We start from the raw sequence: 72,089 nt of genomic DNA, 5'->3' as shown, positions 1-72,089 counted from the left end.
GTGAAGCACAACCGACATGAGTCGATTTTATGTGTGCAAGCCCTGTATTGTGTAGGGCTGTGCTTGTGTGTACGAATGGGCACTAGGTCGTGGGCATTACGGATACACACATTACACCATCGGCCGTGGCCGGGACACCAGTAAATACATTTTCAGATTTACCTGGGGCGTCGTGAAAACGGCGTCTGTGTGCAGGCAAACGGGCATTGATGCCGATTTGGTGACTGCAAAATACACTGGCACGGTCGCGAATGTTGGGACTGTGCGAGCGAGACATTTTTGTGAAATCCGGCCGCGGCGGGATTTTAACACTGTAGCTTTCCTCGAAGCAGAAATGCGCATCCTGGCTGAAAACTGGGCTTTCCGGGACTCCGCGATTTCTTCGTGAATTCAGGAAGAAAAAGGCGCGGGTCGTGAGGACGGTAACGTACGTTCCTCTGCAGAAAAGCAGCCATCCAGCCGGTAAGCGCATCGATGCTGGTCTTTCTCCGTCGACGCTCACGAGCGGCGGGGGAGGGGAGATCCTCGGAGCTCGCCCATCCCTCGCTACCCGAAGCGAGGAGAGAACAGCAGTCGTCCTTCACAGACACGGCTTCATCTTCCTCGTCCATGACGGACGCGGCGGCACACAGCGGCCCTTGTCCGTCGGTCAGAGAGTCCAGCGAAGCGGGCGGAGAAGCTAGCGGCAGCAGCGGCGAGCACCTCGTGGTGAAGGGAGGTTCCGGGCTCCGCTGAGCACGGCGCTTTTCACGGCGCGGCACTACAGCGGGCGGAAAAGATGCAGCTTCAGTAAATAAACGCCAGGCGAGTCCGCAGAGTCACCGTAGGCATCAAATCACAGTGATGGCAGCCGCCATCAAAAAACTGTGTGACGCGACGGCGAACACACACACAAAACACACACACATAATGTAAAGGATATTCCACGCCGGAGAAGCGCAGCAGGGAACGGCGGCTGAAGGCGGCGATGACCAGCGGCTTCAGGTAAGGGCTCGTCCTGCTGAGGTGCTTGTATCCAAACGGCTGTGGCGGCTCGAATCAATCCAGCGATGCGTGCAGCTTCGTTGAATTTAAGAAAATCGGCGTGTTAGACAGCTATGCTCGTATTTATAGGCCTAGGCCACGCCTGTTTGGGCGGGAGGTGACGCAGAAGGGCGCGAAGCGTCCTCATTGGTCAGCGTCTCTGGCCTCGCATAGGCTGTGCTTTTCTGGCAGAGCAGCCAATGGGTGAGCTGTATTGCTCCGCCTAGGTTGTATGCTTCAGAAAAGCGTTTTACAATATTACAAAATTAAGGATTAATTTTAGGCTTCAATCTCGACAAAGAAATATCTTTCCCGTAGCGTTCTTTCGACGCAGTACGAGAGAACTCTACGTAAGAGAACCACATGCACAGCACCAAGAGCACCACTGTCATCCACATTTGATTCCATGGCACAGTTAAGAGAAGCAGTGGCCTCTGAACTCAATGTTTACATTTACATGCCATGTGTAGACCATGGAGAAGATCCACTGAAATGGTGGAAGACACACAAAGTCAGCTTCCCTAGGCTATGCAAACTAGCACAGAAATATCTGGGCATACAAGCAACAAGCTCTGCATCAGAGAGAGCTTTTAGTGCTAGTGGTAATGTCGTGTCAAATCATCGCTCCTGTCTGAAACCAGAGAAAGTCGATATGCTTGTGTTTTTGTCAAAGAACCTCTAATGCGATAAGATTAACTGTTTAGAAAGAGGATTTGGAAGTACCAGTTGGTCATTTAAGATTTAGTGGTTTGGGTTTTCAACAGTTTATACAGAGAGTATATGTTACATTACATCCTGAGTAAATGTCCATGTTTGTTTGGACAAAAATGTTAAAAAATCTTATTTTTGTGAAAATGTGTATGTTTTTATTTGTCTTATTTATTTAGCTTTACTTTTGAGAAAATAAGTTTACATAAATACAAATGTTCATGTTTTTATTTATTTTGAAACATTTCTAGTTTTACAAATACACATTTTAACATTATCACTAATCTGTGTGTGCATTTTCCTTTAAAACCCATCAAGTTGACTCATGATACAATTTATTATAATCGCAATCGCATATCGCAATATTAACCTCAATAATCGCAATATGACATTTTCCCCAAATCGTGCAGCCCTAATCTAAATTGAAAAGTTCTAAAGCAAGGGATGTGTTTGGATTTGATACCAATCTTCTGAAGCATTATAAATCTTGTTTCTTGGTGCCTGTGACCCATCTTATTCATTTATCAATCACGCAGGCAGTCGTCCCTTTGAGTTGGAAGGTGGCAAATGTCATACCAATATATAAATTGGGTGATAAATTAGACCCTGCTAATTATCGGACACGTTTGGTTTTATTGTTGGAATTGTACAGCACTTTGGGCTGCACTTGAGGCAGTAGAAATGTGCTATATAAAAAATAAACAAAACTAAACTAAAACGAAACTAATTATCGACCTATTAGCATACTCCCTATCTTTCTCAAAGATAGCAGAAAAGTGGGTCGCTAACTCTATTATTGCACATCTTAATGATTCCAATCCGGGTTTGCACCCTATGCAATTCGGATTTCGATCTCTTCACTCAACTGAAACGGCTGTCTGTGTTTTTGTTGAGAAGGTGAAGTCTTATTTAGATAAAAAAAGTTATGTTGCGGCTGTTTTTGTTTTGTCAGCGTGCGTTTGATACTGTGAATCACCTTAAGCTTTTGTCTAGACTGTCAACATTTAACTTCAGCAATCAAACCATTAAATGGATACAGTCTTATCTATTAGATAGAAATCAATGCGTGCAAATAAAGAATAGTATGTCACCCTATCTTCTCTATACGCAGGGTGTCCCTCAGGGATCAATTTTAGGTCCCCTGCTATTTTCACTTTATGTAAATAACTTGCCCAATGTGTGCAAAAATGTGGACACGATTATGTATGCAGACGATACGGTAATTTTTACACAAGCCAAAAGTGCTGATGATGCAGCCCATCAACTTACATTAGCCTTAAATGACTTACAAAAATGGCTGAATGATTCATGCCTGTACCTTAATGTTAAAAAGACCGTATCAATGTTTTTTAGTAAACCTAAAACAACCGTGGCCGCAGTAAAAGTTTGCTTGGGCGGACAACAATGAATTAAAGGGTAACTAAACCCCTGGTCAGAGCCTGACTCCACCCACTGGCAATATTTGACAAATGCTGGAAAAGTGGGCAGAGCCCAACGGACGAACCGAGGGCGGGGCTGAGCGGGTGATTGACAGACCCGCAGTGATTGACAGCTGCTGTCAGACTCGCTAAGATGGAGAGTGACTGGAGTGACGCAAGTAGCTTTGCAACAGAGCGGTCATCAATTCGAGCCGCGAGCTCAAACTGCGGTGTCGCATCGCATTAACTCCCGCATTGCGATCGGCACCCGACGATGCTAGCGAAGCAGCCGCGCAAGAGAGAATGGGGCCAGTATCTGAGTGGATTATTATTACTATTGACCTACGTTAAGCATATTTTGCCGCTATGTGAAAAAAAATATCCAGCAAAACGCGCCGGCGGTTGTGGAGTCCATGCAGGAAGAGCAGCGTTTGGCACACAAGTGCATGTAAACACTGGCACCTAATTTCCAAGTCTGGTGGAAAGTTATGCAGTCCAGCAGTGCCGTTACAACCGGCAACACTACACCTACCTACCATCCTAACCACTATACTAAATACAGATAAAGCTGATGCTAAAAATCTACGCTATCCTAACTGATGCAATACTATGCTACTAACTAACTATGCGTCTAACAACACTAACAACTATGCTAAATAACTACCTAGGCTACACGAAATAATCTAAATAACTATATAAATGCTATGCTAACTAGATGCTAAAATACGCTATCCTGATCGTTTTCAATACTCGTAATTCCAATTTCCAACTCCTGACTCGCTACAAGTGGTTTTGACGGAACCAGATGCTTTTATACCATGGGCTGCCAGGAGCGTGACAGAGTACCGTCACAGAGTACCCTACGTCAGAGAGTACCCCTACTTCAGGAGATTCCGTTTAACCTGAAGAGGGCAGCACTCAGACGTTTTTACACCACATATTTGAAAATTAAAACACTTTATACTCAAATGTTAAAAAAAGTACTCGAATCAATGAACAGCATTTATGAAGCTCCATTCTTACAGATCATTAACTAAAAAAAGTTGGTTTAGTGTTTAGTTACCCTTTAATGTTGAGGAATTTAAGTATTCGGGAGTGCTAATAGACTCGAAATTATCTTTTAAAAAACACGTTAAAAAAGTCGTGAAAACTGCAAATGTTAATATAGCTGCAAGCAGCGATTACGGGCCCAAGCCGGTGGCACCGCCACCCCGGTGTCTTTAGTTGCACTAAAGGCACCAGGAAGACGGTGCCACCGGCTTGGGCCCTCCATCGCTGCTTGCATCTATTTTTATTTATATATATATATATATATATATATATATATATATAAAAATCCGCCACCCCGGTGCCTTTAGGGTTCCTGTGCACAACGGGCAATAACGTAACTCCGCTTTGACTGTCGAGAAGAAGTCTGCTTTAGAGCTTGCATCAGTGTGGGTTCTGCAAAAGTGCGCATCGAGGGCACATATAAGAAAAAAATTATAAATATATACCGTATGTGTGTATATTTTTTCCCCCTCCCTATTTTTAACATGTATATTATTATTCTATATATAATAATAATAATAATGATATATATATATATATATATATATATATATATATTATAAAAAAACTTTGGATGCTAAACTATTCTTTATTATAGGCTTTGTATTTCACTCACGTTCCAATATTGAAAAATGATCCTCTTCTAAATGCGCAAAAATGTGCTTTGAAACATCACAGTGGAGCGGTGCTTACTGTGAACAGCACGAACTGTACAACTGACTATTTAAACAGAGCAGTGTCATTTTTATATGTTAGGTTGACTATTTTATTAAGGCTATAATGAACATACTGCGATGTCAAGATTGCAACGTGTGTGTGTGTGTGTGTGTGTGTGTGTGTGTGTGTGTGTGTGTAAAAGACAAGCCAAGAGATATCTTTATCTTTTAATGCAGGCAGAAATTTGCACGCAGCAATGAAAAGGTTAAAATCTTGTCACTGTAACAGAAACCCAGCCCCACACACACACAGAGAGAGAGAGAGAGAGAGAGAGACTGGTGGAGTGACGGGGAGGGGAAGGACAGACAGAGGGAGACAGAGACAGAGAAAATAAAAAAAATATCCTAATTGTGACAGAAAGTAGACTTTGATTATGTTTAAATATACATAAAAATGCCGTGTTGAATTAACTGAAATGAGTGTAGTTTAATAAACTGTTTAAAAGAAGAAAACACATGTATACATAGTATAAAACACTTGATGGCACAATATAACTATTTTTAATAGACTCTTTCTGCAGAGAGAGACACAATCCACATTCAAACCACAATATCTGACTTTCTGTTGGTCGGAGCTAATGACTGTAAATTAGAAAGTTGTTTGTCTTGATAAGATCAATACACACGCTGAGTTTTGTAACTGTAGGTAAAACGTACTCGGTTACTAACGTAACCTCGGTTCTCTCCAGGAGAGGGAACGAGTACTGCGTCGAAAGACGCTACGGGAAAGATATTTATTTTTCGAGATTGAAGCCTAAAAATTAATCCTTAATTTTGTAAATATTGTAAAACGCTTTTCTGTAGCATACAACCTTAGGCGGAGCAAATCGCGCGCCCATTGGCTGCTCCGCCAGAAAAGCACAGCCTATGCGAGGCCAGTGACGCTGACTAATGAGGATGCTTCGCGCCCTTCTGCGTCATCTCCCGCCGAAACGGGCGTGGTCTAGGCCTATAAATACAAGCATAGCTGTCTCCCACTCTGATTTTCGTCACAGAAGCGACGCAGCGTGGGCACGCACGGCCTGAGACGCAGTACTCGTTCCCTCTCCTAGAGAGAACCGAGGTTACGTTAGTAACCGAGTACGTTCTCTTACGTAGAGTTCTCTCATACTGCGTCGAAAGACGCTACGGGAACCCCTGTAACACGCCGTGCGTGCTCTTGGACCGACACAGACACCCGAGGGCGCGCACGCCCTGGTATACAAGCGCCTACACCAAGAATGTATAGGGAGAGCGGCTAAAAATTAGCATCATCCCTCTATAGTAGTGCCCCTAAGGGCATAATAACATATATATGTAATAATAGATATATATGAGGGGTAATAGCATGCTCATGGGACACATTGTCAGTGAGTGATGCTTAAAACATAGGAGTGACCTGGGCCGCAGCGCGGGGCAGGAACACTATACATAGTCTTCTAGACCGAGAGCAGTTTAGCCTGCAACGCAGGAACCTCTAGGTTATAGAACCTTATAAATGTAGACGGGGAGGCCCAGCCTGCCGCCATACAGATATCTTGTAACGAGATTCCGCTATACCAAGCCCACGAAGAGGCCATGCCTCTCGTAGAATGTGCTCTAATGCCCAGAGGGCATTCCAAACCTCTAGATGCGTAGGCTAGCGCAATGGCGTCCACTACCCATCGAGATAGACTCTGTTTCGTCGCAGCTCGCCCTTTAGAGCGCCCACTGAACGAAACAAAGAGCTGCTCCGTCTGTCGAAAAGCAGCTGAGCGGGACACATAAGCTCTTAATGCCCTGACCGGGCAAAGGGAGCTATTTCCGTCCTCAGAGGTCGGCAGAGCCGACAGGGAGATGACCTGAGCCCTGAACGGTGTGTTGAGGGACTTAGGTACGTACCCATGCTTCGGTTTCAACACGACTACAGAGTCGTTAGGCCCGAACTCCATACAAGACGCTCTGACTGAGAGTGCTTGCAAATCCCCCACACGCTTCACTGAAGCAAGAGCCAAAAGAAACACGGTCTTGAAAGACAGGTGCTTCATGTCAACTGAATGAATAGGTATCGAAAGGGGCCCCTTTCATAGCGTTCAACACCGTAGAAAGGTCCCAAACGGGGACTGAAGGAGGCCTTGGAGGATTTAACCTCCTGGCTCCTCTAAGGAAACGGACCACCAGGTCATTTCTGCCCAGTGAACGGCCAAGCGTTGGATTAACGAACGCTGATATGGCTCGAACATAGACTTTGAGCGTGGATGGGGTTATACCCATATCCAATAGCTCTTGCAGGAAGGAGATAGTCTCTGTTTCCCCGCACTGAAGGGGTGACAGACCTTGGTCTGAACACCAACCAGAAAACACAGACCATTTGGAAGCGTAGAGCCGTCTAGTAGACGGGGCCCTAGCCTGCTCGATCGTGTCTAACACTCCCTGTGGGAGGTTAGCGGGTACCCGTTTATGGCCCACACATGTAGGGACCAGAGATCCGGGCGAGGATGCAAAATCGAGCCCTTGGCCTGCGAGGGGAGGTCCCTCCTCACTGGAATCGGCCACGGGGCAGTGCTCTTCAGCCGCATCAAAACTGGGAACAAAGGTTGATTCGTCCAGTATGGAGCAACAAGTAGCACTGAGCATCCGCTCTCCCTGATTCGCTCCAGCACCTGAGGCAGGAGTGAGACAGGAGGAAAAGCATAGAGCGGACGGCGGGGCCAGACACTGGCCAGCGCGTTCACGCTCTTTGAAAAGAATTCCGGGCAGTGAGCGTTTTCCTGGTTTGCGAACAGGTCTATTTCCGCTCTGCCGAACGTTCTCCACAACAGGCGCACTGTCTGTGTTTGTAGAGACCACTCTCCTGTCGGAACGTTGTTCCGTGAGAGTCTGTCTGGGCCTACGTTCAGGTGCCCTGGCACATGCATTGCTCTCAGCGAGCGCAGGTTGTGCTGGGCCCATACCAGGATGCGTTCTGTCAGCCTGAAGAGGTTTCGGGATCTCACGCCACCCTGGCGGTTTATGTAGGCTACTACCGACATGTTGTCCGAACGGACCAGGACGTGGTGCCCTTTTATCCGAGGACGAAAGCGCCTCAGCGCAAAGTCCACCGCCATCATTTCCAGGCAGTTTATGTGCGGTAGTCTGACTCGTTCTGCCCACTGGCCAAAGAACGGTCTGCCCTCGAGCAGCGCTCCCCAGCCTGAGGTGGACGCGTCCGTGGACACCACCTTCAGGCTCGAGGAAGTCCCCAGGCTTACACCTGACAGGTACCAGTCTGACGCTCTCCATGGTGTCAGGGCTGAAATGCATTCCTGATTGACCTTGAGGCGACAACGACCGTGAACCCATGCTCGGCGCGGTAGGCGCGCTTTCAGCCAGAACTGCAGTGGGCGCATGCGCAGTAGGCCCAACTGTAGTACCGCCGAGGCTGAGGCCATGAGGCCTAGCATTTTCTGAAATCTCCTGAGCGGCACTATATGACCGCTGCGGAAGGATTTCGCCACTTGCAGGGTGTTTCGCCTGCGCTGTGATGACAGCCGTCCTGTCATCGACAGTGAGTTCAGATCCAGTCCTAAAAAGGAGATCCTTTGACTGGGAAACAGTGAACTTTTCTCCCAATTGACTCTCAGACCTAAGCATTCGAGGTGATTGAGTATTAGGGTCTTGTGGCGAGTGAGTTCTGAAGGTGATTGAGCCAGAATCAGCCAATCGTCCAAATAATTCAGAATTCGAACGCCTCGGAGTCTCAGGGGTGCCAGCGCCGCGTCCATGCACACTGTAAATGTACGAGGTGCTAGGGACAGGCCGAATGGCAGGACTGTGTACTGATATGCCTGGCCCTCGAAGGCGAATCTCAAAAATAGCCTGTGACGTGACGCAATTTGTATGTGAAAATACGCGTCTTTCAGATCTATTGCCATAAACCAGTAATTTTTCTGGTCGTGAGCATTCTGAACTTTCGCTTTGTTAGCGCTTTGTTCAGATGCCTCAGATCTAAAATGGGTCTGAGACCCCCGTCTTTCTTCGGTACCAGGAAATATCTGCTGTACAGACCCCCTTCACTCTGAGCTTGAGATAAAGGCTCTATGGCCCCTTTGCTCAATAGCTTCGCTATTTCGGCTCGAAGTAGATGTGCTACTTCTGCTTTTACCGTGGTTTCGACTCTCGCCGTGTAACGGGGAGGGTGTCGATAAAACTGTAGCGAATAGCCTCTTTTTATAGTCTCTAGCACCCATTCTGAGACCCCGGGAAGTCTTTCCCATGCATCTGCACGCGTGACTAGGGGTTGAATGTAATCTGGGCCCTGGTCGCGAAATGGCGGCGACACGAGAGCAACCGTGTGCTGTAACATGGACGCCGTGGCGTCTGAGGCGGGGGGCATGTTTCACACAGTGTGCATCCCGCGCGCGCTCGACTCTCTGAGTTGAGAGAGAGCGCGCAGGGCTCGTTATGTTTGTGAATAAATGTGGGCGCGTGGTAGCGGGCACATCTATAACACCGGGAATACTGTGTTTGTGAACTGACTGACCGTTCGTTGGTTTCGTTTTTACAGAAACCGCGAAACGTGCAGTGTGTAGTGGTTGTGGGCACTGGACAGTGGGCACGCTCACTACATGTAAAGCACAATCGACATGAGTCGATCTTATGTGTGCAAACCCTGTGTTGTACGGGGCTGTGCTTGTGTGAATGAATGGGCACTGGGTGGGCATTGCAGTTACACACATTACACCATCGGCCGTGGCCGGAACACCAGAAATGAAACTCTTTTTTAGATTTATCTGGGTCGCCGTGAAAACGCCGTTTGTGTGCAGGCAAACGGGCTTTACGGCCGGTTTGTTGGCTGCTGAATACACTGGTACAAACACGGAACTTAGGGCTGTACAAGCGGGAATCTTTGGTGGAAGTCCGGCCGCAGCGGGACCCGAACACCGTCTTTTTCCTAGCAGGGCTAGGATGGCGCCGAGGCCTCGGGCTTGAGTGAGATCTTAGGCCGAGGACCGAGGTGGGCGGCGTCCGGCGGAGCGAGACCGTGGTCTCTCTCGGGCCTGCTGCTGCTGGGCTAGCGCGGCGGGCGCGGGGCGCTGCTGAGTTCGGACAGACGGCTGTTTAGGGCGGCCTGTTGCGGAACTGGAGCGCTTCAGCAGGAAATGTTTCATGGCCTGCGATGTCTTCTGTACCTCAGCGAATCGGTCCGCGAAGTCTTTGACGGGCGATCCGAAGAGGCCAGTCGCTGAAACGGGAGTGTCGAGGAACGCAGAGCGCTCTGACTCCGCCATTTCAGAGAGCGTCAACCACAAGTGTCTCTCGGAAACAGTTGCTGAGGCCATAATCCTATCGATGGCGTGTGCGGCGGACTTTGTAGCACGAAGAGCGAGGTCTGTGGCGCTACGCAAATCCGGCACGTTGATCGCGCCCGGGCCTTCCTTGTCTAGCTTGCGGAGGAGGTTGGCCTGGTGGATCTGAAGCACCGCCATGGTGTGCAGCGCCGATGCAGCTTGTCCGGCGGCGGAATACACGCGGCCGTTCAAAGCTGACGACGTGTGGCAAGCTTTAGATGGTAGGACTCCCTTAGCCCGCCGTCCAGCAGAGGGTGGGCAAAGATGAGTCGCTACGGCCTCCTCGACCGGAGGGAGAGCATGGTAGCCTCTGTCTCGAGCACCGTCCACAACGGAGAATGCTGGCGAGGCAGAGGTACGTACCCTGGCTGAAAAAGGCGCCTTCCAGGATTTCGCCACCTCTTCATGAAGCTCAGGAAGAAACGGGGCGTGTCTGGAGGGGGGCGAAGCGCGGTCTCCAGAGAGGAAGCAGCCATCCAGCTGGTTGAAAGCAGGCTCTTCGGGCGTCGACCAATCGAGGCCGAGGCTCGACACGGCCTGTGAGAGCAGACGCATCAGCTCTGCCTCGATGCTGATCTTCCCTCCTCGGCGTTCCGGAACATCGGGGGAGGGGAGATCCACGGAGCTCGCCCATCCCTCACTTCCCGAAGCGAGAAGCGAACAGTAGTCGTCATCCCCCTCAGATACGGCTTGCTGGTCGTCGTCCATGACGGACAAGGCGGCGGGCTGCGGCCGTTGTCCGTCGGTGAGCGATTCCAACGAAGCGGTGAGAGGAGCTAGCGGCGGCGGCGAGCTCCTCGTGGAGGGAGGTTCCGGGACCCGCTGAGCGCGGCACTTTTTACGGCGCGGCGCTACAGGGGGTGGTAGAGCAGCTTCCGTGAATAATGCAAGGCGAGTCCGCAGAGTCGCGATGGGCATCATGTCACAGTGATGGCAGCCGCCATCACCGAGAGCGATAGCTGCATGTTCCTCGCCCAAGCAGGAAACACACAACACGTGGTGGTCCCCGTCGATGAGCGCGGCTCGGCAGGAGTCGCAGGAATCACGAGGCATCTTTAAAAAGACACTCGTTGCTCTTTTGTGATGAGAAAAAATGTGTGACGCAGCGGCGAACACACACACAAAACACACACAAAGAATGAAAGGATATTCCACGCCGGAGAAGCGCAGCAGGGAACGGCGGCTGAAGGCGGCGAAGACCAGCGGCTTCAGGTAAAGGGCTCGTCCTGCTGAGGTGCTTGTATCAGACGGCTGTGGCGGCTCGAATCCAGTCCTACGATGCGTGTAGCTTCGTGAAGAATAGAAAATCGGAGTGGAAGACAGCTATGCTCGTATTTATAGGCCTAGACCATGCCCGTTTCGGCGGGAGGTGACGCAGAGGGCGCGAAGCGTCCTCATTGGTCAAGCGTCACTGGCCTCGCATAGGCTGTGCTTTTCTGGCGGAGCAGCCAATGGGCGCGCGATTTGCTCCGCCTAAGGTTGTATGCTACAGAAACGCGTTTTACATATTTTACAAAATTAAGGATTAATTTTTAGGCTTCAATCTCGAAAAAGAAATCTTTCCCGTAGCGTAGCGTCTTTCGACGCAGTACGAGAGAACTCTACGTAAGAGAACTCAGAGTTTCCCATCTCAGGGTAAGTCAACTCAGAGTTCAAGTTTTAACTCAGTTGGTTGAACCTCCTTATTAAAACAGGCCCCAGCCCCCAGGTCACCACGAGAACGCAGCACAGTTTGTCTTCCACTACACCTGCTCCCCTTTCCAGATCCCTCCAGAGGATCAACAAGGATGAAGCTGTTGGTGTGTATCTATCACAGCATTCACGATTTAACACGTGAATAACATCTTAGTGTGATACCCGAAAGATTGTTAAATTGTATATATGATCATAAAACGTTTTGTACGACAAATTGTGATTGTTTGTTTATTTTCTATTGATTGTCAACAAAATTGGGCCATTCAAAACCTTTATACAGTACTCCTTCCTCTGGAAACTGTCTTCTAATGGCTGACACAACACATGCAGGTAAGGGCTTCCTGATGTGCCTGCCCAGAATGCCATAGGCAATACCTTGGTATTCATGTGTGTGTGTGTGTTATTTAAAGAAAATCTAGTTCCTACCTCTGTTCCTACATTATTTTTCAATACATTGACTCGTTGGGTCTTCTAACATAATGTCCTTTAATGTTTTTGAAAGTATTTCAGGTGCCATATAGAATCAAAATATCATAACATTATTAAAAAAGCCTTTTTTAAGTCTGAAATGATCTCCTATTTTCTATATACCTGCCCCTTTTAGGTTATACAACCGTTTACATTATATAAGTGCGCTATATAACACACCAATGGGGCCTCAATCCTGACGTCACGTGCTTCTTACGTGAATGAGAGCGAGACAGACGGTCGGTTTCATACTTTTCTGTATTAGTGCGAACCAAATGTAACATCGCAACTGTCTCTGTTAATTTACCGTTTTTAGTGGCACGTATAAGACATGGACATCCTCTAGAATGATCAGAACAAAAGAGTCCCGGAGAAGGACCGTTTCAAAGGGTATTCCGATCGAAAGAGTTCTCGAGGATTAACGTACACAGAGTGCCGCTGCCGGAGACATCGGGTCTTACATAAAACTAATGGGTCATCTAAACGTCTGCCATGAAAAAGCTTATACGTTGCTATTTTTACCGCTTTCCTAAATAATAAATAGCATTTCATTTGGAGTAGCAGAAAATGGATTCTGCGATTCAAAATCCCACCGAACATTATGTGCACGACCTCTCTAACCCGACCGCACCGGGTTTGTGTGCGGAAATGCTCGGGGTGGCGGACGAGGCGTGCCGGGCTGGAGACTTCGATCTGGCCGCGGAGATCTATTCCTCTCAGTTAGCCGAGCTCGAGCACACCGACCGTGGCCTCTGTCTGCGGAAAGCTGATGCCCTGGCCCGTGGGGGACGCATAGCCGATGCGTTGGACTCGTACTGCATCGCTGCAAATCTTCAGGCACTGAGACCCAATGAACTGCAGGTTTTAGTTGAAGTTATAGCGCATACGATACGTACGAAAGAGCAGTGTGACAGTAAGACATTAAGCGTGGGTTCTAACTCCGAAAACAGATGTTTTGAGAGTGACGAGTTAGAGGAAGAGCAGAACTTAGATTTGTTTTCATGTCGCCTTTGCAAGTGCTTGTTAACGGAGCCGACGTCTTTGGTGTGTGGACACACTTTCTGTAAGCGCTGTCTGGAAGATGACTTGACAAAAGAGTGCAGAAGCTGTTGTTTAAAAACGAACAAAACACCAAGAGAATTAAATGTGGACGGACTCAGAGTAAATGTTATTGTCAGTGGTTTGATTGACAAATGGTTCAATTCGGAAAGCAAAGCGAGACGATACTGGTTGGAGGGGGAATTTCTTTGGAAAAAACAAAACTTATCCAACGCCATACCGAAGTTCAACAAGGCGATTGAACAAGGTAAGAGACCGTTTTATTCTTATGTATAAGCGGCCTTTCACCCAATTTATTGCAGCAAGTATTTTATAACGAACTGACCTACTTTCCGAGAGACTGATGAAACAGCCACAGGGGGCGACATTGTGCATTTCACTCTCAAAGATGTTTTGTAACAACGTGACCAATATCAATTATATATATTGAATTGGCGTTCATTGAGCTGTCAGGATGGTAAAATGTAGGATCATTGATGTCTTGATCACAATTACCAAACAACAACCATTATCTTTGGTTTTGTTGCATGTTATTATAATTAGCCCAACCTACAGTCTTCCAAACAGTACTCTCTGTCTACACAAATGCATAATAATGATCATTACTGAATTAATGCAGACATTTTGTTTACAAATTGATTTTGTTCGGGTTGCTGTTAGACTCTTGTTTTAGCTCAAGTCTGGGTTTCTCAAAAGTAGGTAATTGTATTAGACCCGCTCATTATTTGAAGTGTGAGAAATACATGCTGTCTCATTTTGAAGGCTGTTCCCTTCCGGTTGTCTTATTTGACAGCCACATATGTCACTGTCACCGTCTCATTTCAGAAAAGCACCAATTACATTTCAAAATAAGAAAGAAATTAAAGTAATTGCGCTTTAAGAGGAATAATAGTCTTGGTTGCTTTTCTAAATTCAGACTCTGACAAATGTGACCTACGGAGGATGCAGCCTTCGAAATGAAGACCCTACAATAAGACAGCTACCAAACAGTGAAACCACTGGAGAGCAAAGACACCGTTAAAGCCGGTTACATGCTTTGTCCAACAGGTTAGCCAGACATTGATTAAACTAATTTGTTTAACATAAATGTAATGTCTAAAAAGACATATATAATGTCAAATGGAAAAGATGATGTTCTAATAGATATTTTATTGATAGATATAAAATAATTTTATTTAAAGTTTGTTTCCCCCTTTCAGGCATTATTAGAATGTTTCCTACCCTGGTAGGTTACATTATGGTGTAAAAGAAATATAAATATGGCAAATTAAGCAGGTCAGTTCAAATGTATCCTAACACATTTTGATTTTACAAGATGGATAGAGCCTAAATGTTTGCGCTTGATGAGGAAGCATTAATTCCACCAATCATGCTTAATCTAATTTTGCCTGTCTAGAGCCTAAATGTTTGCGCTTGATGAGGAAGCATTAATTCCACCAATCATGCTTAATCTAATTTTGCCTGTCTAGTGCCTATATTCCAAGCTCTATGCTGGGTAATGTATATGAAGGTATTTTTGGTGCAAATCAACTGAACGCCTGTGACAGTGGAACTTGTAGTTGTAGACTATAGCCACACATGTGTATCAGTGAATTTGAAGTCACAGAGAGACATGTTTTAAGAGTTGCAAACTTGTAGACTTTTTTCTCTCTCCCACAAACACAACACAACAGATACACATTCTCATTCTTCGTTGCAGGTGCACAAATCCTATTCTACAAATCACAAATTAAGAAACTTGTACGCTCACATTTTTGCTACAGTTGCTGCAGTGAATATGGTGCAAAACGCATTCACACACCCGCAATAAAAAAAAATTTGAAGTCACAGAGAAATGTCCAACCCGATCTCACAGCAATTCGTACGAATTTTACGAGGTGGCTAATTCGTACCAATTCATACGACCTCACTCGTACGAATTTGTACGTTTTTTGCTAAAACGTACATATTTTACGATTTGCCAAAATCGTATGAATTCATACGAATGACCTACCCCTGACCCCGCCCCTAAACCCAACCGTCACGTGGGTTTAGACAAATCGTACAAATTCGTACGAGTGAGGTCGTACAAATTCGTACGAATTAGCCACCTTTTAATCACTCGTACAAATTCGTACGAATTGGTCGTGAGATAGCGTTGAAATGTCGCACATCCGCAAATCAGTATGTGCAGTCATCCAATGAGAGTTGCACACTTGTAGAATATTTTCTCACAAATGTCTTGGATATTTTTCTAGCACAAACACAAGTACTACAACTGCTTGAATCTGCTGTGACGAATCTCAAACACTGTTTTCGCTTTCAAGTGACAAATTTCGTGCGCTCTCCCTTTTGCACTGAGAAAAGTGGAGTCAAAGTGAGTTGTGCATCTGTAGAGGCAGTGGGCGGAGCCGACATTAATATTCATGAGTTTCCCGGGCATGCGCGTGTCAAACTGCTCATTTTAGTTCACGCTCCTCATTTCTCTGCAGGTTTAATGGATTATTTAAAAAAAGATGAATATAGTTTCTGCGCGATCTTAAACTACAATTGTCTATCGTTTCGTAAAGTTCATAATGTTTTTATTAGTTTGCACGTTTTGGGCATTCGTCAATAGCTGAATGATTGCAGGCATTCACTTCGTGTGTAGGCCTTTATACATAACACTTAACTCTAAATTGTAGCTTGCGAGGCTTTAAAACTGTGTCTTTTACTAATTTTTATCATTTGTTGAATGCAATAAATGAAATAAACCTGGATAAATGTATCTGTGGACTAACATTTTTTTTTAATATATCATGGTGTGATTTGTTCTTAAATTCTTGTTTATTTAAATAAGCCAAATAATTTAAGACCACACACAAGCATGAATATGTTGCCTTAATAAGTACATGAGAAAAAAATATTTAACATTATTTTATGGAATAGAATAAGCAACCAATTTGATGTTCTCAAAAAATGTAGATATTTACAAATATACATGGCCTACTAGCCAAATTAGATTACAAAATAATGTAACAATTAAAAAATATAGGCTATATTTTGATTGCAAAGTGTGCTTGTGCTGGTTTTGATATAATAATAGCCTACACTACTGTTCAAAAGTATTAGTAGGGTACCAGGACTACATTTATCTGAAAATATTGTGAAATATTTTATCAACTGTTATCTATTTTAATGTTTTAAAAAAATCTTGTGATGGCAGAGCTCATTACACCAGATTTCAGTGTCACTTAATCCTTCAGAAATCATTCTAATACTGATTTGCTGCTCAAAAACATTTCAGATTATTATCACAGTCGAAAATGGTTGTGCTGCTTAAAGGAGAACTCTGGGCAATGTTTAAGTTAATCTTTATCGTTATACCTTTGTGAGTACTGTCTATAGAAAAAAACCCGAACCGGATTAGTGCTTGCAACACGGAGCTGCTACCGCTAATTCCCAGAGCTCCCACTCAGCTAAAACGGCAGTTATGGTGGCATATTCATAAAGAGTGTTTTTGTGCAGACACAAAATGCAATTAAAATATCTGTCCAACACGAACAGGGTCCTTACATGACAACAAGATGCGTTTAGCAACTTAGCCATTGTTTAAATTCACCTAAATAGTGTTTTAGACGGCTAGCTGTAGTCTCGCGCTGAAGTCCCGTGGGAACTCCCGTTGTAGCCGGAAAAAGGTAAATAGAAGACGTGCAGGTGGAGGAGCGTCGTGTGTGTGGAGAGTGATGATCGGAGTTGCTCACAAATGACGAAGAAATGGTTCGTAACGTAACTATGGAGAATATAGAAGATTTTGAACACATAGAAGAGGCTTTTGAGTTTGATGGTCGTCCTTATTTATTCGAACACGAGTATACAGACAAAGAACTAGCCTCACACTCTTCAGTCAACAATACCTTTTCCCGGCTACAACGGGAGTTCCCACGGGACTTCAGCGCGAGACTACAGCTAGCCGTCTAAAACACTATTTAGGTGAATTTAAACAATGACTAAGTTGCTAAACGCATCTTGTTGTCATGTAAGGACCCTGTTCATGTTGGACAGACATTTTAATTGCATTTTGTGTCTGTTAAGAGGCACAAAAACACTCTTTATGAATATGCCCCCATAACTGCCGTTTTAGCTGAGTGGGAACTCTGGGCATTAGCGGTAGCAGCTCCGTGTTGCAAGCACTAATCCGGTTCGGGTTTTTTTTCTATAGACAGTACTCACAAAGGTATGACGATCAAGATTAACTTAAAGCTAGTGTGTGATTTTTACCCCCATCTAGCGGTGAAAAGGTATATGACCAACCAGTGAATATTAGTTTCTGTTCCTCTCAATTCCGATTTCGTTTTAACTCCTACGGTGGCCAATGTAGTTCAAGATTAACATGGCTTCCAGTTCGACCTCGTCCATGAGTGTTCCTTCAAGTGATGAGGTTACTTTAGAAAACTATTATAATTTGCAGTAATTTAATTTGTCAGTTAACATATAGGTTATGACATCTATGTAAAATGAATAATAGTTTTATGTTTTCGTTATTTTTTTTTACCATTTCATTGCTAACATCAGCTATCAGGTAACTATGATACAATTTTTCATGATTCTTTGATGAATAAAAAATGAAAAAGAAAAGCATTTATTTATAAACAAAATATTTTGTAACATTACACACGTTTTAATGTCACCTTTGATAACTTTAACGCATCCTTACTGAAAAAAAAATTCTGACTAACCAACACATTTTTGAACGGCAGTGTACATTCAGTAGGTTATTATTTATTGCAATATAAACACTGTCAGATCAACAAGGTATCTCTTCATTTACCAGTCGAAGACGGAGCAACTTTCTGCTCTTATGACGTTACTCCGTGCACTGTCAAGGTCTTCATCATATTTGTCGTGGTACCGGTCTTTGCAGCAATACTGCATCGCGCGCTGTTGGCATCGAGCCTGGAGAAATGTACCCACACTTTTGATCGACTTTTCTACATCTTTAAGGTATCATGTCAGTGTGCTCGCGTCTCATATGAATATGTGCGCGGATAATTTGTGTGTGTGTGTGTGTGTGCTCGCATCTCATATGAATATGTACGCGGAGAGTTTGTGTGTGTTTGTGTGTTTGTGTGTGTGTGTTTCTCGCGTCTCATTTGTCTTGTTGATTTGCCTGTTGCGTTGCCGTCTTAATTCTCTTTTTCGCTTCCTTCGCTCTGATACATATCCTCGAGAATAAAAGTGATCCTCCATCAGCAACAGACTTTCAAAAAGGCTTTCAGGTTTTTATATAGCAGTCTCAAGCAATCCCCCTCTTCACATGTGCCGACACGGTGCCGTGCCATCCAGTGTTAAGACGCGAAAGGCGAAGCTTGAATTAACGGGTATATCCCTCTTTGGCTAATGTACTTTCAAGATGGAGGGCCAACATGGCGACCGGAATTCGAACCCCCCACCCGTATGTATTTTCAATGGCATATTATACACTCACGAGAATACTTTATTACTTGAACGAAGTAAATATACATTAATGAGCACATATATTTTTGAAAGAACTAAGTGTTTTTAGCTAAGAATAAACTAAAAAAGTTACAGTGTAGCTTTAAAAATTGCCCAGAGTTCTCCTTTAATGAAGTGTGGAAATCATTATACAGTATCTGTTTTCAGGATTGTTTATGACTAGCAAGTTCAAAAGAACAACATTTATTTAATTATTAGATTTTTTTGTAACATTATAAATGTCTGATCACAAATGTCTGCCATTTGTGATCAGTTGATTGCATTCTTGCCCATTTGTATCAATGATCATCATTGTCATCCAGGTACACAGTGCAGCACATAAGGTCAAAGAAAGAACATGACAAAGAGAAACATCATTAATGCTCAGTAGTACACATATATGGTTCTTTAATGTATTTGCATTGTACTAAAATTTAAATAGAAATAAAAATGAAATTAATTTTCTATGGGCATATATGCGGCTGAAACAGGTAGCCTAGTGCATCCCAAATTTTTCAACATTAACATTTTAATATAACATTATAGTTATTACGGCCTTTTTTGAGGAGGTGGGGTAGTGCACTATAGGCCCTTGTGACGCGGCCTAAGCGTTTGTCCGTAATGGCATTTTTTTTTTTTTTTTTTTTTTAATTACTTTTACTTTTCAAGTTCAAAGTTCAAAAGTTTATTGCCATTTGCACAGGTACGTTTCAGTACAGGTACATTGGAATGCTTATGCGTTTCTCAAAGTCAAGTTCTAAATTAAAAATAATGTATAAAAAAAACACACACACATATGTCACGGGGTGACAAATAATCCCCGGAACTATTCCCACCGGAGAAGTGTTCCCGCCGGGGCACTTTTAGTGTAACACTGTCCCCGGGCTTGTGTGTGTGTCTGTCGTCATGACAACTAAACGGCAGATTGACAACAGGTGTGGGGACTTCACTCTGAGTGTCTGATTGAGGTGGTGCCAGCGTTTGGAGAGGATAAAACACAAGGGGAAGAGAAGGCTGAGTGTTCTCTCTCCGTGTTGGCTTGTTGTTTCTTTGTCTTCCCCCGTCGATCTGGTGTGGTTCTCTCCCGTTGGGAAATGTTTGTAGAGTGTTGCAGCTGAAGGATCATCGTGAAAGAAGAGGAGTGTCGCTTGTGGGATCCGAGGGCAGTTTTGAAGAGTGGAATTCGTCGCCTGGACTGGAAAAGAGTGAGATGAGTGATTGACAAATTGAATCTCATAAACGCATGTTTTCTACACTAAATTGGATACTGGTTTGGAGTGCTCGGATCACGTGGTACACATCGCACTGAGTGAAATATACTGATTCCTTGTCGATCTCTTGCCTCCTCCTTGACCATTGGAAACCGTGAAGTGAAGCCCGCTTGTAGTGGTGAGGAAATTATTCACAACATCTGTCCCAACTCTGACGATCATCGGCTCTTCAGATCGAGACCTCTGGGTGAGTGTTGGCCTTATTTTGCACTTGAAGAGTGGATTTGTAGTGCTGGAATTGACGTTTCCCATCACGTTGCATGTTTGGAGTTGGACTGTCGTGTGTGTGTGGAAGATCTATCTTTTATTGCCGTGCACTCCCCATGTGTCATGCTGGTCTACCGTTCATCATAAGAGCCTAGTAAGATCGATTGTAGTTACCTGTTGGATGTCAGAAGGAAAAGCCCCCGTGTGCACACTACACATAAGAACTGTTTATCTCTGCTTGAAGTTTTTATGCTGTCTGTTCCAGTGAAAGCCCCGCTCAGCTTGCGACTCTGTCCCCGGCAGCACACGTGAGAACTGTTTACCTCTGCTTGAAGTTCTTATGCTGTCTGTCCCAGTGAAAGCCCTGCTCAGCTAGTGACTCCGTCTCCTGCCACCCATGTGAGAGCTGTTCATCTCTATTAGAAGTATTGATTCTGTCTGTCCCAGTGAAAGCCCTGCTCAGCTAGTGACTCCGTCTCCTGCCACCCATGTGAGAGCTGTTCATCTCTATTTGAAGTATTGATTCTGTCTGTCCCAGTGAAAGCCCCGCTCAGCTTGTGACTCTGTCTCCTGCCACCCATGTGAGAGCTGTTCACCTCTATTTGAAGTGTTGATTCCGTCTGTTTCAGTGAAGGCCCGCTCAGCTTGTGACTCTGCCCCTGCAACACACGTGAGAACGGTTTACCCCTGCTTGAAGTGTTATGCTGTCTGCCCCAGCGAAAGCCCCGCTCAGCTTGTGGCTTGAGTCTGTTGCAGCCCTGAAACCCACCTGTATGGTGTGAAGTGCCCGCCCTTTACAACCCACGTGAGAACCGTACATCTCTGCTGGAGGTCCTGATCCGGCCTGTTCAAAAAGAGTTCTGCTCCGCCGACGACCCTGAGGTTGCTGTGGCCCGGAGGCCCCTTGTGTGGTGTTCGTCCTTTACCACTGTGAGTCTGGCACCAGCGCCAGAAGGAAGTGAGCTCCGACCGTCTACTCACCTGGGATACCCACCTGTTCGTCACTCACCACTGTGAGTCTGGCACCAGCGCCAGAAGGAAGTGAGCCCCGACCGTCTACTCACCTGGGATACCCACCTGTTCGTCACTCACCACTGTGAGTCTGGCACCAGCGCCAGAAGGAAGTGAGCTCCGACCGTCTACTCACCTGGGATACCCACCTGTTCGTCACTCACCACTGTGAGTCTGGCACCAGCGCCAGAAGGAAGTGAGCCCCGACCGTCTACTCCCCTGGGATACCCACCTGTTCGGCACTTACCACTGTGAGTCTGGCACCAGCGCCAGAAGGAAGTGAGCCCCGACCGTCTACTCACCTGGGATACCCACCTGTTCGTCCTTTACCACTGTGAGTCTGGCACCAGCGCCAGAAGGAAGTGAGCTCCGACCGGCTACTCACCTGGGATACCCACCTGTTCGTCACTCACCACTGTAAGTTTGACACCAGCGCCAGAAGGAAGGGAGCCCTGTCCTACCTACTCACCTGCGATACCTACCTGTCCATAACTTACCACGGTGTTGCCTTGGATTCCTGGGGAAAGGAAAGAAGAGGATTTTAGATTAGGATTTTCAAATTGCTTTTAGACATTAAATAAAGTTGTTATTCTTTTATTCCTGTCTCCTGCCTCCTCCTTTGACAAGCTCCTCAGGGTGATCCTGGTCTAGGGGTGGGTGCAGTCTGGCTTGGCCTACCCCGACCTGTGACACATACACATCATGAGGTAGAGCAGAGAGCGACTAGACATTTTAAAAGGAATGCAAAAGAGATACAGAACCGGTGTATAAATAACCTACCTAGTTTAGATAAATACACATTATAATAATAATATTGTGCGTACAAGATTAAAACTCTAAATAGAATAAATTACTATTGCACTTGATCATTACAATAATTAAAAACATGGAATAGGATACTGTTTTCCCTCCTTAATGTCTTGTGCCACAGTGGCCTTGTGGGTGCTAATGCTCACAGGCCTATGATTTCTCAAATTATAGCCTGTGTCCACCCATTTGAACAAGGCATAAGCTGGGTGGTGTTTGTCCTTATGGATGCTCTGTGCTTTTCTTTTGCACCGCTGGGTGTATATAGTGTCCATGGAGGGAAGGTTTGAGCCGATAACCCTCTCAGCAGTCTTAATGACCCGTTGCAGTGATTTCCTCTCAGCCAGGGTGGTGTTGCCATACCACACTGTGATACCACTGGTGAGGATGCTTTCAACAAGGCCTTTATAAACATGGGTTGGAGGTTGACTTTTAATAGCCTCAATCCCCTTGATGGTTAAAGGCTGTAGCGGGGAAGCTCTCTTCCTAAAGTCCAGAAAGAGTTCCTTTGTTTTGTCTATGTTGAGAACAAGACCATTGTCCTCCCCATAGACAGTGACCCTGTGAACCATGTCCCTATATGATGATTCATTGCCGCCTTTGATGAGGTCGAGGATAGTGGTGTCATCTGCATATTTAATGACAACAATATTGTTATTGTCCGAGTTGGTGGCACAGTCATGTGTATATAGTGAAAAAAGTATAGGGCTGAGACAGCATCCCTGTGGGGTCCCTGTACTCACTGTGAGCTCAGCTGAGATCTTCTTTCCCATCCTCACCACCTGTGGCCTGTCTGTGAGGAAGTCTGTTACTTCACTTCTATGTTTGTGAATTAGAGTTTTGGCAGTATTTTGGTCTCTCATATTGTGGCAGTGTAGGTGGTTTGGAGTGCTGTATTTTTTTCTTCTCACAATATGCTGCTTGGGCAGTTTGAAAGTAAACCCCAGTGTTGCCTGCTTTCCCAGTGCTGACTCAGTGTCTGCCATATGAGAAACGTAGAGTTCCACCTTGAGTCATATCACGCATTGTAAATGCTGAGAAACAAATTTGTCTGAATAATTTTCTCACTGCTAAACAAGTCAAGTCACCTTTATTTATATAGCGCTTTTTACAATATAGATTGCTTCAAAGCTGCTTTACTGAGATAACAGGAAAGTACCGGTAATGCAACAAAGTTAGTTTTTTGTTGTAAAAATTTTTTTATTCATTTAGTTAATGTGTGTGTGTATATATATATATATATATATATATATATATATATATATATATATATATATATACATATATATATATATGTAAGGAATAATTGACTCTATATTATATTATATACTATATTATATTATATACTATATTATAAATTATTATAAAAATAATGCACACCCGAGGTGGTAATGCGGTCACGACGCGAAACGGAGTGTGCATTATTTTTATAATAATTCAACGGCCTGGAGTCAATTATTCCGCTTATACTACAGTTACCACACCTCGAAATATTGTTCAGATGATGTATTTCAAGACGTTTTTAAAGTTTTTGTCATTAAAACGCTCTTGTATGTAGGACTAATTCCTTGCGCATCTAAACCCATGCTCCGTTGCTAATTCCAAAACGTCATTTTAGAGTTAGTAACGGAGGTTTGAGCCGCTGATAGCAGAGTAATGCTGGGGACACACTTAACGACTAGAAACATTCTCTGACTGTGAATGCAGCAGATTTTAAACACCGCTGTGAACACAGACTGAATGCGCTGAAAACGCGTGCATGATCAGTCATAAGTATCAAATTACATTCATAACCGGCCTAAACGAGCTCTGTCCTGCTGGCTGTTCTGTTACTGGGATGCCCCGATTGACACGTCGTGGTGGTGGACTTGCTGTTGTGCAGCGTGACAGTTTCATATGTAGAGTGATTAACTCAGAAAATGCTTCCTCTTTTGAATCTCAAATGCTTAAAGTAGGCTCTTCTAATGCTTTTTACAGTGTGTTAATTTACCGCCCTCCTGGCCCGGCGGGTGTCTTTCTTTCTGATTTTACTGACTTTTTATCATCTATCATCAAACTTGAGAAAGTTTTAATTATTGGGGACTTTAACTTGCATATTGATGATTTTACATGCAATACAGCTGCAAATCTTCTTTCTATTACAGACTCTTTTAATTTCATTCAGCACGTTACTGGTCCCACGCACATTAAGGGGCACACCCTGGACCTTGTTTTTTCTCTTGGGCTAGATATTGTAAATACACATGTGGAAGATGTACATGTGAGTGATCATAGCTGTGTGTTTTTTAATATTAACTTTCCTCAAGATCCTCCGCCCCAGAGAATTATGACACAAAGGCGGATTATTAATCAAGACACTGCAGAGAGGTTCTCTGCCTTATTTGACCCATGTTCTCTGAAAGGATGCACTGATGTTGATGATTTTATCCTATCTTTTAATGGTCAGTGCTTATCGATTCTAGATAAAGTTGCACCAATCAAATTGAGCGCTGTCTCCCACAAAAAAACCTGTCCATGGATCGATGAAGCTATCTTAAGTTTTAGGAGAAATTGTAGGAAAGTGGAGCGTCTTTGGAAATCTTCTAAACTCGAGGCTCACAGGCTCCATCTTAAAGATCTAATGGTCACCTTGAATGAGATGTTGAAAAAGGCGAGAATGTGTTTTTTTTCTCAACTTATTTCCTCGAATAAGCACAATCCCAAAATCTTATTTGACACCATTAATACAATAGTTTCTCCAACTAGCTCTCAAACAACTGTCTTATCTAGTTCTGACTGTAATGAATTCCTCCAGTTTTTTGTTAATAAGATCAGAGATGTTAGGGCCAACATTGTTCCACCATTGGCCCAGACCTTTGCCTGTGACTTTTCTCCTCCCCATTGTTGGTCCACTTTTACACCTGTGACATTACATGACATTACCTCTCTGTTCCATTCTATGAAATCATCATTTTGCCCTACGGATGTTGTCCCTACTGTGCTATTTTTGCAAGTTTTTGACTACATTGGCCCCTGTATTGTTGAGATGCTTAATTCTTCACTTTTAAATGTTGTTCCTGCTTTTTTTAAACATGCCGTTGTTAAGCCTGTACTTAAAAAAACTAACCTGGATCCGCTACAACCAAAAAACTATAGACCAATTTCGAAGCTTCCTTTCATGTCAAAAATTCTAGAAAAAGTTGTAGCTGAAAAACTCACCCTTTTCCTAGAGAAACATGAGTTATTTGACAAATTCCAGTCTGGTTTTCGCAAAAAACATTCCACCGAAACGGCGTTACTTAAAGTTTCAAGTGATATTATGATGTCAGCTGACTCTAAAAAATTTACAGTGCTGGTCTTATTGGACCTCTCATCAGCTTTTGACACAATTGATCATAAAATTATGATTAATAGACTTCGTGATCTGGTTGGCATGTCGGGATCAGTTTTAAAATGGTTTTCATCCTACCTGTCTGGTAGAAGCTTTAGTGTCAATGTGAATCAGATCATGTCTGAAACTGCAGAGTTGTCGTGTGGGGTACCTCAGGGTTCTGTCTTGGGTCCTATCTTGTTCCTCTTGTATATATTTCCTCTCGGTCAGGTTATTAGTCAGTTTAGCGACATATCTTACCACCTGTATGGTATGTATGATATCCAACTGTATTGCTCCTTTAAGGAAACTGAGTTGTTTAAATTATCTTCGTTAATTAACTGTCTGACTAGTATTAAAAAGTGGTTATGTGAGAACTTTTTGCTTCTCAATTCTGACAAAACAGAAACACTAATCATTGCCCCTGAAGTAAAATCCCAAAGATAAAACAATATATTGGTGACTTAGGCCCGTCTGTCCAACCGAGCCTCAGGAGCTTAGGTGTTGTCTTTGAGTCAGCTATGTCCTTGGAGCTTCATTCGAAACAATTAGTTAGAAACTGCTTTTTTCAACTGAGGAACATTTCCAAATTAAGATCATCTGTAACTAAAGGCGAGTTAGAGATGATTATTCATGCGTTCATCTCCTCCCGGTTGGACTATTGTAACAGTCTTTTCACGTGTTTGAGTAAGAAGGAGCTTCATCGTCTCCAGGCTGTTCAGAACTCTGCTGCAAGGCTTTTAACCCACGTTAAGAAAAGAGACCACATCACACCTGTTTTAGCATCACTTCACTGGCTACCAGTCCAGTATAGAATTCATTTTAAAATCCTGGTTCTTACCTTTAGAGCCTTGCATGGCCAAGTCCCTACCTACATCACTGACCTGATACAGCTTCACACTCCTACCCGCAGTCTCAGGTCTTTAGATCAGATGTTATTAGTTGTTCCCCGTACCCATTTTAAAACTAGAGGGGACCAGTCATTCCAGGCAGTCGCTCCCAGGCTGTGGAATGCTTTGCCTCTTGTTTTACGTTGCGCGAACTCAGCTGATTCTTTTAAAAAACAACTGAAGACTTTGCTCTTCAAGCAGGCTTTTGGTTAGTCGAGGGGTTGTTATGGTTGTTTGTTGTGTTCGTTGTTTGTATTTTGGGGAATGTTTTTAAAATTGTTCTGTATTACATTTTACTGTGAAGCACTTTGTGATGTCTATCTGTGAAAAGTGCTATATAAATAAATTTTACTTACTTACTTACTTAGAGAGAAGCATGTGCGTCAATATTATTATTTATTTATTAATTGAATTCGTTTTAATTCGTTCATTCTTTTTTTCTATTAGTGACAGTAGACTAGACTAATAAATGAAACACAAAGCCCTTTTAACAAGTAGGCTATAGGCCTATCAATTTTATTTATTTGTTATATTATCTTCAATAATTACGAAAACCCGTGCAACAGGACTATCAATTTATTTAAATATTCAGTTTATTTTTTTATTGATTATGTATAGGACTGTATAGCCTACTTTATTTATTAAAATTAAACTGCATGTTTCCATTGATTGTGAAGTTAGACATTGAAAATTGCAGATCAAGCGCATGGGGCTGCAGTGTCTCTTGTTATGAATTGTATCCTCTTTTCCGTTATTACAGTTGACTACGCGAAGTGATATGGAACTGTAATGAGGTCAAGACCTGCCTGGAACTACTTTAGACGTGCGGTTCCCTGAAAATAATTGCACACCTCAGAACGTTCGTCAACCAATCAGATTCAAGCATTCAACGGCCCTGTAGTATAAATATATATATATATAATATATAGCCCTGGAGATGTTATCGTCCAGCTCAGTTAATTTCTCCATATAATGGTGTCAATGGAGGCAGATCAATAATATTGTTGAATATTAAATTAAATGTCCCCAACTAGTGTTGTCACGGTACCAAAATTTCAGTATTCGGTACCGAGACCTGTGAAAATCCACGGTTCTCGGTACCAATTTCGGTACCAAAGCTAATTTAGATTAAATTTGCATATATTAAAGTATATTTATAATTGTTAGATAACATTAGATAAAATGACCTAACAATAGTTATATACACTGAAACAATTATTCTCCTTGGGGTAATTTAAAAATGTAGCCTAATACATTTTTAAAATTAAAAGTTTTATCTGTTCATGAACAATCAAGTGTTTGTATTAAATAACATTCACAAACATACATTAATGTTGTAAAAATATATTGTTCACTCAATGTGTTGATGTTAGATAAGGCATTAAGTAATGTTAATGAATGGTATCTTCTTGTAGTGTTACCAACTAAACAGGAGATAAAACGTGTTTTATTTGACTTGACTGTCTTTTATCTAATCCAAAACTGCGTTCATATTTAAAAGGCCTTTTAGACTAGATACAACCGCACACGATACCACTCTAGGGGCCGTTCACATATTGCGTTTTATGCGCGTACAAATTCTTTACTTCAAATGTAGGCACGCGGCTTATAATAGAAGCATCTCAACAGGTCATGTGACAAAAACCAGCGGCCTTTCCGTAACAACATGGAAAGCTCGGCCGAACAGCTGATCATAGCTATACAGGGCGGCTTTTTATTTCTTATCTCAATGAATATATCTAGTAGTAAAGCTAATGCAAGGGCTAGAAATCAATTAATTATTTGATAATACTTCCTCGTCAGCATGGAGAGCGCAGTTTGCACCACTTTCTCCTTTCCACAAGCGCGTGCTTTCCTGTTGCGTCTATTGTTGCTATGCAACCATGAACAGAGGCGCACCTGGAAAACGAATTTGCACACACAAAAAACGCGCTATGTGAACTGCTCTTTCATCCTTTCTTGTCAACAAGTGGATTCAGAGCCACCGCATTAGCAGCGCCGCCGGTCGCCATGTCTCAGTGTGTTTATGAAGAGGATGCAACTGTGCACCTTTCGGACAGCGCATCAAGAACCGGATTAGTCCGATACTTCGGTACCTTAAGAAAAGCTGGTACCGTAACCATTTCATTTTTTTAGTACCGAAATGGTACCGAAGTACCGGGTCTTTTGACAACACTATCCCCAACTAAGCAAGCCAAAAGCCAAAGGCGAAAAAGGCGACAGTGACAAGAAACCAATACTCCATCAGGTGAAAGAAAGGAGAAAAAACCTTGGGAGAAACCAGGCTCAGACGGGGGCCAGTTCTCCTCCGGCCAATGAAAGAACAGTGTATGATAATGATTCAGGCAGCATCATAGGTCAGAAGCCAGATTGGATGGGAACAATCAGAATATTATCCAGTTCCATCTGGAAGATATTCATAAAAACGATGTTAATTCAACAAGCGCACATACCTGTATTTAGTTCCTGTTTTCGGTCGAAGTCCACAGTAGGCGATTGTCGAGTTCACGCGTGGGATCATAACTAAACCTATGCGCGTGAACTCGACAATCGACTACTTTGGACTTCGACCGAAAACAGGATGTAAATACAGGTATTTGCGCTGGCTGAAATAACATCATTTTTATTCATATCTTTCACATCTACTGCAGTCAGATTCACCATGTTCACTCTGAAGGAATCACTCAACATGGCTGGGCACTTGTAATGACACATCAAGGATAAGATAAATAAAAGCAGGTTTAAAATTTGCCCCATTCAAGTCAATAGGGTGCAAATGTTAAATATAGGATACCACGGTGTAGGCAACACCGATTTTTGTCGTTGTTCGCTGTATTGACAGCACTCCAAATTTACTAAAAATTGAGCTCAATGTTAAAATTGACTGGAGTTCTCCTTTAAGCTGTGATTTTACCACTGGATTTCATAGGTTTGTAAGATAAAATCCTTTGCTAGACCTAATAATTATTTTGGGATAATTAATCATATCAATATCAAAAAGTAGAATAAAAAAAAAATACCATTAAAAAGTTTATTTTTCTACGCATTGCCTGCCATAAAAAAATAACCTGAAAATATTAAGGTTTATTAAGGTTAAACCTTGCTAACCTCTCGTACTAAAAAAAAATGGAGTAAGCACTAGGGATGCTCCAATCAGGATTTTTGCAGCCGATACTGGTTACCGATTTCTTGTCATGGTGATCGGCCGATACTGATCCCGATTCCGATGCTTAATATACTTAAAGGGCACCTATTATGGAATTTTGAAATTTACCTTTCATGTAGTGTGTAACATAGATCTAAGTGAACAAAAACATCCTGCAAAGTTTGAAATATGAAAGTGCACCGTATATAAAGTTATTGTCTTTCAAAAGTAAGAGTCGACTCTGAGTCATTTTTATGAATCGTTAGAAGACCGAAGCTTTTTCTCTGACTAGATGACGTCAACTTGTCAAGTTATTTGAATACGATACGCCCACTTATTGCGCTCCAAGGCCAGGGAAAACTTGAAAACAGACGAGACGCTGTGTTCTGAAGTGCGACTCAAAAGCCAACTTTTTTCATCTGCCCAAGGAGGAGCATTTGAAGACTAAGTGGCTACAATTCACTATACCACAGAAGTATAGTCCGAGCCTTGTGCTTTGCTCGCGCCATTTTGAAGACGATTGCTTTATCAACTTAAATGCAATCAAACTTGGATTCGGGAGCCGGCTGATATTGAAGGAAGGTTCATTTCTAAGTGTATTTGCATCAGCTTCCTCCTCCGTATCACAACCTGTAAGTGTTATTAATAATTGTTGCTTTTATGTAGTATGCTTAATAATTATTTAGTTGTGTAAGCACCGTTTAGCTTCTAGGTCTTCAATGACAATTGTATTGAGATATGTGAAGTGTTTGTCGTTGTTTTCGGAGTTGTCTTAAAGAATAGAGTAATATCGTAGTAACGTTCTGCTTTTTTTTTTTCTCGCTAACATAACATTAAATTCTTTATCTTATTTTTAGTTTTTTACTACAAACTACAAAGCAGTGGACTATAATCATTATAATAACACAATTTAATTGATAAAAGCATCATTGTACTCCGTGTTAAACAATAAGTATTATCTCTGTAAACACTGCTGGGTCATCTGACCAATCGCAGATTAGCGTCGCACAAAGGAGGGGGTTTGGAAAAATGAGTCGTTGAACGAATCATTTGGGAGTCGGTGAGCAAATCAGGTAAACATAAATGCATATTATACGACAACAAAAGTGTTTTTTGTCATTGCATGCACGTAAAACTGTTGTTGGGGACTCCCAAAACAACATTAGGAACATTTTAAATGTCATAATAGGTGACAATATAAGACTTTAATATAAGACAAAGATAAATGCAAACAAAACGGAGAAAATGGAGCAGTCTGATAATAAACATTTAACCCATTTAAGCCCACCGGCAACTATAGTTGCCGCAGTGTATAGTTGTCATTTTCCTTTTGTAAGTATTTTTCTAGATGTTATCCATGTTTAATGTCTCAATGACATGCAAGCAAACAACCAAGTAAAGGATTTCAAGAAGAAAAAAAAGGTATTCACTTCCTGTCACATGAGGCTGTCAACTTCCTATGCCTACTTCCAGGAAGCATGGCAAAGGCAAACCCTCCCAAAGAAAGGTCATTTTCATGTTAATAATACGATTTTTTTTGTTGACATATATATATCTATATAATCATGAAGGTCTCTAGAATCATCCAAACAAAACAAATCTTACAAGAGATAGAGATCTATAGTTTTTTGTATACTTAGTCAAAAGTCCAAGCGGCAACTATAGTTGCCGGTGGGCAAATGCCTTGTAAGTACATATATCATGGGGAAATGGATTATACTGTGTTAATAGGTTAATAAATCAAGGTTATTGGTCTTGTTTAGTGCATAAACATAACTTAACCCTTTAAATGACATCTGTATGCACTGTTATTTTTGTTATTTGCCATTTTGTTATTTGTTTTTTTGTTTGTTATATAGATATATATTTTTCTTCATTCTATTTATTTGTATTTATTTATTTATTTTCATTTAACTTTTTGATACACAATGCCCTGATATGGCTGCACTTTGTTCTGAACTTTGTTCCACCACTTTAACCCTTGTGCGTGTTTCGTTTGTGGTTTACAGTCGGGCTGTTTGGAGTCTTAGAGCCCCAGGCAACAAAATGTAGGCTAATATTGTAACAAAAAAAATGTTTTTTGTTTTTGTTTTCACAATGTCATTTTACTCAGTTTATTAATGTTTTTACTTCACATTTGGACATTTTTACTCCACAAAATGTATATAAATAAATGTAAAAAAAATATTTGTAATATATAGAAAAATATTTTAAGATATAAAAAAACATTTGACATTTTTTTTAAATGTCAAATTCACCTTATAAAAGACCCACATTTCTAAATTTCTTTCATTAAGATAACATGGATAATTTGCGTCGAAAGCTCGCGTCCGCGAAGCTGACAGCGTCGAAAACCTTGTCCTCGGGCGGGGGAGGGCGGCAGTGGGCCTCATCCCTACTGTTGCTCGAGCCACTTCCCTTCTGGCTCTGAGGGCGCGCACTGGCAGCTCGGCGCACGTTTCGTCATTCAGTGCCGCTTCGCTGTGGGCGAGGCCCAGGCACGCGACACAGAACTCGTGAGGGTCGGGCGGGTCCAGGGGGCCCGCACATATCTGGCATGTAGTAGCCATTGGATGCTTCGAAGAAAAGTTGATAGTCCTCTAATGCAACTTCTACAATGACTGATTTCTAGCGTGAAGAAAGAGATTCTGACGCAATTGTCACGCCCATGCATTTTATACTGCCCGCGAACCTGTCAGTATTTGCATGTTTCGCGTCAATTGGCCAGCTGTCCCTCAGCTGGCGTTAGCTTATAAGATTTCAGCAAAAATGGAGAAAGGAGTTCCCATATACGTCAGAGTTGACGTAATGTTGAAGTTACCTCCTTGAAAGGGAACTGCATTTTCCAAAAGATTTGCAAAAATCTTACACTAAACCGTGTCAAATAATCCATGTTATCCATGAATGAAAGTTAGAAATGTGGGTCAAAAAGACCCTGAACAGCGCACAAGGGTTAAGACAAATGGATTTATTGTTTGTTGTGTTTTAAGATTTAAGAATTTTACTAACACCTCTTCCATGATGCCAAATGTTCTCCTCCTATTCATATTTTACATTGAGGGGGTGCATACAACATATTTGCCCACCGGCAACTATAGTTGCCGCACATTCAAATACGATTTTCAAGAAAAAAAAAAAAAAAACTGGGGAAAATAAATGCAGAATATGTTCATATAGGACACTATTAACACGACTATATGCATGAAACCATTCAGAAAAATTTGGGCACAAATGGGTTAATCACCTAAAATGGAGAAGTCTGATGTAACTTAAAAATTGTCCAATATAAGTCTGAGCAGGATGAAATAAATAAAATAAAAAATAAAAATAAACAACATTTAAACTCCTAAAAGAACAAACTTGAGTAGTTTGATACAACTCGTTAGTAGGGATAGGCATTTCAAGCTAAAATTATTATTGCTGGGTATTATTCCATTATTATTCCAAAATGGTACATCCACACACATGCATGTAGGCTACACACGTGAGAAAAGTGGAGCGATGTGATGCTTAAATATAACAAACTTTTATATACGTTTCATATTTATGTTTAAATAATATAATGATTTTTTATTTTTTCAAGGGAACCGCATCAGATGGGTATAAGATCATAAGATGCTCAATCAGGAGACATTTGGAGAGGGTCAGACATTAATTTGAACACTTAATTAAGTTCTGCTTTGTAGAGCCATTCTTTAAAGTGAATTTTGTTTTTTATAAATTGTATCTTAATTTAAACCAATGTTTCATCAACCAATTTCTTGGATTTAATAAAGAAGCAAATATAGCAGACAATATAATCAGGAAATGGAGGCGCCGGCGCGTTTACTGGAGCGCGTCTCATAAATGAACAAATGAACAGAAACTCAGCGTAAGCTTTGCCTCACAGACTTGAGTAATATATGTAGGCTTATAGAAAGCTTGAAATAAAAACCCCAATTCCAATCGCAAAGAAACGGGCTACTCTCTGCTTATATAGGCTAATCCGAAGTGTGCGGAAATTATATTGCGATAATTATACTACCGGTATGTCGTTTTATCTCCCAGCCCTACTTTTAAGTAAAACTCATTCTTCTCTCTACAGAGCCCTCTATATGTTGGCTTCTGGCTCGGCGGGCAGAGCTGCTTTTGGAAATGAAGAATTTCAGCCAAGCAATCAAGGATGCAGACACCATGTGCCAACTCCGTCCCTTGTGGCCAAAGGTAGGAATCTGTGTAGAGATGCACCTATACAAAGCATGGTTTTAAAACCTCATAAGATTAAGAACCTTTCACACAAGTGCTAATATTCAAACAAGATTTTGAATAGAAACAATGCTTTCCTATTAAAATATTCAAACCAGGGACATTTAACCAATGGTAATCCAATTTTGCTTGTAGTGTCTTTCATTTAATTAATAGATTATTCAGAAAGTACTTTATATATGAATGAACCAAAAACAGTCAAAAACAACAAGTTAAAGGAGAAGTCTAAGTTAAGTTTAAGTTAATCTTGATCGTTATACCTTTGTGAGTACTGTCTATAGAAAAAACCCCGAACCGAATTAGTGCTTGCAACACGGAGCTGCTACCGCTAATGCCCAGAGCTCCCACTCAGCTAAAACGGCAGTTAAATATTCATAAAGAGTGTTTTTGTGCCTCTTAACAGACACAAAATCCAATTAAAATGTCTGTCCAACATGAACAGGGTCCTTACATGACAACAAGATGTGTTTAGCAACCAAAGGTATAACGATCAAGATTAACTTAAAAATTGCTCGGAGTTCTCCTTCAAGGCCTCGACACACCAAACCAACATCAACAAACTAGTGGCAACGAAATACAACTGTGCTATCACCTCATCAGTGTTGAGGTTTCTCAACACAGTGTTACTCAGGAAATGTAATTAAATTACTGCTAACTGATTACTCCTTTTAAAAGTAATCAAGTTACTGTTTTGATTACTTTATTTCAAAAGTAATTAGTTTCATTACTAGTTACGTTAGTAGGTTTTATTTGTTGTAAAATCATGGTTCATTTTTATTTTCACAAAACCTTTGATAGTTGGTCAGCTAAATAAAACGGGCAATGTGCCAAATATGTAGACAGAGAAGTTGTGTGTGAAGATGCAAAGTAAATTAATATTTATGAGATAAACTAATATTTCACAGTGCGTATGTGAATTTGTCTTCACAGAAGAAAGCCCCGTCTAGGCTCTGCCCCGGAACAGTATGTGCCAAGCCATTAGTTAGTCTAGTTGTTTAATGAGAAAGAGATTACATTTAGTTACAATAAATGCTTTTATAATCCGTACAATTTGTAGCAGCGGACCATAGGATTATTATTCTGTTGCGCGTAACTGAGGAACATTTGATGTTGACCGTGGAAAGAGGCGGTTTGTTCCCGCCCATGTAGTTAATATGATAAAACTCACACGCAGATTGTGATACGGTAATGTGCTGAGGCCATCTATGCAAAATGGTAAACTTTTCAAACAAATTATGCCCATCAACATCCCTCGAGTTTTTAAATTTAGAATACAACAGTCCGTGTACCTTCTGATAATTTTAGTTACTTGCTGTTACCGATTTGGTTTAGTTTCATATTTAAATATTTAAAACCATGTTTTCTCTTTACAGGCTCACTACATTAAGGCCACAGCGTTCAGGGGCGCCAGCCGCATTGAAGAGGCGTTACAGGAGTATTTATTCTGTGTGGCTTTGAAATCTGACTGGATCGCTGTAAAACTGGAGGCTCAGAAGGTACATTAATCTTTGTGTATTTGCATATGTCAGCGTTTGTCTGACATACCTCCTCACATGATGGTTTCTCCTCTGATTTGGATAGTAATTTTAAAGCTTAATCCTAGGGCTGTACCGATTTAGGGGGAAAACATTAAATTGGGAAAAAAAATTTTTTTTTTAATCAATTTATTTAAAAAGCTTTTTTTTTTTTTAAAAGAGCTGCAGGTTTGTTGAGGTGGTTTGCACAGCATCAAAGAAAGACCAATTACAAACTTATCCTCGAACACTAAAATAAACAAATGAAACCACACATTTAATAGCACTACTGTTTATTTTAAAATGGACATTAACTCTCTGACATTTCTTTTCAAATAAAGCTGTCATGATCCAAACATCTGGCATTATACAAATGCACAAGTGAATGTTACTTGCTAGTCAGAATGCCCCTGTTGTGGATGCTCTTCATGTAACAACGCACTGTACTGCAACTAAACCAAAATAACATAGTATTACAACTTAAAATTGCACAAAACAAAAGGCACAAAATACACAAGCAAACTTAGTCATGAAGGTGTAACTCTGTTGTGGATGTGCTCTTCTTATAACAACGCGCTAAAACACGGACTCACAAAGAATTCACAAAATTATTTTACAGTAGTGTTTTCATTATAATTTTATGTAGCCTATATAACAGACTGCTACCAATCCCAATCTGAATTCTGACTTGATGCAGCCTGCATCACAATGACACTGTGTTCGTTAGTTGGCCAGAGGAGAAGCATTTTTTATTTTATTTTTTACTGAGCCTTGTTTCTCACAAGGTTTTTTTTCTCCATTCTGTCACCTGATGACAGAAGTGAGTTTGGGTTCCTTGCCTCTGTCGCCTCTGGCTTGCTTAGTTGGGCACACTTAATATTCAACAATAATATTGATCTGACTGTACTGATGCTGTTGTATGAGAACGATGACATCATTTTTAGCATAACTGTTTTATAGATGAGATGAACTAATTTAGTAATTGATAGGGTGTGACGAGACACTTAGCTCATGGACAAAACACGAGTTTGGGTTCACGAGAACGAGATGAGATTTTTGCACTGAATTTTTAAGAAATCCTCAATGACAAAATTCATGACTGTAAAAATAGTAACGGATGCATTTTAAAACGTTTTAACTAATCATCTTGTGATGAATGTAATTTCAGTTCTACTTTCTGAGTATGAATGATCCTATACATTCATTGAAAGAAAACAATATAACCACTGTAAAAGGTTTTGCCACAAACTCAACTAAAGGAGAAAACAGGCTTCTCTCCTTTCATTTCACATGAGTCTCTTCATACTTTACTTTTTGTAATTCTGTACTTGAATTATGAGCTTCCAGAACTTCTGATTGAGGCTGTGTGTGACCTAATTGAACTCCTTTCCACAAATTGAACATATAAATAAACTATGCTGAACAAGATGCTCAACAATAATACATTAATATAGTAATTAAAAGTATAAATCCCAAAAATAATTAAGTCTTAAGTATAAGTGAAACCATAATCAAAGTACTCTCTCAATATTCAAAGTGCAAACAGAGACCAAAACAGAGAGCAGAGCTAAGAGGTGGCTACAATTACACAGCCCAGCCTAAGATAGGTTTGATATTGGGAGACAGGTTTTTTGTATGTAGCCTAATTTGCACACATCAAGGAGCTCGCGTTTTAATTTCACTCTCGAATTTGTGATCGTACGTACTCCGTGTATAGGGAGAGGTGGTGCTAAGTGCGCATTCTACAAGAAAATACATTTATCAGAAGTTTAGGCTCTGTTGCGCAACAAATCATCCGCCATGGTTTTGTCAGTCTCACCTTACTCTCATCACCCAATCAGTGAACTATGATTCCTGCTGCACTGTGTGCTACTCTGCACTCATGCTGGATGAGCAGACCAGATGTTAACAATAGTTTACAATTGAAGTGACCGTTATTTAACTAAATTAAGTGTTTTTTTATTTCTATAACAAAAAAGAAAAACAACAGTGGAGGCATTTCATGTAAACATCGCTGTGGCTTATTCTATGCTAATTTCACCCTCACTCTCTGTCATGCGATATTGTGAGACAGCTTTTCACTTCGACGAGAAATCACAATTTACGAGATCGCGTCACAACCCCTAATTAATTGATCTTTGCAACGGAACTGATTCAACACTGAACTGACTTCAGCTGAACAACAGCCGAAATGCATAATTTCCCTGTTATCACTGTCAAGCTGCTTTAAAACAATCCGTATTATATAAAGCACTATATAAATAACCTTGATTTGACTTCTGCAGCACATTGCAATTATTTTTATCCTTTTGGTTCAACTCTGTGTCAATGTAATGTGGTCAGGAAGCAAACCAAACAGTCTAGGTTAATAGTCAGACCCATTTGAAAATCGCAATTTCGGTTTAGAAACGATTAATCATGCAGTCCTACTTAAGCCCTTAGTGTCTTTAATTTAAGAAGTGATCAGTGTTAGGTGACTGCAATGTGATGTTTTGCATGTCCATGCCAACATAACTGTTGTACAACTGTATCTGTGTATCTACAGATCCTGAGTCACATGTTCTCTTCAGTCTTTGTGAATGAGGGTCTGGCTACATTCCTGCAACCCCTTCCAGCTGGCCCCTCCCCTCGTATCAAACCCTCGTCCCTCCTCAGTTCTCTACACTCCTCTCTTCATAGAGATGAAGCAGGCTGCTCCAAGGTTACTGCATAATGTGTTCACAGATACAATTGATTTAATCAATTTGCTACAATGAAGATATCACACTAATCCCCGGTTTCACAGACATAGCTTAAGCTAGTCCTAGATTAAAATGCATGTTTGAGCTTTTTTAACTTAAAGCAACTTGCACTGACAAATCTTAAAATCTTTTTTGTCTCAAGATGCACACCAGTAATGTTTTTCTTTCTATGGCACATTTATTAAAGCTACTTAAATACCCTAATTGAACTAAGGCCTAAGTGAAACCGGGCCTGAATGTATAAAATTTATAAAGTTTATAATTTTGCTTTTCAAGCCATTTTTAGAATCATAGCATAGGACCACTGCATCATCAATGCTAAAACCATTCTTTCTTTTTTTTTTTCTCTTAGGAACAAACACTTGGTTGCAGTAATTTCAAAGATGGGAAATCTTATATTTTACAAAGATCTGAAAATGTAAGCTCTGTTGGCCTCTCTTCCCTTTTTGTTCCACCCGTCCTAAAAAGGAAATGGACAGAAGATGCTAAGGACTTTGAGCCACCCAGCAAACAGCTCAAAGAAGGTATGGAGTTTAAATCTGGGGGAAAAAATTATTACTTTGTACAAACACTGTGAAGTAAAGAATTTTGTACTTTGCACTAAGATCTCAGTGGCTGGTTGTACAAACCCTTTTTTTCTTTTCATTTGCTTAATTACCAGAAAAGGTCAATTCATCCAAAACTCTCCCTACTTTTTCTTGGGAAAGGCAAGTTCCATCGCAGCTATTGGACAGTGCAGACTTTGAATGTTCTCTCTGCATGAGGTAATAATAAATTCTCTCTTGAAAAAAAATCTTAATTTTGTGTACATCTAAAACCTCCTCACTCATTGCAGACTGTTTTATGAGCCTGTCACCACACCCTGTGGACATACTTTCTGCCTCAAGTGTTTGGAGCGCTGCTTGGACCACAACCCTAACTGTCCCCTGTGTAAGGAGAACCTCTCTGAGGTAAATATGAGGCCTATTTACACGTTACTTAATGTGTTTTTACTGATCCGATAGCTATCCGATTTGTTAAAACAGTTTAATTTTCACTTGGCAACATAATGTGTCTCCGTAAAAGTTCCAAAAGTCACCAAAAGCAACAGATATGCGCTGCAATTTGTTCATCATCAGCTTTTTTCAAGATCGAAAAGACTGCAAAAGAAGAGAGAGCTGCGCCAGCGTCGGGGGAGAATATTTTAATGAAAATGACTGGGTTGAGTTTTCAGGATGTGATGGCGAATATTGAATTTCCTTTGCAGCAGTTTGTGCATCTGCGTGCAGAAGAAAGATGCTCAACTGTATGATGCTCAACAAGATGCTCAAAAATAATAAATTAATATAGTCAGGGCTCCAGACTGCGACCAAAATTTGAGAGTGTGCGACTGATTTTTACATCCAATCGCACATGTGCAACCAGTAAATGTGTCCCTTTTTTTTTTACACGTTAAACGTGGAAGGGGCTTATCAATGAATCCGGAATGTGTGGCAGGCCAATGAGTGTGAGAAGAATAGGGAATGGCCACTGTAAGTGGCTAATATGTGGAGGGGGAGGTTTCTAGAGATAATCGAGCGCGCCTTTAAGCGTCTGTGGGAAGGAGACGGAGACAAATATCACAACCTGCTATGTGCGTCTGAGCAACGAGCAAGCAAACTATTGACTCGTTCTTCTGACCTGTGGCTAGTGTGTCAGTTAAATTCACTTGCTGGCTTCCCAAATATTACATTACAACAGCAATAATAATAAAAAAACGTTAACAAAACGATTACTCTTTGTAAACACTGTTCAATGCGAGTGCCAAATGCTCAAACATGACCTGTCATTTACGCCGTCATCACCCGGGAGTTGATAGCGCACGAGCGCAGGCGAGACCTGAACTCCAGACGTTACCATTGGTGTTTAAACTAAACTCATTTATGTTTTGCCAATGTAAACATTCAAGAGCAAGACACGAAAGAGAACTCGTGTCTAGAAGATTTGTGCGGTGTGTGTCTGTGTAGGCTACTCATCTCAGACAGCGCACAAATATTGAGTTATCTTTCAAGTCTTGCACTTGAATGGACAAATTCACACAAGTATGTCAACATGTCCGTCTTGATGATTATCCTAGCAGACATAGTCTGTTATGCCTTAAGTGAACTTATATGGTCTAGAAAGACACTCACCGTATCAGTGTAGGACTACTGAATCAGCTCTGAATTGAATAGCTTTTGTAATTTAATTAAAGATTAGCCTAATCTTTATTTTATACAGTCAAATATGCAATGTTATTTTACATTTTGATTATTTTATTCAATTTCTGTACCTGAAAACTAATGTTAAACTTACCTGAAAAGCATAGTTTATTTTATTAGTATCTTTGCTCTATTGTATTTATTTGTGCTTTTGCTTGTGGTTAGGTATTTTTTTCTTATTTTCTTTATTTTATTTGACAGTAGTATTTTTTTTCCCTGAACATAGCACATACCGAATCATACCGAAACCGTGAACCTAAAACCGTGATACAAACTGAACCATGAGCTATTTGAAACGTTGCAGTCGGATGATGATTCAGAGTGAGAGGTTTAAGTGGCAAAAAAGGCCGAACCCACCATTTTCTGGAAGACTGGCTGCGAGAATTCAGCGGGTTGAGGTAGTACTGTAAGGAGACGAATTCCATGAACTGCGAATGTTACAGTCGCTACCCCATAGCTGTGGGGAACACGAAGTTTGCCGACAGTGCAGGCCCTTCACAGTTTAACCCTCTGGGGTCGGCAAATGCGCGGGCGCATTTTGCTCATTTTTTTTTTTACATAGCAGCAAAATAGACTTAAAATACTCCGTCATTTTTGGTCATACAGACTTAATAAATATGTAAAAAATAAGCTGTTAAATGTCTACTTTCTACTCAAAATAAAACATGGTGCTTTTGTAAAATAAAGAAAATAAACAGGGTGTGCTTTCTGCCTCTCCGTCTTCGTGAACTTTTTTTCTGGAGCATGTCTATAAACTTAAACAAAACTCAGCGAATACTATTCACCCAGGCATGAGCTATATATCTTTATAATCATTTAAGTGTGTACTTTTAAATGATCTAATTCAAAACTATATGGGTGTCACAATAGAAATCGATCGTAATTAAGTCACAATCTCGAACATCGAATAAAAAAAATGGAATCGTCGATGCTGCCACGCCCCCATGTCACGTTCGGTCGGCTTGTCAAGCGGAAAAAAAACACGCGTGTTGAAATGCTGCGAGTCAACCTCCTCCCCGACGAGAAGCGTTGCTTCTATGATAACTCGAGGTATCGCACACACCGGACGAGAAGCGCCGCGTCTATGACAACTCGAGGTATCGCACACACCGGACGAGAAGCACCGCGTCTTTGACAACTCAAGGTATCGCACACACCGGACGAGAAGCGCCACGTCGCGTCTATGACAACTCGAGGTATCGCGCACCGGACGCGCACTTTCTCAGTTTATGGCCTGCAATATTATTTTTAAGGACATTATGGAATTAAGATCATGTCTATGTCATGAGGCTACTGTACAATTAAATGCGTTGCTTCGTCGGCAGTCTGAAGCACTTTATCTCATAGAGCTTCCGTTAACTGAATGTATCCTGAAAATCTAATAACATCAGCAATTTTCATTCAACCAGCTGATTTCTGTAAATTAATGTAAAACGTATATTGCAGCACAGTGTGAAGTCATAACGAGGATTTGAGACAAATAAATGTATATAAAATGTATTAATTTAAAATAAATTTAATATAAAACTATGTAAATGGCGCTCTGTGGCGCAGCAGGATTAATTTTTAACAAGGTCCTGAGCCGTTGCTGGGCGCCGCGGACAGACGCCGAATGGCGTGTGTGTGTGTGTACACTAGGGGTGGAACGGTACACTGAAGTCACGGTTTGGTTCATACCTCGGTTCAGACATCACGGTTCGGTACGAGTTCGGTACAATGCAGGGAAAAGCAAAACAAAAATGCAGAAGGCAATTATTTTTATTGTGCATGTCTCAGTCTGTACCACCTATACAGTCTCTCCCCTGAGATACAGTAGCTGCGACAGCCTACCCTGAAGTGTGTAAAGTAAGATGTAAACAAAATAAGACAATCAGCTATAAAACTGAAAATACAGCATCTCTTATGTGCGGACGCACGAGCTCAAAGGTGCGTGCGGCAAAAATGTCGTGACCGCCCACACCGCAAGTGCACGGCTTTTTCTGTAAGAGCGCGTGGCTCCGCATCCGAAGAAGCACGACTTCAAGCCGAATCTGGCCGAGCGTGTACATCTCACAGCACCGGCACCCAGTTCTTGCGTCTAAATTCGTTGCTTACATTAACTAAATGAGCCTACAATATCAGACATAAGCCCTTTAAATAAAAATAAATGGCCATGTTTTATAAAAAGGTTCACAAAACTAAATAAAAATGTTTAGAAATTATGTAAGATAACGTTAATTTAGTTGTAGGTTACGTTCTCGTATCCATTTTTTTTTCTAATGTCACAAGGAATAATCTGGTTTACTGCTTTGCACGATTCTTTTGTAGTGTGGGTTTGGTGTAGCCTACTAAAGTGTACTAAAATAAACATTCACGAGTGTACCTTACTACTTCTCACCGCTGATTCCTGATGGTTTAGAGGACAATTACACCTAGTCGCACACTGTCGTTTCAAAGAATAGTACACCGGCGAGCGCGAAGGATAAATGCCTCGTCCATTTAGGGAGGCGTGCGCGCAGCGGAGACTCTCAAACCCATAGACAGCGCAAACCTAGCTTAAGGCAGGGCTACAGAACCCGCGTTTCTAATAGTAGTTCCGCATTACATTAATTAATTTGCACGCGAGTTTTATTTATTTTTATACCGTGTATTCTCCGTGTAAATTCATGAACCGAACCGTGACGCCCATACCGATTCGGTTCAATACGAATACATGTACCGTTCCATTCTGTGGAACATGTACTGTTCCATTCTGTGTGTGTACACTCAGAGAATAAAGTGTTAGAATTTTAATGACGTGGCTCTGCGCAACGCATATATTTATCTGTTAAACTGTTTGTTTGTTTTGTTGTGAATAGGGGTGTAAATTTCAATCGATTCGTATCGATACATTGATTATACAGCCGGCGATTCGATGCATCGTTGCGTCCGCAAGAATATCGATTAATGTGCTTATTTTGCCGCCTGTCATTTTTCAGCATCCACTCCGACATATGCGTGCAACCTACTCCTAAGCTGCGGGTGGCGATATCCTCATTATTGTCTTCTACGTCACACTGCTTCACGCGCCGCGCGCATTACGTTTATGTTCACAGTTCACACACTGTTGAGTCTGACTTTCAAGAGCGATGGAACCGTCAGAGCGAGCTGGCAATGAAAGTGAAACGTTACACACTCCAGTCGGCGTCAAGTCATGGGTGTGGAAGTATTTTGGCTTCAGGAAAATAGATGGAGCACTGGTAAGAGATGTTGCCGTTTGTAAAGAGAAAGACTGTCAGTGTGAGATAAGATACTGCAGCAACACGTCGAATCTCTCCGCACATCTGAAAAGGCGCCATGGTATTGATGTCGAGTGTAAAGCTTCTTATTACAAATTATCTGATTGCACTTTATTGTAACTGTAGTAGATGCAGTAACTGTTCTATTTAGGGCCCAAGCCTTGAAAAGGCGAAGGCCCTATTGTTTTTCTTAGGATTATTATTCTTCTTCTTCTTTATTATTATTATTATTATTATTATTATTTTACTACCTTTTGGGCACTTTTGGGGGCCTTAACGTGCTCAAAAACTCTTGAAACTTTGCACAAATGTCAGAACCCGCGGCCATTAGGGCCACGCTGAAGCTGGTACCCGGGCGTGGCAGGGGGGCTCGGCAGCGCCCCCTGGAATGGGATTCGAAAACATGTCCGTATATCAAACACGCTTGCATGTAATAATATGAAACTCGGTACACATATAGATCTCATCGGGCCGAACAACTTTCGTGCTCTAAGTTTTACGCCAGTCCAACAGGAAGTCGGCTATTATGGGCTGTATGGAAACGCATGTTCTGGCATTTGAAACACTTCTCCCAGAGAATTCATCCGATGACCACGAAACTCGGTGTGCATGAAGTCAAGACATGGAGGATGCTAAATTGCGGACGGATTTTTGATATCTCGAACGGTTTGGCCGTGGCGAGGAAACAAATTTATGATTAAAAAAGGATGCATAAAGTGTGTTATAACTTAGTTATAGTTTTACCTACAGTTACAAAACTCAGCGTGTATATTGATCTTATCAAGCCGAACAACTTTCTAATTTACAGTCATTAGCTCCGACCAACAGAAAGTCAGATATTGTGGTTTGAATGTGAATTGTGTCTCTCTCTGTCTCTCTGGCATTCTGTGTGTGTGTGTCTGTCTGTGTGGGGTGGGGAGGGGAGGGGGGGATCCGTGTATGTGTGTGTGTGTGAGGAGGGGGGCTAGTTTAGTTTAACCCTTTCTCTGCTGTGTGCAAAATCTCGGGCACTTTTGGGGCCCTTAACGTGCTCGAAAACTCTTGAAATTTTGCACACAGGTCAGAACCCGCGGCAATCAGGGCCGGGCTGAAGCTGGTACCCGGGCGTGGCAGGGGGGCTCGACAGCGCCCCCTGGAATGGGATTCAAACACTTGTCCGTATATCAAACACGCTTGCATGTAATAATATGAAACTCGGTACACATATAGATTTAATCGGGCCGAACAACTTTCGTGCTCTAAGTTTTACGCCAGCCCAACAGGAAGTCGGCTATTGTGGGTGGTATGAAAACGCATGTTCTGGCATTTGAAACACTCTTTCTAGAAAATTCATCCAATCGCAACCAAACTCGGTCAGCATGACGTCAAGCCATTGAGGATACTTAATTGCTGACGGATTTTTGATATCTCGAACAGTTTGGCCGTGGCGACGAAACGAAATTATGGCGAGAAAAGAGAAACACGATGTGTTATAACGTCTTCATACATTAATTGATCTTGATGAAACTTCAGTAGCGTGTTTGTTGTAAGAGAGCGATCACATGGATGTAACTAATGTGAGTCAAAGTTATAGCGCCACCAACTGGCAGCAGGAAGTGTGTCACTTTTGACAAAAGTGGGGGGGTTAGTTTTACCTACAGTCACAAAACTTGGTATGTATATTGTGCACATCGAGCCGGACAACTTTCTGATTTACAGTCATTAGCTCCGACCAACAGGAAGTCAGATATTTTGGTTTGAATGTGGTTTTGTCTCTCTCTGACAGAGTTCCCCCAGCCATTCTGTGTGTGTGTGTGTGTCTGTGTGGGGAGGGGAGGGAGGGCACACACACAGACAGCCCCCTGTCTGTGTGTGTGGGGAGGGGAGCAGAAAGACTATGAACAATTGTGCCATCTAGTGTTTTATACTATGTATAAATGTGTTTTTTATTTTAAACAAGTGTTTTAAAGTACACTAATTTCAATTAATGATATGCTGCATTTTTATGTATATTTAAACATTATCAAAGTTAGGATGTCATTTTTTTTAGTTTCAAAAGTTATCTGTCTCTGTCTCCCTTTGGCTGTCATTACCCTCCCCTCACTCCCACAGTCTCACTTATTTATTTCTGTATCAAATAATATTATCATAAACAAAAAGTTTGAGTTTCTTTTTCAATCAATGTATTATGTGTAACTTAAAAATAAGCAGATTAAACAGATATGTTTGAGGGCAAGACATGAAAACGATGAAATATAATATAGTATTAGTAAAAGAGTGCAGTATAGGGTTGGATGAATCAGATAAATAACATATTTTGTTAAAAAAACATTTGGTTAAATAAAATCGAGTGATACATAGGGCTATATTGCCCTCTCGACAGTCAAAGCGGGTTACGTTATTGCCCGTCGTGCACAGGAACCCGAAAGGCAACGGGGTGGCGGCTTTATATATATATATATATATATATATATATATATATATATATATATATATATATATAAATAAATATAGCTGCAAGCAGCGATGGAGGGCCCAAGCCGGTGGCAGCGCCAGCCCGGTGCCTTTAGTGTAACTAAAGGCACCAGGGTGGCGGTGCCACCGGCTTGGGCCCGTAATCGCTGCTTGCAGCTATATTTTCTGTTCATTTGCAGTGCATTGAGCACAAATGCTATAGTGTAACATACACATTATTATGTGAATAGATAGAATACTGTTTCTGTATTCTCAATAAAAGGCTAATTAGGGCCCAAGCCTTGAAAAGGCGAAGGCCCTATTGTTTTTCTTCGGATTATTATTATTATTAGGGCCCAAGCCTTGAAAAGGCGAAGGCCCTATTGTTTTTCTAAGGATTCTTCTTCTTCTTCTTCTTCTTCTTCTTATTATTATTATTATTAGGGCCCAAGCCCTGAAAGGGCGAAGGCCCTATTGTTTTCCAAAGGATTATTATTAGGGCCCAAGCCTTGAAAAGGCGAAGGCCCTATTGTTTTCCAAAGGATTATTCTTCTTAACTATTATTATATTACTACCTTTTGGGCACTTTTGGGGGCCTTAACGTGCTCAAAAACTCTTGAAACTTTGCACAAATGTCAGGACCCGCGGCCATTAGAGCCGGACTGAAGCTGGTACCCGGGCGTGGCAGGGGGGCTCGACAGCGCCCCCTGGAACGCGGTCCGAAAACTTGGTCCATAAATCAAACACGCTTGCGTGTAATAATATGAAACTCGGTACACTTATAGATCTCATCGGTTCATATACCCTTCGTGCTCTGACTTTTTACCCCAGCCCAACAGGAAGTCGGCTATTTGGCGTAGTTTAAAAAACACATGCAATGGAATTTAAAATACTCCTCCTAGACGATTCAACCAATCACCACGAAACTCAGTGTGCATGAAGTCAAGACATGGAGGATGATAAATTGCGAGGGGATTTTTGATATCTCGAACGGTTTGGCCGTGGCGAGGAAACGAATTTATGGCGAATATTGGAAACAGGAAGTGTGTTATAACATCCTCATACATTAATTGATCTTGATGAAACTTCAGCAGTGTGTTCGTTGTAAGAGGCCGATCGCATGGATGTGACTATTGTGAGTCAAAGTTATAGCGCCACCAACTGGCAGCAGGAAGTGTGTCACTTTCAAAATGCTTTGAATTCACCCTCTTATTTTTACCCGATTTGCTTCAAACTTTATGTGTATAATGTAAACACACGGCAGATGTAGACCTGTGAAAGAATTATTAATATCTTAAATACTGTTGCCATGGCAACGCTTTAAACTTTTATATTCTTTTTGGGTGCATTTGAGGCTCTTAACATGCTTCAAATTGCATGAAACTCAACATGCATATCAGATTTAGGTACTAGGCATGTGTGAAGTTTCAGAAACGGGCGTGGTAAGGGGCTCAGTAGCGCCACCTTTAGTCAAAAATGGGGTATTAGTTTTACCTACAGTAACAAAAATCGGTATTTATATTTATCTCCCCGAGCCGGACAACTTTCTAATTTACAGTCATTAGCTCCGACCAACAGGAAGTCAGATATTTTGGTTTGAATGTGATTTGATGGGAATTTTGCCAGTCTCTCTCAGTGTCTGTGTGTGTGAGAGAGGAGGGGGGCTTTATTTTAACCCTTTCTCTGCTGTGTGGGACTTCTCGGGCACTTTTGGGGCCCTTAACGTGCTCGAAAACTCTTGAAACTTTGCACACAGGTCAGAACCTGTGGCCATCAGGGCTGGGCTGAAGCTGGTACCCGGGCGTGGCAGGGGAGCTCAACAGCGCCCCCTTGAACGTGGTCCGAAAAACTTGGTCCATATATCAAACACGTTTGCATGTAATAATATGAAACTCGGTACACATATAGATTTAATCGGGCCGAACAACTTTCGTGCTCTAAGTTTTACGCCAGTCCAACAGGAAGTCGGCTATCATGGGCTGTATGAAAATGCATGCCCCTGGAATTTGATATACTCCTCCAAGAAAAATTATCCTATCGCCACCAAACTCGGTCAGCATGAAGTCAAGACATTGAGGACGCTAAATTGCGGACGGATTTTTGATATCTCGAACGGTTTGGCCGTGGCGAGGAAACGAAGTTATGGCGAGAAAAGAAAAACACAATGTGTTATAACGTCTTCATACATTTATTGATCTTGATGAAACTTCAGCAGTGTGTTTGTTGTAAGAGGGCGATCACATGGATGTGACTATTGTGAGTCAAAGTTATAGCGCCACCAACTGGCAGCAGGAAGTGTGTTACTTTCAAGATACTTTTGACTAAAGTGGGTGGGTTATTTTTACCTACAGTCACAAAACTCGGTCTCTATATTGTGCTTATCGATCCGGACAACTTTCTCATTTACAGTCATAAGCTCCGACCAACAGGAAGTCAGATATTTTGGTTTGAATGTGGTTTTGTCTCTCTCTGACAGAGTTCCCCCTGCCATTCTCTGTGTGTGTGTGTGTGTGTGTGTGTGTGTGTGGGGAGGGAGGGAGGGAGGGCACACACACAGACAGCCCCCCCCCCCCCCTTTTCTGTGTGTGTTTGGAGGGGAGCAGAAAGACTCACACTGATACAAGCTCTAAAGCAGACTTCTTCTCGACAGTCAAAGCGGGGTTACGTTATTGCCCGTCGTGCACAGGAACCCGAAAGGCAACGGGGTGGCGGCTTTTTATATATATATATATATATATATATATATATATATATATATATATATATATATATATATATATATATATATATATATAAAATAAATATAGCTGCAAGCAGCGATGGAGGGCCCAAGCCGGTGGCAGCGCCAGCTCGGTGCCTTTAGTGTAACTAAAGGCACCAGGGTGGCGGTGCCACCGGCTTGGGCCCGTAATCGCTGCTTGCAGCTATATTTATTTTATATATATATATATATTTTTTTTTTTATTATTATTGTTCTTCAAGGGTTTGGGGGCTTTTGGGGGCCTTAACGTGCTCAAAAACTCTTGAAACTTTGCACAAATGTCAGAACCCGCGGCCATTAGAGCCGGACTGAAGCTGGTACCCGGGCGTGGCAGGGGGGCTCGACAGCGCCCCCTGGAACGGGGTCCGAAAACTTGGTCCATAAATCAAACACGCTTGCATGAAATAATATGAAACTCGGTACACTTATAGATCTCACCGGTTCATATATCCTTCGTGCTCGGACTTTTTACCCCAGCCCAACAGGAAGTCGGCTATTTGGGGTAGTTAGAAAAACGCATTCAATGGAATTTAAAATACTCCTCCTAGACGATTCAACCAATCGCCACGAAACTCGGTGTGCATGAAGTCAAGACATTGAGGATGAAAACTTGCGAGGGGATTTTTGATATCTCGAACGGTTTGGCCGTGGCGAGGAAACGAATTTATGGCGAATATTGGAAACAGGAAGTGTGTTATAACATCCTCATACATTAATTGATCTTGATGAAACTTCAGCAGTGTGTTCGCTGTAAGAGGGCGATCACATGGATGTGACTATTGTGAGTCAAAGTTATAGCGCCACCAACTGGCAGCAGGAAGTGTGTCACTTTCAAAATGGTTTGAATTCACCCTCTTATTTTTACCCGATTTGCTTCAAACTTCATCTGTATAATGTAAACACACGGCAGATGTAGACCTGTGAAAGGATTATTGATATCTTTAATACTGTCGCCATGGCAACGCTTTAAACTTTTATATTCTTTTTGGATGCATTTGAGGCTCTTAACATGCTTCAAATTGCATGAAACTCAACATGCATTTATATACAGTGCTATGCATAAGTTTAGACACCCATGCTAAAGTTGACTAAAAAGAGGAATAAAAAATCATATTTTGGAAATTGAACTTAATGCCTTAATTTAAAAAAATAGGAAAAATCCAACCTTTAAGGACACCAATTTTCTTTGTGAATGAATAATGTATCGTAAATAAATAAATAAATGTTCTTCCTTAAAATACAGGGTGCATAAGTTTGGACACCGCTATGTTAAATTCCCATAGAGGCAGGCAGATTTTTATTTTTAAAGGCCAGTTACTTCATGGATCCAGGATACTCTGCATCCTGATAAAGTTCCCTTGGCCTTTGGGATTAAAATAGCCCCACATCATCACATACCCTTCACCATACCTGGAGATTGGCATGGTTTTATTTCAGTTAGCCTAACAGCTGGTTTGATTTGCATTGAGAGATGATCTTATGGAAAGTACTCCATGCCAATCTCCAGGTATGGTGAAGGGTATGTGATGATGTGGGGATATTTTAATTCCAGAGGCCGAGGAAACTTTATCAGGATGCAGAGTATCCTGGATCCATATAGTAACTGGCCTTTAAAAATAAAAATCTGCCTGCCTCTATGGGAATTTAACATAGGGGTGTCCAAACTTATGCACCCTGTATTTTAAGGAAGAACATTTATTTATTTACGATACATTATTCATTCACAAAGAAAATTGGTGTCCTTAAAGGTTGGATTTTTCCTATTTTTTTAAATTAAGGCATTAAGTTCAATTTCCAAAATATGATTTTTTATTCCTCTTTTTAGTCAACTTTAGCATGGGTGTCTAAACTTATGCATAGCACTGTAGTACATTCAGAAACGGGCGTGGTAAGGGGCTCAGTAGTGCCACCTTTAGTCAAAAATGGGGTATTCGTTTTACCTACAGTAACCAAACTCGGTACGTATATTCTTCTCTTCGATCTGGACAACTTTCTAATTTACAGTCATTAGCTCCGACCAACAGGAAGTCAGATGTTTTGGTTTGAATGTGTACTTTTTGGAGCATTTTCCCTCTGCCCCTCTGTGTGTGTGAGGAGGGGGGCTAGTTTAGTTTAACCCTTTCTCTGCTGTGTGCAAAATCTCTGGCACTTTTGAGGGCCTTAACGTGCTCAAACTCTTGAAATTTTGCACACAGGTCAGAACCCGCGGCCATCAGGGCCAGGCTGAAGCTGGTACCCGGGTGTGGCAGGGGGGCTCGACAGCGCCCCCTGGAATGGGATTCGAACACTTGTCCGTATATCAAACACGCTTGCATGAATTAATATGAAACTCGGTACACATATAGATTTAATCGGGCCGAACAACTTTCCCTGGGTCAAGTTTTACGCCAGCCCAACAGGAAGTCGGCTATTACGGGTTGATTGGAGAACGCTTGCTCTCGCATTTGAAACACTTCTCCTAGAGAATTCATCCGATGACCACGAATCTCGGTCAGCATGAAGTCAAGACATGGAAGATGATAAATTGCCAGGGGATTTTTGATATCTCGAACGGTTTGGCCGTGGCGAGGAAACAAATTTATGATTAAAAAAGATGCATAAAGTGTGTTATAACTTAGTTATAGTTTTACCTACAGTTACAAAACTCAGCGTGTATATTGATCTTATCAAGCCGAACAACTTTCTAATTTACAGTCATTAGCTCCGATCAACAGAAAGTCAGATATTGTGGTTTGAATGTGGATTGTGTCTCTCTCTTTTACATTTTGCCTCATATTCACCCATTCATACACCGACGGCGGTGTCAGCCATGCAAGGCGCCATCCAGCTCGTCGGGAGCAGCTGGGGTTAGGTGTCTTGCTCATGGACACCTCGACACTTGGTCAAGTGGAACCGGGGATAGAACCACCAACCTTTCGGTTTGTAGACAACCTTCATGAACCACTGAGCCACTGCCGCCCCGAAATTTAATTAAAAATTAAAATTAAATTAACACTAATTAAAATCCGCAACCCGACCCGCTTAAAATAGAACCGAGACCCGACCCGCACCCGAAATAAAATCAGTTTAGCTAATCACATTATAGACACACTTTTTTCAAATTTTTATTGCCTTTGGTGGCTTGCCTTAACACAAGGACAACAGCCGAAGCTGTCAAAAAGCCGATAGCCTATAAAGAACATGGCTAACGTTACCACAAAACAATGCAATTTCGTCTAGCACATCAGACAATTTCACACCACACATAGGCCTACTTAACAGTGTTAAATTTGCAGTCAAAACTGCATTTTATGAATGATAATGAAAATGCATTTAATACCAATATATGGAAACGTCTGTTTATATATCCATCCATACTCCCTTAATAAAGGGAAAAAATCAGTCTACACATGCGTTTTATATTTAATATGAGGGAAATACACAATGCCGTGTGACACAAAAAAATCACTGACGTTATAAAGTGATATGTATGTAAAATTAACACATTAATGTAACTGAGAATAAATTACTTTCTCATCAGAAATTATATCCTCTGCTAGTTCAATTGCTTTCGTCTTCTGAGGTAAATTCAAGGGTTATTCCTCGCAGCACATTCTCTTCCAAACTCGATGAAAAGCAGAGGAATCTGATGAAGCTTGATGCTTTGTTTATAGTGGTGTTGGGGGCCTTTACAGGTTTGCATGGCTCACGTGGACAATTACCGTATGAATAGTCTGCGCTTGCACGTAGGTGTGACCACATTACAGGTAATGAGTTCAGACGGGAAGGTGGTTTAATACTGATTACATAAACGGAGAATATTTTTAATATGACTTGCGTCATTCAAAAGTATACACTTCATTTAAAAGTATACACTTCAAGCTTTTTAAAGGCATATCTCTCATGTCTGTGTGGCAAGTATTCACTGAGTGTCAGTTCATTTTTGTGACTCGTTTCAGAAAGAAGTTAGCAGAGACTGAGACAGCAGAAAGCGCACCCTGTTTGTTTTCTTTTCTTAACTAATTTTCAATATCAAGCTCTTCCCTATCAGGAACACATTAGATGGTCATCTGAACTGTTTGTTTTGGAAAGATCATGTACACCATTTAACAAACATGATCTGAACATTGATCATTGCAGAAGTTAGACTTAATACTTCTTCAAAATTATTTAAACAAATAAAACTTATTACATCATCTACATACATTTGAACATTAACATTTTAGGTAAGCTAAATGGTAAGCTTTTAGGTAAGCTATATAAGGTGTGGATAAAATCGGTCATAAAATAGAATATTGTGTTTGGATTGTGATTTTAAAATGCAGTGGTTGCCTTTAATTTCAAATGGCTACAGATATTTTTACAGTTTTTAACAGTTTGACCTGTTATAGAGAAAATAAACAAAAAAAGAAATTTGCTCAAAGAAAACATTGGCAACTGGTGTTGGAATCAGCCCATTTGCTTGTAAGACAAAACAAAATTGGTCCTGAAAAATCATGATGGTGCTTCTCTAGAGCGTGTAAAGCTTGAGTGTGTGTGTGTGTGTATATATATATATATATATATATATATATATATATATATATATATATATATATATATATATATATATATATATATATTAATTTCATTGCCAAGTTTAATATTAATTGTCACTTAATATAGTAATTATATGAATATATTATATGAATTCTACAATTATAATTCATATAATAAAAATACAATAAATCATTAGCACCAAAAGACAGGAAATTTTAATAATTTATCGTTTTTAAACGTTACCTTAATTAATGTTTATATATATTCTAATGAAATTGAAGACACATTTCTGAAGTTTCCAGACATGACTGAATATATTGCTGTCCAAATAAATACTGTCACGGTCCTGGTTGAAGCAGAGATGAAATTGAATCTTAGTGCAGCAGTCTTTATTAAAAGGAACTCAAACTAACAGTAACTCAAGATTTAAAAAACAAGGGACAAAACAACCAGGAACTGCCAAAGTTACACACAGACAACGACAGACCCTGAACAGGACTAAACATGGGGCTTAAATACACAGCAAACAAGAGAGGGTAAATTAACTAGACACACCTGAACAGAACTAAATCGATTACTAACCATGAAAACAAATTGTCAGGGTCAGATTAGAAGATTAACAAAGAAATACAAACATTAACAGAATGGCAAAAAAATATATCAAAAACAAAACTCTAAGGCCTTGTCCGCACGGAGACACGTTTAGCTGTATACAGCGTTTTAGAAACCTGAAACCGCAATTTTTTTTCAACCGGGTCCTGGAGTGGATAAATCTGAAAACGACAACCTTGCGTTTTCGTGTGTACAGCCAATCCGTATATTTTGTGAAACGATGATGTCATTACCCTATGTGTCGACCCTAGTCAGACACTGCTACATCACGTAACAGCAACAACAACTGCGGACTACATGCTTGTGTTCGTGCTGCAGAAGCTACTGAGCCCCTTTTACTTTATTTATATTTTCTTTCTTATGCTATGATGCTTGTCTGTTGTCTGATTAAGACATTTCATATTTTGTACCAGGCCATTTATGGTTATTTACATTGTTCAATAAAGTTCTTGGTAAAAGAAAATAGAAGCTACTGAACCTACTGTTATTGTATACAGCATGCAAGGTTTATGTGCATGCTCCAAGTCTTCTCTGTTTTTAGTGTATCTATGTGGCATAATTACAGTGCCACATACTGGTTTGGCATGTATACTACATCGTTTTTGAGTCACGACACCGTGTTTACGGATTATAATTTTTTTAACGAGTGGGAAAAAAAAGATCGGAAAGGTAAAGCTCTGGCTTCATGTGGATGTGGCCTAAATATGAACAAATAAACTCAAAACATGACAAAGACATGATACATAAAATAATTATTCCATAAACAGTCCAATATTATATTAGAAACGCATGAGCCATTGGTGCTTGGACCTAGATAATTGTGGCTATCACACACTTATGAATAATGAAGTTGTTTTAACTAGGGGTGCGCCGATCCAATATTCGGTATCGGTATTAGTCCGATACTGGCCAAAACCACTGGATCGGATATTGCATGAATCGCGGGAGTATAACCCGATCCGATACGATCACGTCCCTTAGTCCTAAATTGTCATACAAATGCTTAACAACACCTAAGAGACATGCCGTAAAGAGAGATGAGCAACATGCGCACGCAGGGTTGCCAGATTTTCACATGTAAATCCCACTCAATTGCTTCTTAAAAATAGTTAATCGCGTTTCGGGGTGGGAGAGAACGCGGACTTGGCAACACTGGCATCACGTGAACGGTAGCTAAAGGTGAGTGAGGTGAGCGAGCCCTCAGCAATTGTCCCTCCAGAAAAACGCGATTATGCGATCGCATGATTCAATGCAAAATCAGCCAAAGTTCGCATATTTATGCGGGGGCCGCATTTTTTCAAATACGCCGCACTTTCGCCGCATAAATTGCAGATTTACGCGCGCAAAATATGCGGGCTTGCATGATTTCATAATCCCCGCATTTTCATTGCAAAAAGTCACATATATCTTAGCAGAAAGTTGAAAAATGTTGCGTTTACTTCACACAAGCGCAGCCATTTGCCCTGTTGCCATGGGAACGTTATGAAGTGACGTAATTGCGCGACATCATTGCAAAGCTGCAAACCCCGTAATGCTGATGAAACCATGATGAAGCTCGCAAATCATTCTCATTTGCCAACAAACAGAAGCGCAAAAGACCACGCAAAGCAGTTTCCCAGTGTGTTACATGACAGTGGGGGCAAATTATTTTGTACTCCGTGCAACTGTGTGTTGGACCACAGGCGGAAGTCGACGCTGGACAACCACTTTGCCACTTTGTCATTTTTACAGAAGTTGTAGCATATTCATTTTGTAAAGCTACAGAACTTGTTCGACTCATCAATGTTTTGTAAGTTTGAGCCATGTGTTTATTAAGGTCTGAAATAAAACAAGATGAGAACTTAAATATTCCCAGCACTTTATGTGAGGTAGTATGCTTGCTTATCATAGGAAGTAATAAAAAATGACTCTTTACATTAAAGTAGTAGCCTAGTGAATAGGGTGTTGGGGGGAAAAAAATTGTTTCTCTTTTTCATCAAACCGCAGTTTTTGCAAATTCCCGCAATTTTTGCAAGTTCCCGCAATTTCATCACATAAAATTGCATAAATATCCCGCATATTCCATCGTATTTTTTAAGAAAACGTGCCGCATAATCAAGGATTTTTGCCCGCAACAATCACAAAAAAACTTTTTCTGGAGGGACTTAATAATTAAGTTATCATGTCAGCTGTGTGGAATATATGGTATTGTATCGGTATCGACAGATACTCCAGTGTGTGGTATCTGTATCGGACATGAAAAAGTGGTATCGAGCCACCCCTAGTTTTAACATATAATAATTTTACTATACTGCCCTGATCTGTATGAACAACATTTTATTCTCTGCTCAATGAAATGTTCTCACCCATGTCAGCATAAATGTATCATTGTTTTGCTTTAGTTTTCTTATTCATTAGGCTATGTTGTTTCAGAAATTCAGTCAGTTTAGTGAGATTAGTCATTTAGAAGATACTTTCTTATCCGAAGTGCACATATCTTTCTATTCTGCAGTATCTGGCCACTAGAGCGGACAACATAACTCTTCTAATCGAAGAAGTATTGCAGCGCTACTTTTGTGACGAGTTAGCAGAAAGGCGAAAAGTACACGAAGAAGAGATGAAAGAACTGTCAAAGTAAGTTGGCTTTGGATATAGTGGTTTTCCTAACACTTTTCTGACCTTTGCTGTAAAAAGTCTACACACACATACACACCTAGGTTTTGACCATCTCTCAAAGGCTGTTATCTTTGTTATACCCTGAACCAATAATGATTCATCACATAGCTATTTGTTATCTATATTGTAATTGTTCTCCATTGCTTGCCAGGACATTGGTATCGTCTCTTGTTCATGTGTTGCACTTTCTTCTTGTTTCAGCTTGAACCAGGAAGTGCCCATCTTTGTTTGCACCATGGCATTTCCTACCATTCCCTGCCCACTGCATGTTTTTGAGCCTCGATACAGGCTAATGATACGCAGATCTATGGAAACGGGAACCAAACAGTTTGGCATGTGCATTGCTGATGAACTAAAAGGGTAAGAGGCCTTGAATAAAATTGTATGTGTAGGTCTACATTTATTTACTGGTTAATAAAGGGAAATCTGTTTGGTATGGTATTGCAATTCAAAAGGTGAATACATAAAGTAACTAGTAAGAGTTTGTGTCTATCTTGTGTCTCATCGGGAAATTGCTGTAAAATTGCTATAGTACCTTTTGTATGAACGCAAACTCGTCTCGGGATTGATGCCGGGATGGGGACCTAGTAACATTGCCAGGATTAGCCCCGGAACGCGCCCTGTGTGAACAAAAGCCAGGACCAATGCCGTAAAAGGGTATTTTGTTGCTCTTAGAAGAAAGTTTGTGTTTGTCATCAACAAAGAAAGAACTAAAAAATGTCTGCAAAATAGAATGAAGCAAAGACCAGGAGCTCCTTACTATCCGCGCTTAAGCTGAGATCGTTCGCCAGCTTTGTGGAACGGTACGCGATGCGTTAGTGTACGGCCAAATCTGGGAAAAAAATGCTCGAGCTGAGCGTGGTTTCTCGAGATCGAAAGGGCAGATCATTAGTAAACTTAAGACGCTGCGCAAAAAAATCCACCAAGTGCACGACTACAATGGAAAGAGCAGTAGTGGAAGATTAGACTGGCCTTTCTACAACACATCCTGACGTCACGTGTCTTTACGGGATGTGTGTGAACGCACTCACAGATTCCAGAAAATCACAGGCAGTGTGAATGAACCAGAAACAAACGATCCCAGGACACATTATCAGTGTATTTTCCGGAATCTCTGTGTGAAAGGGGCTTTTTTCACCTATATGTGGGTCGACCAATTAAAGGGTCATGAAATACCCTATTTCAGCGCTGGCTAGTTCTCACCAGTTTTGAAAAATGCGTGGTAAGGTGTGGAGTGGACAGGGAAGAAAGGAGACTACTCTCCTAAGCCCTATTCGGATGGGATTAGTTTAACTTGGAGAAGTGGGGTAAAGTAATTATTACCAGAGCTTCTCAGTGATTTTAGTCCCGTCCAAATGTGCCATCTCAGTAATCATTACAGATATGGGGCTTATTTTAACAATCTAAGCGCATGTCTAAAGCGCACAGCGCAAGTGCAGTTAGGCGTGTCCGAATAGGTTGTCCCTATTCTCTTAATCAGTAATAGGTGTGTTTTGGGCTTTATGTGCAATAAACCAATCAGAGTGTCATCTCCCATTCCCTTTAAAAGCCAGTTGTGCTCACGTCATGGCAGATTCGCTATTTACATGGCGGAATATGCAAGTGGAAAGACTGAACAGTCCAGAGAGGAAACGGATCTGCTCGTGCGCGAGGTTAAAGCGTGCAAGCAGACCATCTACGGGATCAGCCGGATTACACCACATCTTTATGTGCACATTTTTATATTTAACTCTCTGGGGTCTGAGGTGTTTTCTGGGTCCTGGAGGTGTTCTGACATGCTCTAACATTTGTGCTTATTTCTGTTACTTGTGATATTTTCATGGCTAAAATCGTATTACACTGCATTCAGCACAAACTCTGCTACAATAATATGTCAGCAGCATGTATTTAAAAATTTGTCGTTTTGAGATAATAACATTTATGCGTGGTTTGTGAAAATGACAAAAAAAAAAGAGTCACTGAAATGAGGTCATGAAACCCAAACTGATTATTTCTACACAAGACTTTTGAAAATTGTATCACGTAGCCTAGAATATTTGCTCCAAAACTATGTGAAAATCACCTTGACTACTCATTCAGATCAGACAATATATTGATTTAAAATTGGTAAGACATGTCTTGTGTAAGAAAGCTTTATGCGAGTAGGCGTTAACCACCCATGAATATTGAGTGTTTCACAGCTGAGAAAGACAAAGAGCCTCCCATAATGGCCCTATTATGAGCTCTCAGGGCCTATGAGGAACTTTGAACAAAGAATGAGGAGATTTTAAAAATGGCTTTTTGATTGTTTGGATTTATTTACAACACAACAATCCAAAGATACACAACAAATGGCAAAAAAGCACATTATACAGCTCTTACGAAAAATAAGTTTATTCAAGTGTGCTATTAGTATACTTCTTTTAAACTAAAAAATAAAAAAGTATACTTTCAGTCTACGTTTTATGTACTTCTCAGAAATATACTTCAAATTGCACTTAAGTATACTTGATTTATACCGACAGAAAAGTCTAAGTATATTTGGCCTATACTTCTTGATTGGGATATACTTAAAAGTATTAAGTATTCTTTGCTTGTACTTGTTTACTATTTTGATTGAGTAGCTTATTAAATACTTGAATACTTTAAAACATAATATTACACACTGTCTTGTAAACTAACATGTTCAAGTGTATATAGTAACAAGCTTTCGGGTGGAATAGCTTATAGAGTATAAATAAAATAAGCATGGAACTTAACCTGATCTTGTACACGGCAATAATAATAAAAAGTTTATTCAAGTGTTCTATTAGTATATTTCTTTTCAACTAAAAATAAGAAAGCATACTTTCAGTCTACTTATACTTCTCAAAAATATACTTTATGTACTTCTCAGAAATATACTTAAAATGACACGTGTACTTGACTTATACTGAGAGAAAAGACCAAGTATATGTGGCCTGTACTTGTACTCAATCTTTTGATCGAGATATACTTAAAAGTATAATTAAGTATTCAAAGTATACTTGGCTTATAGTTGTGTTAACTCTTTTGATGGAGTAGCCTATTAAATATACTTTTTTTACATAGTTTTTCATATACAGTCTTATGAAATTTACATTGTTTGAAAATATTGATTAAAATATTTATATAAAACAGATATGTTTCTAATTCTGTTTATCTGAATTTTTGTGTAGGCTAGTCCATTGGTAGTGTACATAGAAATTTACTTTAATTCTACTTTACTCTTTCCCCACCATTGACTGAATTGACCAGCTATCCATGTTTTCACTGTTATATGGTAGGGGGCGCTATGACACATTTTAGTACAGAATCTCCGGATCAAAACACAGAAGAAGCTGAAACAATTCAATTCAAATTTATTTGTATAGCGCTTTTCACAATACATATTGTTTCAAAGCAGCTTTACAGAAAATGCATTTCAGAAATGTACATAGAAAAATACAGTTAGTTAATCATGTATAAATTTAGGGCATAACATATCGCCGGCGTCGAGTCGCCTCTTCACAGGCGTCGAGTCGCCTCTTCACAGGCGTCGAGTCGCCTCTTTACAGGCGTCGAGTCGCCTCTTCACAGGCATCTGAAGTTGGGTTATCTGAACTCTCCATGAGAGGCTGGATACATAACTGGAGCTGACGAACTCTATTTGAGTTAGTGGCGTCCCGAGATAACAAAAAAGGCAGATGGGAAATAATTAGCGTAGCTGCTGTTCATAATATGAATGCATTTGATCTGATTTAACTGTAGTATAAAAGGTATGAGATGCATTATGTGAATGCTTGGCTAAAGAGATGCGTCTTTAATCTAGTTTTAAATTGGGAGAGCGAGTCTGAGCCTCGGACAATATCAGGAAGGCTATTCCAGAGTTTAGGAGCTAGATGTGAAAACGCCCTCCCACCTTTAGTGGACTTAGTTATCCTAGGTACGACCAGAAGCCTCGAATTTAGCGATCTTAAAGAGCGCGATGGATTGTAGGGTGATAGAAGATCCCTTAAATACACAGGAGCTAAACCATTTAGGGCTTTATAGGTCAGTAGCAATACTTTGTAATTGAAACTGTAGGAAACTTTTCCTTCTTCTAAGCAAAGACCAGGAGACGTTGGAATCACGTTCAAGCAGAAGTTATTCTTTATTGAGCGTGTCTGCAGTTTTCCAAAACGGTCTGAACTGTAACCGTGTACTTTCAATTTATATACTTTTAGGGGCAAGGATTTACATTATGATGAGAAATGAAGTATTACAGGTTTTGGAACCTACCCTAGACCCAGTTAGCATAACTATTCAAACGCTGAGACGCGAGAACAGGGCTGGCAGGATTCTCTTGCTGAAACAGGAGCTCCAAGAGCCAGTTTTCAGTAATCTAACAAATACAGAAAACAGGATTGACCGGACTCTCTTGCTGGAAGTTTCGCAGCTGATCTAGACATTTAGTCTCTTCACTTTTGCAGTTTCCTAAATTAAACATTTAATAAATTTGTTATTCTTCAATACGGAACTTAATAGGTAACCAGTGTAGAGATGATAAAATTGGTGTTATATGATCATATTTTCTTGACCTAGTAAGAACTCTAGCAGCTGCATTTTGGACTAACTGTAGCTTGTTTTCTGAGGATGCAGGACAACCAGCTAATAAAGCATTACAGTAATCTAGTCTCGAGGTCATGAATGCATGAACTAACTTTTCTGCATCAGAAACAGATAGCATGTTACGTAGCTTAGCAATGTTTCTAAGGTGGAAAAGGGCTGTTCTTGTGACATTTGAAATATGATTTTCAAAAGACAAGTTGCGGTCTAGTATAACACCCAGATCTTTTACTGTAGAGGATAAAGTAACAGGACGTCCTTCTAGATTAAGGTTGTATTGTAAGAGGTTTTGTGGGCAGTTTTTTGGACCAATCAGTAATACCTCCGTTTTATCTGAATTTAATAGAAGAAAATTACACGTCATCCAATATTGTATATCTTTAACACACTGTCATTTTAGATAATTTAGTGTTATCATCTGGTTTACACTATCTTCTTATAATATTAATAAGAAGATATGCTGCCAAGTGGCAGCATATAAATTGAGAATAGCAGAGGGCCTAATACAGATCCTTGCGGCACTCCATAATTTACTGACGTTATCTTTAAATGGACAAAATGGTAACGGTCTGATAGGTACGAACTAAACCAGCTTAATGCCTGTCCCTGAACACCAGTGTAATTTTGAAGTCGATCTAAGAGTATTTTATGATCTATAGTGTCGAACGCAGCACTAAGATCGAGTAAAACTAGTATTGAGATACAGCCTTGGTCAGAAGCTAAAAGTAAATAATTTGTAATTTTAACGAGTGCAGTTTCTGTGCTATGATGTGGCCTGAATCTTCTGAATTTTTCATAGATATCGTTTTCTTGCAAGAAAGAGCACAATTGAGCGAACACAACTTTTTGTAGTATTTTAGACATAAATGGAAGAGTCTGTAATGGTGGGTCTGTTATTTGCTAGGTTATTTGGATCTAATTGTGGTTTCTCAATAAGAGGTTTTATAACTGCCAGCTTGAACGTTTTTGCAACGTGACCTAAAGATAGAGACGAGTTAATAATATTGAGAAGAGGCTCTTCCACTACAGGTAACACTTCTTTCAGTAGTTTAGTGGGTATTGGATCTAATAACCATGTTGTTGGTTTAGATGCATTGATAAGTTTATTTAGCTCTTCCTGTAGTGCCGACGTGAATAATAATCTTAGAGAATTTACGTTTAGCATTAGCCAGCACTTTAAAATTTGCTTTGATGTCAGGCGCTCTGGCTCCCTGCAAACATGTGACTATGGTGGCTGGTGTCTCTATTTTCATGTTTTTTTCAACGGAATAGTGGTTTTTTGATCCGCGACTAGAGCGATCTCTCACCGTCACCCATCTGCCCTGCTGCACGGGCTCTACTTCAGCCGGAACCGACTCATGTAAAGAGTTCACTAGGCTAGGCGCATCCAAAATAGTATCTAAAGCTCTAGCACTCTCCTTACTATTCTCGATTAAAGTTTGGATGCGTGTCTCTAGTTCTGAAATCTTCTCCGTCAGCCTGACTGTCTCCTTGCATTTATCACGTATAAATCCTATATTGCCGACAGAGAAGGCTATGGTAAACATGTGACATGAAGTGCAGGTGACAATAACAGGACAAGGCATTACTCACCGTGTTTGTTGACTGATTCTTACTCACCTGGGCTTTTATGAACTCAAAGGCGCGGGCGTGCGAGAGAAAAATAAATAACTGAGCGCACGGGTGGTGCGTTAAAAGGCTAGAGAGTTAGCGTGTTGTGCTGACAATAACGGAAGCTAGCAATGTCAGGTTAATCTGAGATGTTGGGTAAGCTGTATTTAGTAGTATAAACAACTAGAAATTATAGTAAATGATGGTTCAAAACAGAAAGAAATACGAAGCTAATACGAGGCTTAGACGCAGCAAACAAACTCTTCCACAGGTGACTTCCCAGGCTCCGTATTAAACAGCGTGTAAATCAAAACTGCTTAATGTTTCCAAATGAAATGAAGCGTAACACAGGAAGAGAAAACGACTGTGAAGCTTGTGGGGTGTTAGACTTTGGAGACTCCATCTGTGTTTTGATCATCATTCTGAATCTGAGCAAGGCGTAGTCTTTGACAAAAATTAGATTTTCTAAAACTTTTTTGTTTAAAATGTTGCCTTTTTTATGAAACTTACCAACATTCAAATGTTGATAAAAAAGGATGCATGAAGCTAATAAAATGTTTTTAAAAATAAAGTACAGTTAAAGGTATTGTTCAAGTATTAAAAATAACATTTGAACATAGTGTTATATATAGGCCTACTACAAGTGCAAAAATAATATATAAATAGTAAACTGTAAGTATAATATTAAGTTCACTTAAAGAAAACTTGTAGTATAAAACTACTAAACTAGTAGTTTACTGAGAGTACACTAAAAGAAAACTTGCCGTATAAAACTACTAAACTAGTAGTTTACTGAGAGTACACTAAAAGAAAACTTGCCGTATAAAACTACTAAACTAGTAGTTTACTGAGAGTACACTAAAAGAAAACTTGCAGTATAAAACTACTACACTAGTAGTTTACTGAGAGTACACTAAAAGAAAACTTGCAGTATAAAACTACTACACTAGTAGTTTACTGAGAGTATACTTCAAAATGTACTTTCATAAAATAATTATTTGCTACAAATATTAAAACAGTAAACTACTAGTATACCCATAATAATAATAATAATAATTAGTTACATTTATATAGCGCTTTATCTGAGACCTCAAAGCGCTTTACATAGAAGGGGGGGAATCTCCTCAACCACCACCAATGTGCAGCATCCACTTGGATGATGCGACGGCAGCCATATTGCGCCAGAACGCCCACCACACAACAGCTTACTGGTGGAGAGGAGACAGTGATGAAGCCAATTAGTATATATATATAGGAGGATGACTAGGAGGCCATGATGGACAGAGGCCATGGGGCAAATTTGGCCAGGATGCCAGGGTTACACCCCTACTCTTTTTCGAAGGACATCCTGGGATTTTTAATGACCACATATTATTATTATAAGTTCACTTGTAGTACAAATGAGAAACTAAAACAACTTCCTTGTTCTGATTCACATATAAGATGATTTTCCATGGCAGCGCTATAGCATCTGTAAGTTGCTATAGCAATGAGTGCTAAAACAACTTCCTTGTTCTGATTCACATATAAGATGATTTTCCATGGCAGCGCTATAGCATCTGTAAGTTGCGTCTTATTGTTTACAATCTTGTTTCGTCCTTTCAATATAAAAGTATTTTCTACTCACTCAGCAGCAAAGACTGTTTTTATATCTAATGGTGTATTAATGTAGCTTTCACGATCACTAACGGACTCTTTCAAAATACAGCATATTATTTATATAAAATAATTTTTATTGAACAACAATAGCCATTATAAAAGATAATAGAAAATAAACACAGGCAAACAATTTAGTCAAACATACAAAAGCAGTGCTCTAGTACAGGATTTAAGTTAATTATAGCCTAAATATAAAATTACGAAACTTAATTTTCACCTTAACCCAAAGAATACCCATTTGATATACCCCAAATTAATTATATCTCATGTCGGCTGCTGGCGGTCAGGGCTCACATCTGCAAAAGCTTCAAAACAAATTGTAAATTTGGTGCTATGTTTATGAGTCACATATTTAAGGTGTAAATAACCACATTCTTCCCCTAAAAAAAATCTTAAAGGGGTCCTATTATGCTTTTCAACTTTAGTGTAGTAAGTTTAGTTTAGTTTTGTAATGTTGCTGCATAAAAAGATCTGCAAGGTTACAAAGCTCAAAGTCCACTCCAAAGGGAGATTTTTTTTATTTATTTTACAGAATCCTCTTTTCAAGAACTACAAGGAATGGCTAATTTGGACTACAACGTGATTTTTACGGATCTTATAAAGTCACAATGTTACTTATTTCTATAATCCCAATTGTTTTTCTGTGCGCTGCACATTTTATGGAGAGTGCTTTTGTAAGACAGTTCACCCCGCCTTAGGAAAATTAACCATGGAAATAATCCCTACTGCATCAATTTTAGCAGAAGTGTGTTTTTTGGAATTTAAATAAATGTCTCCATTTTCCTTTTATAAATACTGTATTTTACACTAGGTACAATAAAGTTACATTGGATTGGATTGGACAAAAATGTCCCCACTAAAACGGCAATTTGATGTGGGTTGGTTTTTAAAATGGGCTTTCATTCTGTTCACTAAATGGCACAATTTTGGGGGTTTGGCCTGTAGAGAAATATAGATTGTTTCCTTTTTCTGCTGTATTTAAAGCCAATTCAATAAATGATGCAGCTTGTGTGGTTTGTAATTATGTATTGTTACTTGGTGTGTTTTTTTTTATCTAGCACCTTTAACCCTATGATTATTCAGGTAGGGTAAGGATAGTCAAATCCAGCTTAAACCATGTAGTACTCACCCGCCCACAAGTTATTCAGAAATTACTTTTAGGCTCAGTTTGTAGTTGTAGTAAGTCCCACAGGAGGCAATCGTAACAAATAAAATAATAACTTATTTTAATTACAATACAAAGCAGTTAATGCAAAAAAAAAAAAGTTTACTTAAAATCAGCTAAGATAAGAGCTCTATAATCAAGCTCTAAACAGTCTCCCTTTTTTCACCAAAATGTATTGCCATGTGGCATGCCACTGCCAAACCATTTGTTTGCAATTTATCTTCAATGTTTTGGTATAATGTTGATAAAATTGGGTGACAATCACATGAATCCCCTTGTAGGAGTATTTACACTTGCACTTTCAACTAAATCCAAAATAGCCGACTCCCTTTTGGGCAGAGCATGTGACAAAGCACGAAAACTTTTTGGCTAAATAAGAATTTTGTCTTAGAGTTTCGTACATATAATTTCATTGCTTGAACCGTTATCAGAAAGAAGTGTTAATGTGTTAATGAAGTGTATAACATTTTAACATTGCATAGAGTTAAATGGGTGAGGTCTATGATTTACAGGTTTGCAGACCACGGCTGTATGCTGGAGGTGAGAGATGTCAAGTTTTTTCCTGATGGACGCTCTGTGGTGGACACCATAGGCATTGCACGTTTCAAAGTGCTCAGTCATGGGCAGAGAGATGGATACCACACAGCCAAGATAGAATATTTGGAGGATAAGAAGGTATATAAATATGTTTGCATTGTACGAGCGCAAGAAAGTCCAAATCCAAAAGTTGAATTATGTGTGTGTATGAAAGAGAGAGAGAAAAATCACCAGTCTTTTTCTCTGACCTAATATGCATTTTTGTGTTTAGGTTGAAGGAGAGGAGTTGACAGAGCTCCTGAAATTGCATGACTCTGTGTATGATCAGGCCATGGCCTGGTTCACGTCACTTAAAGATGATATGAAGAGTCAAATCATCAGCCACTTTGGGCAGCTGCCTGCCAAAGACTCTGACCCACAGGTGAATGTTTGCACCAAATCAGCCTCACATTTGTTCTAAATGGTCGTTCATAGTAATCTTACCTCCAGCCTGTCTGTTGTGTAACATACTCGTGTATAATTCACATTTTTTAATTCCTGTAGTTTGCATTTATAATCTAATACATTCAATAATTAAACTTGATTCTGGTCTTGTTTTTCCCAGGGGAACCCCAGTGGTCCTGCGTGGTGTTGGTGGCTGTTAGCTGTGCTGCCGCTGGAAAACAAAGCCCAGCTGACCATCCTCGCCATGGCCACTCTTACGGACCGGCTGATTGCCATTCGCAGGGTCCTCATTTTTGTAACTCGCAAGCACCCTCGAAGATAAATTATTGTATAATTATCTAAATTAACCCATAGCTTGGGGATGCTGCTTCTTCAGGCTGGGGTCACTGAGGTGTCTTCCAGCAGCCAACTTGGTCTGTCATTGCATTATGCAACCCTCACCAATTAGTGAAATTGTGCAATAAAAAAAGTCTGCATCCTTAATATGGTAATTTAGGGTCATCAGTGCTAAGTTATTATATTGTAGTGTGGTTACTAGCCGCGTTTCCACTGTCGGGCCAGTGCGAGCCAGGGCCGACAGGCCGTGCCGGGCTTATAGCCTCGGGCCAGTAGCACCGTGCCCAAAATCTGCTGTCGTGCCCAAAATCCCTGTCGGGCCAGAAGCTCTGCAGTGCTTCACTAAAACACGCCCGTAACACGCCTGAACAACGTCACACTAACTCATCTTTTCACCAACAAATGAAAGTTTTATCAGAAAGAAATCACTGGAAACAGCGTGATCGCAAAACAAACACGATAAAAGCGACCGTTTTCTGGCATTTTTGTTGTTTTCTTGAATATTTAAAACCCAAGCATCGATGTTTTACCACAGGTTTACAATAAAAAGTGATACATTGATCATAATGAATTCATTTATGTCAAAATTGCACATTAGTCACAGAAATAAATGAGGCTACCGTTAGGTCTGTTTCACAAAAGAAAGAGGACGAACTTACTTATTCAGTCAAGGCTGTTTCTGTTTATTTGGTAGTTACAGGACATATTTAGGCTACATCACATTTAGAAAGAATGATAATTTCTACAAATATGCCACCAAAAATACGACCAGAGGAGCTTTTGCACTCGCTCAATTCCCAGTAGTCTAGGCTACAGATAAATTCAGTCAGAGAAACAGAGGAAGCTCCCGAAAAAAAGGTTGCTTTATTTTATGATACTCCGGTATAAAGAGACCTTAGATCAGCCCTGATAACAACTCACCTGCCTGTATCTATCTAGTAATCCTGAAAACATAGACTACGTTTACAAGCTGTCAATATTCGGTTATGGTCGGGATAAGGTCACTATTTGGGTTTCTGAAACATTCGGAATAACCCGTTTACATGCGAGCAGAGAGAGTTACTCCTGTATACATGGAATTTGTAATCAATTGGCAATATCCCGATGTAAACGGCAATGCACGGTTAGCGTCTGGATGTATGGACAACCTTAAGACGCAATGTGCGTCATTTCCGATTCTTCTTCCTCTATCCAAAGACAACAACAACAACAGCAGCAGCACGCGTATAATGAATAGTTCGGGGCAGATAGCGATCGGCTTTGTTCGCGCTTTGGTGCTGGTTCTGACCCACCAGCAGCACTTGGCACTACTGTGCTGTGTCTCACCATGTTTACCTCTACTTCTTGTTTACTTCCGGTATACTGCACGCGGGTTTTTCGCAGTTCCTTTACTCAAAAGACCAAGATTCCTTGCGAATAGAACATGCGCAGAACACAAATCAATGTTCCTTTTGATGGGGATATGCCGATACGCGTTTACATGACCAAATATTCGGGTTAGAAAAGGGGTAACCCAGGGATCATATTCGTGTTTTTAAAAACCGGAATATGAGCATATTCGGGTTTTTGCCGGTGTTTACATGGCCGTGCGCGACCAGGTTATTGCTAATATTCCGGTTTTGGACGGGTTATTGGCTGCTTGTAAACGTAGTCATTGATTGCCTTGTTCAGGTGTGTTTAATGTTCACACCTACGTTTAAACACACCTGAACAAGGCAATCAATGACTACGTTTACAAGCAGCCAATAACCCGTCCAAAACCGGAACATTAGACTTTAGGGTTGGAGCCAAACTCTGCAGGACAGTGGCCCTCCAGGACCGAAGTTGCCTATCCCTGCCATAGACTGTCAGTATGCTAGCCATTATGATTTGTCTGATTTCTTCAAGCGTTCATATTTACTTTGTTTACTATGGTAATGGTTAGCATGCATAGACTTTTGCATCGCGTAGCCTATAAATATTTCTACCTTATATAGTGCCTTCTGTTTGTGATCCGATGTGGATTCTGATCAATCAAACATGAAAGTGAGTTTTGAGGTAAATTATTTTAAAAGTCTTTAATGCTGACAGAATCATCCGCCGCTGCCGTCTCCCGGCTCATGTAAACTCCGCCTTTGTTCGTAACCACTCCTCTAGCCCGAGCTGGCCCGCTTTGGACCAAGGTATTTGACGGGCCAGAAAATTCTGGCCGTTGGCCCAGAGTAAGCCCCGATCAACCCCCGGAAGTGACAGTGGAAACGCGACTGGCCCTGGCATGCACTAGCACGCCCGGCTCTGGCACTGCGGCTACTGAATGAAAGAGCTTGTCACTGATGGCCTACATTAGGAATCTCTCATTTAAATCAGGTGCAGCCACATCGTTTTACAGTAGCAAGAAACATTATGAAAACAGTGCAAACTTTTTTTTTCTTAAGCACTTTCTGTTCTTTGAAAATATCACCTCTGTTTTGTGCCTAGATGGTATGTAAGGCTGACTAAATGCTTCCCATGGGCTTGCAAGTATCAATACTGGCCTTATTGTGTGAAAAATCAGAGCTTCATTTTGGAAATTATCAGCCACCTTATTTCCATATAGTAAAATATGACAAAGTAAAACTTTTTTTAACTTAATATACAGTAGTCAACATTTGAAGTGGATCAAAACCTTTCATCAAAGTTATACGTACATTTTGAACAATACCGTTCTTGTCTTAGGACAACTTTGATCAACTTTTTTGATCCACTTCAAATGTTGACTATTGTAAAATGAAATGTATTGTAACATGTTTTATCTCATCTTTATTTCTTCTATGCATTTTGATGTCTAGTTCATTCAGAAACCATAAATTCAGTCATAAATTGCAATCTTCTAATGATGTCCATTAATTTTTTTTCCCCCATTGGGTTAAAATAGTCTTGTAGGCCATACTCAACAAGCTTGAATTACAGCCTTAAAGATATTTAGTAACAACCACAGGTGTGTGTTTTATTGTTCAGGGGCCGTATTCACAAAGCATTTTATCTTACCACTAGGAGTACTCCTAAATCGCACTAAAATATTTTAGCTAGGAGTGTTCTCTTCAAAGTTATTCACAACGCCTTTCAGACCTACTCTTAGTAAGGAAAAATGACAACTCCTAAACTAAGAGTGAGTCTTCGTTGCTATGGATGACGTCAATTATCATGCACGAGCTTCCTCGCAATGATCACGGTGATTGGTTGTTAGATGACAGGGCCATCATGCGAACCATAACACAAGACGCACCAAATCATGGAATTACGACATCTCAATATGTCTGTGTCCTACACAAAATAATAATAATAATGTAATCGAAATGCATATATAATGACATGTTTGTGCAGGCCCCAGTGAAGTGTAATTCTAAAAAGGCAGAGAGAGAGAGAGAGAGAGAGAAGTTGTGAATTAAATTAAATTAAATCTAGGTAGCCTAATACCCTAATGAAAACCGCCACTTGCCTAATAATGAAAAACGACACTTGCATTAACACTTGCTTGGTTAATTGACATCCTATTAGCCTAAATAGACTTAAAGCAAGGAAATATTGCTCCTATTAATAATGTAATAGTTGAATGACGGCGGATTATGAACTCGCCAAAACGGAAAAGAAATCCCAACTGGACGCAGGATCAGTTACTGCTGCTGGCCCAGTTGGTGCTGAAAAAAATAAAAATAAAATAAGAGGGAAATTCGGCACTGGGATACAACATTGAGAATTGTGAAGTTTGCATCGAACACAATCTGGGTATTGATGGAGTGGGTTTTCTTTCTATTCACAAACACGTCCTCATCCTGACGTGGTGCAATTATTTTAATATGTGTCCCGTCTATAGCACCGACCACACCGGTAATATCCATAAAGCTGGCTTTGTTTCTTTGGAGTTGGCGAATGTCAGGAAAACTTATGAACTGTCGAATAATATGGGGTCTACAGAGTGCATTGATGGTTTGGTGGATGGATCTGCATTACCGATGGCTGGGATATCGCTAGATCGTCGGCATTACACAATTGCATTTTCCCCGTTGCCAGGTAGCGAAGTGTTATCAAACATTTCAATTCGGCAATGATTGGGTTGTTGCGATTAGTTGGCGCTGTTATTGCATCCCTCACAAGATCCACAACAATCAGTATTCCCTCAAGGTTAAGGCGGTGTCTTTGTAATAACTCCGTGTCATTGGCTGTCTCCAACTCACTGTGTCGCGCGGCGATTTTAAGATCCTTTGTGAATAGGTCTTAGTGAGTTAGGAGTCCTCTCGACTTCTTTTAAGCTGTCCCAGACTTAGGTGCTACTTTTAGGGCTAAAATGCTTCGTGAATTACTCTTAGTGAAAAAAATTAGGAGTCCTAAAGTTAGAAGTGACACGCCCATTATTTTTAGGAGTTGCTCCTAAATTCGCCAGTTAGGAGCTACTTTTAGCCTTAAAATTCTTTGTGAATACGGCCCCAGGAGTTTAATTGAAACTGAGTAAATTGCAAATTGGAGCCAAATTGTGGGAAGTCACACTGTCATTTTTAAGTTGGAACAGGCACTCTTTTTCTTTTTATGTGATGTGTAATATACATGAGTGGGTTTGGGGGGCTTATGTCTGTATAATAATCTCTATCTCTATTAGGAGGGCTTTGAACGTTCACAATCTTTTTCTTCTCATTGTTCTTGTCTCTTTGTGATGTGAATGTCTTGTGTTTGTCTATTATCTACACTTTACTGTGCAAGTTATTATTTAGATCCTGCATTTTTCATGTAAATTTGTACATCAATATGAAATAAAACACATTTTATATTTTATAAAGCAACAGTGTTATGTTTCTATGTGTCTTTTCTAATTGAATTAGTCTAAGAATTCAGTACTGAGCTTTGTTAAAGGGTGAAGTATGCTGTTTCTCTATAAAAATCAAATAAATGTGGCAAGGTGGGCCACAAATGGGGCAAAAGTATTATTTATACAAAAACTTTAGCTCAAATAATATGTTTTGCGTAATGTCTGTTAGTACTTGTTCAAAACAATCACTTAAGCAAATTTGTACTATTTTCTGTTTGTTATGATAAGATAACAAATTTTTGTTCAATAAATATATTTCTCTAGTAACATTTTAATGACCGTATATTTTACAGAAACAAAATTGTTTTAAAAAGTAAAGATTATGAAAACATTGAAGGAGTTCACAATGTATTATAGATTTACAGTAGTAACAATAAGTTAAATAAAAAAAATGTATGATATGATTAATTATATGACAGT

General features: G+C 40.6%; 1 protein-coding gene across 1 annotated transcript; it reads left to right on the top strand.

The window, feature by feature from the left end:
• The first annotated feature begins 12,550 nt into the window (after nucleotides 1-12,550).
• On the top strand, nucleotides 12,551-71,639 carry lonrf2 (LON peptidase N-terminal domain and ring finger 2). The gene is made up of 12 exons (XM_079614653.1): nucleotides 12,551-13,672; nucleotides 33,644-33,762; nucleotides 35,178-35,300; nucleotides 37,864-38,019; nucleotides 38,412-38,583; nucleotides 38,721-38,823; nucleotides 38,895-39,009; nucleotides 56,351-56,472; nucleotides 56,716-56,874; nucleotides 66,046-66,208; nucleotides 66,342-66,491; nucleotides 66,675-71,639. The coding sequence occupies exons 1-12, from the start codon at nucleotides 12,934-12,936 to the stop codon at nucleotides 66,834-66,836; spliced, it is 2,283 nt and encodes a 760-aa protein (XP_079470779.1). The 5' UTR covers nucleotides 12,551-12,933; the 3' UTR covers nucleotides 66,837-71,639.
• Nucleotides 71,640-72,089: the final 450 nt, after the last annotated feature.

The sequence above is a fragment of the Phoxinus phoxinus genome, assembly GCF_949152265.1.
Source record: "Phoxinus phoxinus genome assembly, chromosome: 6".
Taxonomy (NCBI): Eukaryota; Metazoa; Chordata; class Actinopteri; order Cypriniformes; family Leuciscidae; genus Phoxinus; species Phoxinus phoxinus.
This window is presented reverse-complemented; position numbering and strand designations above follow the sequence as displayed.

Bases quoted from the DNA above. Each gene is read 5' to 3' on its own strand.
- lonrf2 (XM_079614653.1), top strand. From the start codon at position 12,934: ATGGATTCTGCGATTCAAAATCCCACCGAACATTATGTGCACGACCTC. The intron at 38,584-38,720 runs GTATGGAGTTTA...CTTAATTACCAG, and splicing joins CAGCAAACAGCTCAAAGAAG to AAAAGGTCAATTCATCCAAA. The intron at 38,824-38,894 runs GTAATAATAAAT...CACTCATTGCAG, and splicing joins GAATGTTCTCTCTGCATGAG to ACTGTTTTATGAGCCTGTCA.